Genomic DNA, 72,089 nt, shown 5'->3' with positions numbered 1-72,089 from the left:
TCAAAGCCAGATGGGAGTCAGTCCGAGGGCCTGGGGGTCAGAAGGTGGATCCAGGGCTAGAGTGGGGCTGGAGCAAGGTCAGAGAAAGGCATATACAAGGCTGAGACAGGACTGGAACAGTGCTGGGGAAGAACAGGAACTGGATCAAGAGCAAGCTGGGAGTCAGAAGGTGTTCCACTGAGAGGCAGTAGGAGGGCTCCTTGCCCAGGTAGCGCTGTTGCACAGACTAACTTGCAGCACTGGCAGGGTTGGTGAAATACCTGTTCCTAGGGGTCATCTGACCCAGGCTCTGCTCAGGGACAGCTGCTGCAGCATGACTGAGTCACTACAAGCTCTGTTGGAGGGATAAGTCAGTGCATCTGAGTTGCTGCCACATAGCTGAGTGAGGACTCACTGTGGAACCTATTGAAGTCTGCCCACATCCAAAGGCACCTCCCCCAGTCTAAGGGAAGGAGCTACTGAACCCAGATCCCAAGTAAGTCTAGGGAACAAATGAAAAAACAGGGACAGGAGTGAGGGTCACAGGGTCAAAAGCAGAGACCCAGAAGGGGACAGGTGAGTCATGGCAGCTGAGTGAGCAACCCTGGTCTGGCTGCAGATTTGCCTCACAGAAGCAAAGTTAGGGATAAATTGCTGACAATATCCAGGAAACGTCTTACTTGCCTTTCTGTCTGGGAGATGGGACATGTGGTCAAAGCCAGCACTTTATCAAATACTGACTTCAAGAGTCCACCTCCTACACTGTATCCTCCATGGTTGCTAACTTACATTTAATTCAGTTAGCTGTGAGACTGGCTTCTTGGAATGATCCCATATTGCCCTCACAGGCTGCAGACGACCCTCCCACATGGTACTATAGATAATGACATCATCCAGGTAGGCAGCAGTGTATTGGTAGTAGGCATGGACAACCTTATTCATGAGATCTTGAAAAGTTGCTACAGCCCCATGCAGTCCAAATGGCATGGGTTTGAAATGAAAATGCCCAAAGTGACTTGAAAAGACTGTCCTCTCTCATGAGGAGGGGGATAACACGGTTTGCCATTATCTCTTCATGAGACTGACGGTATTAAGGTATCTCACAGATCCTAACCACTCCAGTAGCTTGTCTACCTGCAGCATAGGATATATATCAAATTTTGAAATAGAATTAACTTTTCAGAAATCAATGCAAAAACTAATTGAACCATTGGGTTTGGGGACCAGAACTCTTGGGCTCCTCCATTCACTTTTGGACTCTTTGATTACCCCCATTCTTATCACCCATACTTCCTCCCACCCATCTCACATTTTCTGTGGTAGGGGTTAGGGGTTCTCCCTTATTTGCTGTCTAGGTGTTGCTTCCAGGTGGTGTTGTATTAAGTGGGTTTTTCTGAGTGTTGAGTGAAGTTCTTAGTAACTTGGGAGAGTTGTACTCTCTGTCCAAGAGAGTGTTCCACACTTACCGCCACAGCTAATAACACATGACCAGTGTGAACTTGTAGTCCTAATTCAGGTCTTGCGGCAAAAGGAATTATCAGCAAAGCTTCCTGTGTTTTCAAGGGCTTGAGAAGATTCATGTGGTAGATTCTCTTTTCTTTGGCCTTGTACCACTATTTTGTAATCTACCACTCCTGCTTGTCTTGTCCTTGTCAAAAGGACCCTGCCAATGGCCGACTAATTTAAATTCGGCTAACTGTAACAATAATAGGACTCACTCTCCTGGCTGGAAATTATGTAGGTGTGTCCCTCAGCTATAGCATTTTTCTTATATCTGCTGTGCCTTCCGTAGATTTTCTGTAGTGAATATACCCAGCCATTTAATTCACTCCCTTAGATGAACAATATATTGGGTTGAGTTGATGGTACTCACGTCCTGTTCCTTCAAACATTCATGCAGCAAATCTAAGATCCTGTGAGCCTGATGCCCATACAATAGTTCAAAGGAAGAGAATTCTGTAGAGGCCTGCGAGATCTCCCTTATGGCGAACAAGAGTGGTGAAAACAGTTGATCCCAGTTCTTGGGGTCAGATAAGATGAAGCACTTCAACATTTCTTTTAGGGTTTTGTTAAATCTCTCTCCAAGACCATCTGTCTGTGGATGGTATTCAGAAGTTCTCAAAGATTTTTCTTCAAAAGGGAGCACAACTCTTGCATCACCTGCAAAATGAAGTCTGTCCCTTAGTCAGTTAATATCTCACAAGGGAGTTCCACACATGAAAAAAAAGTTTAATAAATTCTGGTGCAATCACAGTTGCCTTTGCCATGTGAAGGGGAACAGCCTCTGGATATCAGATCACATAATTGATGGCTATCAAGATGTACTGGTAGCTGGAGGCACTCTTCTCCAAGGACCTGACCATATCCATCCCTATTCTTTCAAAAGGTGTTGTGATCAGTGGCAAAGGAACTAGTAGAGCCTTTGGGGCACCTTTGGCGGTAGACAGTTGGCAGTCTGGGCAGGAGGAGCAATATTCCCTTACTTTCTGGTGGACCTCAGGCTTTTAGAAGCAGGACAATACTCAAAACAGCGTCTTCTGCTCCAGGTAGCTGGCACAAGAAACATTATGCATGAGCTGCATCACTGGTCAGCACTATTTGTGTGGCATGAGTAGTTGCGTCCTCACTTCCCCAGATGGTTGGTCTCACTCAACATGGTACAGGTGCTCCTTCTTGAGTACAAAATGGGGGTATTGCTCCAGCCATGGAGGTTCCATCACTTCTCTGTTTACAGAGGTTTGTTGCTCATAGACATGGCTTAATGTGGGATCATCTCTTTGTTCCTGGACAGTTTTTTTTGCTTGCACTAGGGCCCCTAAGTCTGGGTAGATATCTTCTTCTTCTCCAACTCTAGGTTGGGGTGCTCTCAAGGTCCTCTCCTCTAGGTCTTCTGGTTCCCTGAGTCCCACTAGCTCCATATCTTCCATGAGAAGGGATCATCCCAGTCCATAATTGTTGGGTTGGTTAGTTCATTCATGACTAACCAAAAAAAAAAAAACCCTATTATCATCTTATTGTTATTGGTATGTAAACTCTCCAGCCAGAAACACTGTGAGGATTTAGGTATGCACTCCCACAGTCAATTGTAACCACTGGCAGGAATAGGCTTTTATATAAACATATGCATTGTACATGGATTGTCTCTTTTGGGTGCTGTCTTCCCCAGCCAGAGACGCTTGAATTACTGTCTGGCTGCACCCAAAGTCTGGGAGTCCTCACACTTTCTTTCCTTGTTATTAACCAGTACTGTTAATTTGGGGTGGGGGAGTTTTTTATGAGCATGCATCTCTGTGGTCCAGCCCCAGGCGCAATCACATTCCATGAGGGGGCATTCTTTCCTTGGATGTCCTTGCATGTCCATGCTGCTCAGAGGAGTAAAAGGTTACTGGGTTAGCCTCAGTGACATCTTTGTGGGAGGTAATTTGGTGATGGGATGGCAAAATCCCTCTGTGGGCCCTGTTTCAGCCAAATGAGATACAGGACGGTCATTTGGGCAGGGCCTCTCCCTTATCGAGCAGGCAGTTTGGCCCTCCTGGAGGGAACTTCTAAATGTGGCCCCTCATGAGAAGGCGTTAAGGGCTTAGTGTCTATTTCTCACGCCTCCCTTTCATCAGTCCTGCAGACCATTGAGCACAGGGGAAATTCTGTGTCTAGTGATCCCATGGCTGCTATGAAATTTTCCATCACTCACACAGACACCCAGGGTGGTGTCATAACATCCACTCTCAATCTCTTGTTGGTAGTATCTGTATAAATTATTCAATTAGAATTAACTCAGCAACCTGGGCTCCAGACCATTCCCCAGGGTGCAGCCACCACAAGCAACGTTCCTTCAAGCACTGACCTACTACATGAGGTCTGGTGTCTTTGGGGTATGTCAGCAATTCAGGTCAGAAGCAATGTCTCTTCATTAATATCTAAATAGTCTAGAATAGCAGCTTTCACTTGCTTATAGTGCTTGGCCTGTTCTTGGTCCAGGTTGCGATAGCCTGTCCCATCACATATGGTGCCAATATCAAAGCCCAGGGCTCAGGGCACCCCTGAGAGGCTAGTGCTGTCCTCTCAAAGGTGGTAAAAAATGCCTTTGGGTCTTCATTGGGTCCCATCTTAGTTAACTTCACTGGGACCTGCGGGAGAGTTACTCCTAGGGAAGCTGGTCCCGTTGGGGTCCCCAGGGGAAGTAAGGCTCACATTACTTGTTGAATCACATCTGTAACTCTTTCTGTTGGGTTACCATCTCTCTCAACCGCTGTTGTTTCTGTGATGCTTGTACCTGCTGCTGCATAGTCCACTGCTGTAGCAGCTGCTGTTGGAATTGTCATTGCTGGTTAGCCTGCTGTTGCTGCATCTTAGCCACCACTGACACCAGCACTCTGGCTCCATCTCACTTAGAGTTCCAGGGTTTCTAGTCTCTCTCTCTCTCTCTCTCCACCCTTGTATCAGGTATGGGGGTTGGTGCCCGCATTCTCCACCATTATGTGATAGGCCTGACTGTGATCCCTTTCTCTGGGGTCACAGTCAGACATTTTCAGAGCCCTTTGTCCCTTTCAAAGGCCTTTCCGGGCAGTGGAAACAAGAGTCAGCACCTTCCAAGGAACAGCAGCTTTCCTCCTGCTTGCTGCCTCTTCCTGTGACCAGCTCTCCTTTTTAAGCTTGCTTCCTCCAACTGGCGCAGGCTCTGCAGGTGTGTCTGTTGGCCAGGGATTGAGCCCAGAGGAGCTTGTTAGCCTTCTCCTGACTGGGAATGGGGCATACCCCATCACAGACCTATTCTTTATGCACGGAAAAAAAGTTTTCCTTCAGATTTGACAACATATTGGGTGGATGGATGTGTTTTTAAATCACACACAAATCTATTTAGGTATATTCTCTATACTCAACTAGTGTATATGAAATACAGTTGACACAATTTCCATTAAACCCTTATTTCCTTGAGGATCCCATGCAGAGGGCATCTTTATCTGAATCCACATGTACCTGGATGTTTTATTTATGCTTTTGTTATTTTGAGACTTGACAGTAATTCAGCAGTAGCATAACCCTTGCAGAGCTACTGTAGTGGACAAGGAACAATCTGTATTTTTGACCTCTTTGTTGAACTTCAGCTATATTGACACTTCAGGTGTATAAAGCCTGCATTTGTTTTCACTTTCCTACTGTTCAATAGTCATGGTTCTGCTAGTATTTATTTGGAGTGGTTTGAGCAGAGGAATGGAAGTCAGGAGACCTGAGTTTTGTTTCCAGCTCTGCTATTGACTCACTCACTGCATGTATTTAGGCACTTCACTTACTCACTCTATACCTCTACCACCTGACCTTTAAATAGTTTGATGTTCGTAGAAAGGAAAATGCTACATATGTGCTAAGTAATGTTATGCTAATAGATGCCAACAGGGAAATCTTAGATTCAAAGACAATCACAGACCGCACTAAAATCAATGGGTGGGACAAGAATTCTTTCAGGATCAGGATAAAGAGCAATCAAGGCCTTTTATTATTTCAAGGCAATCCGAGTAACCATGCAAATTTTAGAGCACTTAGAAGAGTTCATCTTTAAACAGAAAACTGTTGTAAATTTTATCTGTAACTGAGCTGGTGCTCCCCAAGACAATAGGCCACATGGCAGGTCACAGCTAAACCAGGTAGATTAAGGTTTTGTCTACACTGGCACCTGAAAGACAAAACTTTTGTCGTTCAGAGGTGTTAAAAAAACACCCCGTCTAAAGACAAAAGTTTTGCCGATGAAAAGCGCCAGTGTGAACAGCGCTTTGTTGGCAGGAGAGTTCTCCTGCTGACAAAGCTACTGCTGCTTGTTGAGGGTGGACGTTTTTTGTCGGTGGGAGAGCTCTCTCCTGCCGACAAACAGCGGCTACACTGTGCACCTTTTAGTAGCACGGCTGTTGCGGCACAGCCATGTTGCTAAAAGCTGTGTAGTGTAGACAAAGCCTATCAAGGGATTTCCCTGTCTATCAGGGTGGATGTGTTTGGTTGCAGGTTGTACGTGCTGGAGGCAGAAAGCCAGAAAAGGAGTGGTGAGAATGATCCTGAGAGGAAGCAGATGGTCAGGGCTTCTTGGGCACAGAGGTTGCTGAAGTGGCAGGCTTGTGAATTTCTGAGCAAGGAAACTGACTGTTGCTTGTTTCTTCTGTGTGTAGGAAAATAGGACTTTGTGCATATAAATAAACACGATAAATAAACTTTATAAATAAACACGATACCACCATGGAAATACCTGACTCAAACAATGTTCCCTCTAATTTTTCCCATCCATGTGCGGAATAAATTTTGTTATGTGCAGTGAGGTATGTGCGGATATAATATATATTTTTAAAAAGTTACTATAGGGATAATTATTCCAGCCAGGACAGGTTAGGCATTTTAGAACTCACTACTCAAAGAATTAAATTGAAGTGTAAGAGAAATAAAAATGATAAAATACACAGAGAAGTCAAAACACTAAAATAACACACTTTGAAAGAACAAAATTACAGAGAATATATGTGCATTGCAGGAAGTACCAAGTAGAAGCAACAACAATAATACAAGTATGTGTTGGGAGGTTAGTGTGAAAGAGACTGTGTATGTGGGGGGGGGGCAGTGTGTGCACTGACTGCTGAGGAAGTTTCGGAGAGATGCCGTGCACTGTCTCTTTAAGGCACTCACTGAAAGCTCTCCTGCTCTGTCCTGAGCCCTGTCTTCCCTCCCCGCTCTGTGGAGATGGGATACATGGGCAGTGGGAAGAGGGAGAGACAAAGTGTGTGTGTGTGTGTGTGTGTGTGTGTGTGAGTGTGTGAGTGTGTGAGTGTGAGAGAGAGAGAAATCAGCTAAACTGTTGTTGGTCAAATTTTCCAAAATATTGTGTGTGCTGGCTGTTGGGGAAGTCTCAGAGACCGCGTGCTGTCTCTTTAAGGCGCTCACTCACCGCCTGGAGGCTCCTTCAGAACTCAGACCGCAGCAGCTCTCTCCTGCTCTGAGTCATGAGCCAGGCTGTCCCCTCTCCCCTGCTCTGCAGAGATGGGGTCCAGGGGTGAGGAAAGGGGGACACCCTGACATCAGTACCCCCGCCCCCCCGCTCTGCACAGCAGGTGGGTCCTGGGAGCAGCTGCAGGAGCAACATGGCTACAAAGCAGTGGGGGGGAGGGGCACCTGAAGACACACTGCTGGATGTGCGCGGCCCTTGAATCTCTCCTGGGCAGCCGCCCAACCGCGCAGCTTAGAGGGAACACAGGACTCAGATCATTTTCTCATCCTAACAGAAACAGCCTTGCAAGGCCTGAATATTGACTAACCACCCAGGCCAAAGGGGTAATGGTTATTATTTCCTTTTCTTTCTGGTTCTTTGCATTTAGATGCCAGGGCAAAGACCGAGTTTGTTGACTGCAGAAATCATCACGTATCCACAGTGGATTTCGGTGGGTTCTATCTTAGCCAAGCTTAGCTGCAGAGACACAGCATTCTTCCATGTGATTGTGATGGGGTTAAGGGCAGGCGTATTGTATAATAGGGGCCTACCCCACCCTAAGTTATCTCAGTGGGATGAGAAGTGACTCATCTCTCACCATCCTGGCATTACCCAGAGTAACTCCAGGTGACTTCCTTTCCCCAGATCTACCTAGAGAGGCTACACCAGTGGAACCTTGCCTGCTGGTTCCAAGAACTCTGGGATGGGTTTTAGGCTGCAACCCAACTATCCTTCTTCTTGAGGGACATCACAGCTATTCATGAGACCGTGGGACTGAGCCTGAACACTGGAGATTATGATGAGGAAGGGAGCTTGCAAATCACCTTGTCCTGTTGTCATGGTACCTTCTCCCCAGTTGCTCCTCTTACCTGCATCAGGTCTGTCTGAGAAATGGAGCACTCCCACCCTGTTACTAGGGAGATTTCCAATAAGTAACAGGCCCCTAACTGTAGCAGTGGCTTTATCTTAAACTATTAAGAAGGGCACACACACGAAACAGCCAATCAAGGAAAACAGATTTATCTTTCTCAGAAACAGCCTAAAAACAAGAGAAAACTTGTTAGCAGGTTTCAAAATATACCAAGCAGTGGAAAGGTTTTAAAATATACTAGAGTAATCCTTACACTGCTTCCTACACTTGGATGAAAAGACATCTTAAACTAATTACTCTCTCTATATATACATACATAAACACAAAACCACCCCACCTCCCTCTTTGAACAGTTACCAACTCTTCTGTGGGGTGGTGAAACTCAACTCTTTGGTTTGATAGCCCCAGAAGGGGTGTGTGATGAGGTTAATGCCTCACCCACGAGGTTATGACTTCGCTCGGCGCTCCATACAGATCATCAAAGCAGTGTCCAGACCCTCCTTTTTTTTTTTGTGGAAGCCCAAAATCGTTCCTACAACAGAGATCCTGGTTCGAAAGGTCATAGATGTTGTTCCACACTAGGCTTAAGTGACTGAAAATGACCCACCTCCCAAGTGGGTGAATGCACCGGCCGAGTACTCACCTGCAGGAGTGGTCCACTCCCCTCCCCTCCGCCCCCCGTAGTCATGGGTCAACTGAAACAGAGGAAAGAAAAAACTGTCCTTCTCTGAACTCTGGACTCCCCTGCCTGCTGCGAGTGGGGCTGCCATTTCCCACACTGCACAGCTCATGCAGGTTTCTGCCTCAGAACTGGACTGGACAAGACAAGCCTCTGCAGACCCAGCTGCAGTTACCCTGCAGGACTGACCACCTTCTTCCAAGCCCAGGGGCTGCCAGCACCCACCCTGCCGGCCAATGCTAGTCACGCTCCCTGCACGGCTGGTCTCAGGGCTTACAGGGGGAGTTACTATGTTCCCACAGCTCACTCCCCCCCCCACTGCCCCTCTTCCTCCCCTTCTCCAGGGTCTCTGTGACTGTCTCTTGCTCCCTTAAAGAGTATCTGGAATGCCCCAGGCTGCTCCCTTCAGGCCCCTCCTTCCCTTGGGCTCTTGTGTCCCCCCCCCCCCCCCCATGGGCCCTGCCTGCTGGGTCTGTCACCCTGTTATTGGTGGGTTCCTGCCCCCGGCATGACCCTCCTGCCCCCATTCGCTGGCTCTCACACATACCACTGGGCCATCAGGCAGCCTCCTCCAGCCTTCCACACAGCTTTTTGCCTGCTGGCTGACAGCCACAGAGCCTCACCCACCTGGGGCTGCTCTTGCTGTCTCCCTCCCTCAGTACGCATGCATGCAGGGTGGGACTTGAACTGGGGCTCCCTGATTGGCTCAGCTGCCTGGTCAATGGGACTGACCTGGGGTGCTGACCAACAGTACCCTTACGTGATCATCTGTCTTTCCTGGGACTCCTAAAGGCTGTTCACAAGATCCTCACAAAGCACACAAAGAGTCCTCAAATCATTTCAGGCTTCGTGGTGTTGTGGCATTGTGCAATGACGGGGTGACTGCGTGTCAACAAACCACATCACAACCTTCTCATAGATTGCCTTGACAACATGATGGTGCAAATGTCAGGATGGTGCACTATAATGGCACAGTATAAATACATCGGTAGAAAGATCAAATAGACTACGGAAAGTACCACAGTTCATATGAAACAAGCGAAGTTTGAAAAAGGGTGCTATATCTGCTGGTACAAGGTCAGAGCTCTCCATTTCAGCTGAAAAAAATACCCTAGCCTAGACTCAATCTAAACAGATCCCTAGTAAACAGAACATTTATTACTAAGGATGATTGCAGAGAATAGACTGATTGTCATGCATTTCCATGATTTTATGCCATGGTTAAATAGCACACCTGGGTTGTCCAAATGGCACACCTTGTTTTGTCTGCAGCCCAATCCACAGGAAATAACAGTTCTAAATTGGTGACTTAGTATATATTTTCCCAGTGTGTAGCCCATTTTCTCCCCATTTCAAGTTAGTTCCCTTCTCAGAGCTGCTAAATGAGAACATTTAACTTGAAATGCTTGTTTATTTAACTCTGTACAGTGTTTATTATTTGAGTAATTCACAGAATAAATGTGAACATCTCTTGACTCACGGTTCAGGACGATCATTTAACAAGCACGTTTGAGTTTTCACTGGGCCACTGGCCAATTAAAAGGATGCTAGTGGGTGTTTGTTAGCCTCTCCTCACAATCAGTAAAGCAATTTCTCTTTTTAGTTCCTAATCAGTCTCAGAATCTCTTCCGTGATGTCCAGAGCTGGGCAAACTGCTTGTGCTGAATAGTTTGATATCCAGACCACTCTTCTGTTGGTGATTTTTGCCACCAGTAGACTGATTTTTTACAACACTGTTAGTTATTCACAGTTATTTGACAAATGCTTTATACAAAACATATTTCAGCCTCTGAGTTGCTCCCGAACTGTTCACCAGTGCTATGGCTAGGAGTATTCGCTATTCTTAGTTGGCTGTTTCTGCTGTGTGTATCCTGTCTCATGCAATTGTTTCTACTCCCCATCTAGATGACCTCAGAGCCCACAGAAGGGCTTTCAACATGGCTTTTGAACAAGCACCACCGCTCCTGCAAATATACGCTTACCCATGTATTCACACACAAAACCATGTCTACACTCCCCTTTCTTCCTGCACCCCAGCTTCTCCTTACTGAAGCCCAGGCCAGAGTTCTTTCTGTCCTTTCAGGACTTTTCAAAAAGCATTACACAGCGTTAAACCTCAGGGCTATTGTATGTAAAACAATAAATGGATGTTAATGGTTCCCAGTCAATTTCAAAGAGAGAGCGCCATACACTCGCTTAGTAAAACAAAGAGGTAACACACACAAAATACCCTGTAAATAGTATAAAACATTGTTAACAGTAATTGGGATACTATGAATAACTTTTCTGCGCTCTCTTGTGCTTTATAGAGTATAAAAGAGCAATATTGTGCGAGACTCAGGCAAAGCGTCTCTGAGTGCGTTAACTGCTTTATAATTACTGTGTTCCTTCAGAGAGTGTTAAACCAGAAGCTTCACATCTTTGGGGTGGAGTTTAGGAAGAGGGTGTGTTTAAGTACAAGGGAGTCTGAAGGGTCGGCCCTGCACCCAGAAGGGTTTGGCAATTGGACAGCGAGCACCAGCTCTCAGAAGGGAGTGTTAGTGTGCAGAGCTGCAGTCTGAGAGTGTGTCTCGGGATCCCAAAATGGGAGCAGTGGCTGGGCTCTCTTCAGGCTGCAGATGCTTAAAACACCAAAGCTTGGATTCCCCTCACAGCAGTCCAGTGGGTAGCCATGAAGGGGCTCTGGCCAGATCTGTGACAAACCCTCATGTCCCCATATCCAATAGTCCAGTGGTTAAGGTACTCACCTGGGATATGCAAAAAGAAAAGGAGTACTTGTGGCACCTTAGAGACTAACAAATTTATTTGAGCATAAGCTTTCGTGAGCTACAGCTCACTTCATCAGATGCATGCAGTGGAAAATACAGAGGACATGAAACAATGGGTGTTACCATACACACCTGGGATATGGGAAACTAGGTTCAGTTCCCCACTCTGAAGCAAGGAATTGAACCCAGGTTATCCCCCTCCCAGGTGAGCGCTCTAGCCACCAGTCTTTCAGCTACTCTGGAGTGGGCCTCTCTCCATCTCTCCTGTAGAAACTGTTCCATTTTACATAAATATTTAAATAGTCATTGGAGCAGAGACTGGAACCTGAGTGTCCCCCTCTCACTAGTGAGAACTCGAACCACCACGCTCTGCAGTCATTCTCACTATCTTGCTCTGGCCCAATGACTATTCAAGTCCAAATTTATCTCCCTTTTCTTTCCACTGACATCACTAGAGTCATTCCAAACAGCCAGCGTGTAACTGAATAGCAGAATTTCGCTCTTCAGACGGTGGATCTCCGTGTTGCTAGTGCAGCATTCCTTGAAGTCTGGCATTACTCCAAGACATCAACATGAGATTTGCTTGTTTTATGGTAAGAGATTCCCCTTACTTTGCCAGTCTCCCTCAATGCACTGAAACATGATAGACATGATGACAAAACATGGCTGATATAAAATGTTTACAAGTACAAATCTGTGCCAGTCTTCTCCAGCCAGATAATCTTCCACAGCAGTATACAGAGCTACATATAGCACTTTTTATGTACAGATCTCGAAAGACTGAGCCTGATTCTGATCTCACACTGTTTGATACTGGTGTAACTCCATTGCCTACACGGACATAACTGAGAACAGAACGAGAACCATAAAAAAAAATAAATAAAACCAACAGCTTATACACTTACTTTGAAGATTTACAAGCAAACTGAATAGCCTATAGAACCAGCAGAAGTCCTTTTGCATCTGTATTTGTGTCTAAAATATGTAGTAAAACAGGATATGTGGATACCTCTAAATCCTGCCTACTTGCACCTCCAACTGCCTTCAGTATATTGTAAGAATCTGTAAACACTTGAACACAAAAACGTGTTTTCCCTTCCTTCTGTGAGCCACCTGCTCTCTGTCAACATGGAGCACAAACTTTTGCATAACAAGTTCAATGAGCAAAAACACAAAACATCTGTCCTGCAACTGGATCCCAGCCCATGACAAAGAAAGAATCCAATCCACAATAAACAGCTGTGTAGAGCATTAGCTGTTTGTTCTGCACTTCATAGATCTTCAGTGGGCAATTCCCTACTGAAGCCATCCAGAGAGTGCATTCAGCACTGAAAGAAAGAAAAATAATCATTGGTAAAATAATATCGAAAGCAGGAAACTTAAATCCAGAAGAGAGGAAATTCAGACTGGAGTTTGCCGCTGCATTGTTTACTCACCCCTTTGTGCCTAGGTGTTAAAGCTGATGATTTAAATGGAAGGAGGGTTGGGCTCTTCAATTCCAAAATTCCTACTGCCTTAAAAAGGAGCAGAAATACATAATTTTGGATCAAGGCATTCACAACATTTTGCTCCGATAATTTCAAAACATTTTGTTTCAATTTCAGCCTTTTAATTTTTTTAACATTGTTTTGGCAAGAAATTAAATTACATGCCTAAATGAAAAATCCTTTCAAACCGAAAAACACAAATTTCAATTCTGAAATGGTCAAAACAGCACTTTCAAAACTTGTTTTTTCAAAAAAATTCCTAAACAGGAAATTCCTACAAAAGTTTCAGCTTTGGCGAATCAGCATTTTCTCTCAAAAAGGCATTTTATCAAAAAAATCCTGACCACCTCTTGGGTACGTCTACACTGCAGCTGTGAACATACTGCTCAGTGTAGGGAGGCAGAGGTGTTAGCTCTGCGCAAGCTAGCACCCTAAAAATTGCAGCGGGGCTATGACTGCACAAACAGCAGCTCGGGCTAGCCCCTCTTGTACATAAACACGGGGGTCGAGTGAGACTGTACTTGGTGGCTAGCCTGAGCCACCTTCTGTGCCACACTGCTATTTTTAACATGGTAGCTCAAGCACACCTGGTGTGTGTCTGGCTATCCGCGCTGGGACGCATGCTCCCAGCTGCAAGGTCGTCCTATCCCTAGTGGCTATGTCAAAGCACAAGAAACTTTACCAAGAATCACATGCAATTGTCCTCAGAACAGGGGCATAGACTAGGTGCCCTAACAGCTCTTTTCCATCTCCAAACCCCTCTAAGCTTTAGCTGTACTGAGCCTATTGAGATTCAGGGGAAAATTCATCCCCCATTTAAATACACACTATTCCCCTGACTTCAGTGGAGTTGTTTTCTCCTTATTACAAACTGAAATTTGGCTCTGAAAATCCATAAACATTCCTTGGCTGGCAAAATGAGTCCAGCTTATAGTCTCTTTTCCGCTGACCATCTGTTACAATACTCCTCTTTCTTAAGATGTGTCAGCCCACAAAAAGTATATTGGCTCAGTCATAACATTCCCAAAAGGGTTTTTCTGTTGTCTCTCCAGATATGGGGGGAAGCTCGTTGCCAATGTGTAATTTCTTGCCTAATCCCACTGAAATGACACATACCAGTGAGCTAAGGGCTCCCGCAGCAGCATTAGTCACCAGCATGTGCGACTTTGTATAGTGGGTGCTTCATCTGGCAGTCATCAGCGACAGAGAGCAAGAACGCCCTTCTTTTTTCTATGACATTATTAGGCATTAAGAGCACTATACAGCAGTGCATTTCGGCTTCTTTATTTTCTCTCTCTCTAAAAGCAGCCTGGCCACCTGGTGCGCAGCGCACACAGTCAAATTCCAAATGTAATGTGTTTTGTAGTGAAAGAGATTAGAAGGCTGCTGTAATGAATCTCATTACCAATGTCTATATCCTCGTCTAGTTGGAAGAGAGATCATCCAGACCTAGGGACAGCACCTTTTAGAAAAAAAGTATCCACCGCTCAACTCTGTTGCTACATGAAGAATTGTCCCCGCTTGGCTTGATGCTCTATCCTGCTTCTGTTTTTAACACCCGCCAGAGGCTGGGTTTTCAAAAGAGGTCAGGGTCAGATTTTCAAGGGTTCATCACCCACAACTGGGATCAGCTTTTTAAGTAGTTTGTTCTCATTTAGACACACAAAATAAGAGCCAAATTTTCAGACACGCTCAAAATTGCCAACCACTTTTGAAAATCTGGACCTAGATTTTCCAGTTTTTGCCAAATTAGTGGAAACCAAAGTGGGGAGAAGATCATCAAATCATCAGTTACAATATTCAAAACTAGTCTAATTGCTATATTTATTTCTGGGTCCAATCCCCATTCAGAAGAGGCTTATTTACCAGTTCTATTCAGATGCAGCCAAAATCTCGCAGCAGTGACTCCTGTTACGGAAAAGCGGATTTTCATTCATACTCACCTTGTTCTCAGAAGAGGGAGAGACAGAAATCAGCTAAACCGTTGTTGGTCAAATTTTCCAAAATAATATACCTAAAGGCAGCATTAAAGCTTGGAAAATTTGAGCCCCAAAATGAAAGTTTTTGAAAGATCTGAAAGCCGTGGGTCATTAGAATGAGACCATCATGCAACTTTGACTATAGTGATTGTTCCTGCTCCTGCTCTAGCATTTTGCTAGAAGCTGGGAATGGGTGACAGGGGATAGATCACTTGATGATTACCTGTTCTGTTCATTCCCTCTGGGGCACCTGGCATCGGCCACTGTCCGAAGACAGGATACTGGGCTAGATGAACCTTTGGTCTGATCCAGTATGGCCATTCTTATGTTCTTATGCACACACAGACTCCAATCTGACAAGCGACTTGGCACAGATGGACCCATGTCCGCACTGAGTCCCACTGCCTTCCACTCAGTGAGTCTACTCTCACACACTTAGCTTGACACATGCTAAAATACCTTGCAGAATCAAGCCCCAAGTGATCCATAACTCTCTGGCAGAACTGGAAATAAACCCCAGCTCTCCTGGCTCCCATGCCCATTCCTAAAACAAGAGATCCCTGAATTTGGTGTGTTCTGGTAAAATCAAGATGGTAAAATGCTACTATGGCACAACCACTCCCAAAGTTCAGGCCCTACACATGTAACCCATTGGTGATTTAGTGTTACCGGATTTACTGTGCCGGATTCACAGAGGCTATGACAAAGGGCCTTGGTTCTGTAGTTCAGGCTATAGTAGCTCATGCTTTTATCTCTGGAGGTCCCCAGTTTGATCCCCAGTGTTGGTGGTTGACACACTCATAGAATCATAGAATATCAGGGTTGGAAGGGACCCCAGAAGGTCATCTAGTCCAACCCCCTGCTCGAAGCAGGACCAATTCCCAGTTAAATCATCCCAGCCAGGGCTTTGTCAAGCCTGACCTTAAAAACCTCTAAGGAAGGAGATTCTACCATCTCCCTAGGTAACGCATTCCAGTGTTTCACCACCCTCTTAGTGAAAAAGTTTTTCCTAATATCCAATCTAAACCTCCCCCATTGCAACTTGAGACCATTACTCCTCGTTCTGTCATCTGCTACCATTGAGAACAGTCTAGAGCCATCGACTAGAGCTCATACACAATACAAGTTTTTCTGATGTGCTGTCTCCACCTATGCAATGGAACAGGAAACTTTTTGGGTCAAATTGAGCCTTTGTTTATTTGTGTGCCACTCCAACTGAAGCTAATGGGAGCCACAGATGTATGCATCCCAGGGGAGAATTTAGCTCTTCATGCTACTATAACTGAACTGGTTCAGAAACGCATTTGTAAGCATACTGTGTGGGTGCAATTGCTCTGGACAGAACAATTAGACTGTCAGAGAGAAAAGTACAAACTGATTAACTCACCACTGTTATTCAAAAGTGTGACGACCTGATGGAATTAAGATGGCACCTTTACCTCCATCTTTCAAGGTTTAAAGCCTGTGGATGGATTCAGGTCAGCCAACAAAGCAGAGTAAGAGCGTGCACAAATGGTGAAAGTCATAGTTATTTATTACAAGGAACGGCTCCCTTGTCTTGAGTGGGACAGCTGGAAGGAAGAATGATTTACATCATGTTCTCTACACTTTCAGTGGGAGGGAAAGTGGTGGAGGTGGTGAGTGGTGAAATAACTTGGCTACTAAAAATCCAGGAAGGCTTCTATGTCAATTCCTCATGCACCTTCCACCACTGATATCTGGTCACAAAGAGATCTAATTGCTGGACATTTCATTGTGCAAATCAACTTGTGCTCTTTCAGAAGCAACGAAATTACATAGAAATCTATGAGACTATCAGGTGCCTGAATTTACGAGTTGTTTCTTTGGAGGATCCAAATAAACAGTACACCACACATTTTGAGGATGTGGAAATTACACTTTACTCCTTTTTCAGTCGAATGCTCCCACTGTGGATTTATGAATGCTCAGAGTGGAGACCAAGTTGTGTCTATATTGAACTTGATGGTTTCAGTGGATAACCTACATTTATCTAATGTGGCTATTTTACTAAGGTCTGTATCACACCTTTATATCAATGAACTGTGCTATTTTCCAAACTATTTGGTATACACTTACAAATTATGAAAGAAAATCAGGATTGGTTTGTAAAGGATTTTACTGGCTAACTCCATACTGAATATTATCCTTCACAAAGTTTGACCTGCTCTAGTTCCGGGTAATATTTTCATATGTGAAATGTGTCAGATCACAGAGAAGAAGGGTGATCTTGTGATTAAGGCACTGGAGAGGGACTAGGAGACCTGGTTCCAATTCTTAGCTCTGCCCCAGACTGTCTGTGTGACCTTGGGCAAGTCATTTAATCTCTCCGTGCCTCCATTCCTCAGATGGGGATATCACCATCTCCTCTTTTCTGCCATCCTTTGCATGCCCTGTCTGAGGGGCAGGAAATATTCTTTTACTATGTGTGTATAGCACTCAGCGCAATGGGGCTCCATTCACAGTTGGGGGGGGGTCTCTAGGCCCTTCTGTAATATAAACAAACCATCAGACATATCCTACCAGCACTGAGGAGAAAAGGAGCCAACTAACTCTGTATACACCGTAAACAAAGAGTCTTGCATGTGGGGTGAACCCTAGAATTTGTTTCATCGTCTTATTTTTGTATCACCAAGGCTTGGAAGGTACAAGTTACCTAATTCCTGCTGCTATCCTTCATCTCTTGCTACAGTCTATCAGCATTGTAAATCAGCATATCTGGAAGTGAAGCACTCCCTATATGAATGGGCTATTCATCTTCTGACACTACACAGGCAGAGCATGTGAAATGTCGAGAGATTAGACACTGCCAGAGTGAGAGATTCCTCAATGCAATTAAAGTGTGGAGAACACATAAATCATGGATTTAAATGATTCCATCCACAGAGCCATTTCCTCCTCCCCTTCCGTATACCCAGGCAGTATGGATGCCACATCGTTGCAAGCAATCTGGAATCCAATTGAAAAGCTGCTTTTTGGAACATGTCATGAGCATACAGATTGAATTGTCCAGCATGCAGAGGCTTTCTTAATGGGCTATGATTGACGAGGCAGCAATAGACCACGATGACAGGTGAGGCAGCCCCAGCAAAACAGCCCAGTGAAGCAGAGTGAGGAATGGAGGCGAGATGAAACAGCAATATTTGAATGAAACTGTTATCAGAAAGGCAACCGTGCTGATAGAATATCAGCAGTAAGAGGGAATGTAAGAAAAAGTACAAGGTAAATTAAACACTGAGGCTGTTAAAGGTCTGGTTATTTTCTAGTTAGTTGCCTCCTAATTGTTCATTACAGTATAATATCCAAAAAAAACAGCCCTCAAAACCAGCCCGTGAGGTTTCACATATAGGCTGGAGACCGCTCAGCTGTAACCCGTATGCTGACACATTGGAGAGGATGCCTCATTCATTAGAATCCATATACAAGCAAGTGGAGCAGCTTTTGGATGGTTTGAGCGTAGAAAGTGCTAGGAAGGAACAGTGTTGCCAACACATGATTTTATCGCAAGTGCCATACAATATTTGGTGTTTATCTTAAAGCCCCAGCTGTCAGAGTCAAGTGATTAGGAGAGAATCTCACTTTTCATTTGTTTTTACAAAGAGTAAGTTTCTAGCACTCACAGCTGAGGGGGAAAGCTTGAAAATGTGACCTGCATGCACCCCGGAGGGCTCAGAAACCAGGTAACAAACACCTTCACCCCAACATCTATTGATTTGTTAAAATGTCATGACTTCGGGGGCCTGACTCAAGAGTTGGCGATACTGTACACTTCCCTCGGCTGATTTACCAGAGAGGAACTTTGTACAACAAGGAAGAAAACGTATGAAAGCAATAATGTGAAACACTGCCTGTTCCAGAAGAGATCCTGGAGAGCTTTGGGGGTGACGCTGCAGAATGCTTGTAAAACCTGCTCCTTTCCCTTGGTTGTTGGCCCTGTTCCGGTGTATAATCCCCACTGATCCATCCCTTGGGGCAGCTTTTGATGTAGCTGATTTTCTAGAGGTGCTGAGCACCTGTAACACCTATTGTTTGCAGTGCTGTTGTAGCCATGTTGGTCCCAGGATATGAGAGAAACAAAGATATTATCCCATCCATGTTGTAACATCTAATGATATTAAATGGAGCCAAGAGTGGAAATAATCCCTACATCTAAAGGGCACTACTTCTTCAACTGGGAAATAATCAGTTGTGGACGTAGATGTTAAAAATGCAGATGGCTTTTCTCAGTGCAGGCATATTTATGAACAGCCCCTTGACTTTGACCAGACACCATGTGAGATGTCCTTGGGGTGGCTTGCCTCATTTCCACTGGCCACAATTAAAAATTAAAAAGCCCCCACTAGCTCTGCTCTTAAAGGGCCAGATCCTCAGCTGCGGTAAGTCATTGTAGCTACACTGACTTTAAAGGAGCTACCTTGATTTACACCAGCTGAGCTCTGGCCCATAATGTTTAAAATAAGCTATGTGTATGTGCCAGGCTCAAGCGTGCCACATATTAGAGAGTCGGTGAGTAGTAGCTTTCTAACTGAGCTGTAGAACAGTGGATTTAGTGGAAACAAACATTCAAAGACTAAAAAGGTGGCTGAAGACACGCTACCTTGAGCCTCACACTGTACCTGAGGTGTGCTCCACTAGCATATTAATGTGCACCATTAATGTGTTCCTAGTTGTGACAATGAAATGTAAGCTCTTTGGGACAGGGGCCTTTTAACTGGTTGTTCTAAGCCATCTGCTGGTGCAGCATTGTGCTGCTACATTATTGGTTCTATAATAATCACCTAAATCTCCCGCACGGGTTTTGTCAGTGTGCCGGGCAATAATGGAGCGACGCCTCACTATGTATGTAAACAAACAAGCAATATCTTTAATGCCATTTACCACCTAAACTGAATTCCCTCCCTCTTCCCAAAATAAAATTCCCCAACAAACGGCAGCTGCTCAGACTGCACTCTCCCCCACCCTCTCTTCAAAATTGTTTGTAAGCTGGTGGCATTCTCGCCCTGCTCCTTGTACAGAGTATACACACAGAGGTCCAAAATTAACCTCTTCCTGGGATTTGCTTTTCTTACCAACTTAAACAACAAAACATTTCAACATAGGTTACTTCTATGCTCTGCTAATCCTAGGGCTTTTCCCTGCAGCACCCGTCTCCAGCTTCTCCTGGTTCTTTCTTCTTCTACCAGATTCAAGCCCTTTTATATAAGTAGGTTTGAACTACCAGGAACACTGACCTAGCCACTAGGGTGAGTCAGTAGATTTACTCCACTTCTCTGCACAGATCCCTAGATCTTCACACTCTGTTACTATGTTCTAAGTCATTTCCCCCTGCTAATGTACATTGTTAACAATCTTACATGTACACAACACCCATTATCCCAAAGCTGTGTACAAGCACATCACTTCCTGCCACCACCAGGTGGCAGCAATTGTTTAACACAACAGTGCCCTATAGGTTGGGTCAGGAAGTGAAATTTAGGCTGGCACCTTTTCCAACTGAAATTCAAGTGAGAATTTAGATAAAACACAATATTACGCCGGCTGTCATTGAAGATACAAACATCTGCCAACAGGTGCCACCATTATTTACTGTTGCAGAGGTAGAGAAAGTTTGTGGTAACTGTGGGCTCCATTTTTAATGGGAACCACTATAATTATCCAAGCTGGAATTTGGGCAGCACAGTGGAATCAAACAGACAGACCCTTACAAAGGCTTGGTCTATACTACATATTTACTTCAGTAGAACTACGTCACTCAGGGGGTGTGTGTGAAAAATCCACCGCCCTGAGTTATACCGACCTTAACTCCTCCCTTGTAGACAGCGCTATGTTGGTGGAAGAGCTTTTCCTACTGCCTTTCGCGGAGATAGAGTTATTAAGCTGACAGGAGAGCTCTCTCCAGTTGGCTTAGAGAGTCTTTCACTGGAGGCGCTACAGTAAATTTTTCAAATGTAAATTTGTAGTGTAGACCTGCCCACAAATCTTCTAGGACCATCAGTTGCTAACACTGTTGTTCTAGATCTCTGAGAGAGAGAGCTCTGTGCCCCCTAAAACCATGCAAGTGCATTGCCTCGGTACTGACTCATAGCAAAGAGTTCCAGACTCACAGCCTGAAGATTCCCGCACACTGCTTCCTATGGCAGCTCCATACAGATCTCTCATTCAAAATGCTGGCCCAGCCTGCCTCTTCTTAGCTTGTATGATCTGACAGGAACATAGTACTAAGTGGCTAAGCTACGGCTGCCCTTTTTGGCCCAAGTGATTAATTTTATTCATAGATTCATAAAATCCAAGGCCAGAAGGCCCTGTAATATTGGGCTTTAGCACTTAGCATGGTGTTGCCCCTTTTTGACTGGAGCAGCTAGTCAAAGTTTGGGACTCTTTGGGTATTCCAGCTGGAAGAAGAAATTGATGCAATCCTGTTTATTTACAATGGATATGTACAAAGGCCTGTGTCTCTGAACACAGAAGAAACCAAGAACAAAAGAAGCAGTTCCTTAGCTTACAGACCCCAAGCCTCTTTAGCCAATACCAGACCCAAAGGTGCAGTCTCTAGCTTTTTCCAGGGTCACACTGGCTTACAGGCTCTCTTTGTTCTTATCCGTTCTCAGTTTCTGTGTGATCTCTCTTCTTTCACTCACATCCCCACCCAAAACAACACTCAGGGCTTGGCTACACTTGCGAGTTACAGCGCAATAAAGGAGCCCCGGGTGCCCTAGCTCACTCCCCGTCCACACCGGCAAGCCCAGAGCACGTAGAGCGCTCTGACTCCGCGGCTACAGCGCTGCTGGTACTCCACCTCGGCGAGTGGAAGAACTTTTGCTGCGCCCCTGCTGGAGCGCTGCGGCGCCAGTGTGGACGAGGTGTTGCATTACTGCGCTCTGATTGACCTCCAGAAACGTCCCATAATCCCCTTAAGTCAAGTGGCCACTCTTGTCGTTGTGAAATCAGCTGCAGGAATGTGGAAATGCCCCTTGAAAGCTCCATTTCGGAGAATCTGGCTGCTTATCAGCTCTGAGAAAAAGCAAACATTTACTGTTGGCTTTAAGTGAGTGGGGGGGGGGGAGGGGGGAAAGAAAGGGGGGTCTGAACTAGCCACTCTCTCTCCTTCCTCAGATACACAACACACTTCCTGTCACACTCCACCCCAGCCCCCAATTTGAAAAGGATGTTGCAGTCACTTGCACGCTGGGATAGCTGCCCATAATGCACCACTCCCAATGCCGCTGCAAGTGCCGCAAACGTGGCCACACCAATGTACTGTCAGCTGTCAGTGTGGACAGACTGCAGCGCTTTCCCTACTGCGCTCTCCGAAGGCGGGTTTAACTCACAGCACTCTACACCTGCAAGTGTAGCCAAGCCCTCAGCAAAAAGCTCCTGGACACGTTCACACACACAACTTTGTCTTAGGGGAGGGCTTTTGCTTGCAGTTATGTTAACTGAAGGACAAGTTCACATCTATCAGTCTAAATGGGGATTTAACACAGCCCATAAGGAGGTTTCACCCACTGGATAACACCACCCAACAACCCACCCCAAACAGAAAGAAAAGAAACGGAACAAATTACAAATGATACAAGCTTAACTATTTACATACAGACAGGGCCCTTCTGGCAGTGTAGTTTCACATCACCAACTTAAAAGAATTTTGTTCTCTGTTGGGTTTTTTGTCTTCCTGGATTTCCTCTCCACCACCAGGGAGGAACGCCTTTCCGTCCGCCCCTGCGGAATGCCAATGGTTACTGTGGAAGTCGCTGGCGGAGGCAGACCCTGCCCTTTCTGTACTAGTGGGGATTCACCTCTGGAACAACTTTTCCAGCCTCAACATCCCCAGCTACATTCTCAGATTTTGGGGGCAGCCATGCTGAAATCCTGTCCCACAAACTGTGAGAACGTTGGTGTCTAGTATGAATGGTGTTTTGAAACATGGATAGACCAAGACAGGCACAGTCCCACTAGCCTCTTCAGCTCTGAAAGTACTAAATCACATCCTGCTGACTGCAGAAATGGTTTCCCTTCTTTGACTATTTGTTGCCTGTCAGAAATATTCAGCAATATGACAGGAGAGCTGTTCCTGATTCAGATCCACAAGAGTTTTAGCAGCTAAGACTGCCAGGATCCTGGATCTCAAAACAGGTTTCAACTACACCCCATCTTTCCCTGGCTGAAAACCTCCCAGACCAAGTAGCTATTATAATAGGTTCTGCTTCGGGGCCGGGACAATTAGTTCACTGCAAACCAGTTGTCTTCAAACCAGTTGTCTTACCTGGGCCATATCTTTAAAGGGAATTTTCACAGACTGAATTTGAAAAACACCTTTCCTGGCATTGATTACACAGTTATTAGCCATAATGTAATCCAGGCCAATTATTAGCACATCTACTACTTCAGCCACCCAGACTTTTGGCTTGAATTTTAGAGGTCCAATCTTTATACCAAGTTTTTTCAGTTTTGGGATGGGTGCCCTTGCCCTAGTCAATGTCTCCATTTCAGACAAATTTCGGGGGTGGGGTCACAGTTTTGGATCCCCGATTCCCTCACCTTTTTTTTTAGCACGTTTGGTCTAATAACCATTATGTTTGAGCTTGTGTCAACTATCCCAATGCACATCAAAGATCCTATTTTGCACTCAATAGCCAAACTCCCATTATTGTTGTGTAATTGCCCAGAACTAAAGCTTACTTCCACCAACTTTTGCCCCTTCAGGGTGGTGTTCCCCTGATTCCTGAACTGGGAGAGAGGCTTCACTCAACATCCCTTAAATTTATAAAAGAATCCTCCTTTTTTGGAGCCAATTTTGTCCCAGTACTATCATTGAACTGAACCGCTTCCTTTATTTTTTGCATTACTGTCACCTTCCTTTGTTTTACAACCCAAATTTATCATTGTTCTAATTATTCAATAGGGCCGTCATGAACCAGATTAGAATCCCCTCTTTCATCATACATAGTAAACCCAATGCTGTACTTACAGGACTCATGGTGATCAGCTGCCATCTACCTCGCTAACAACTGCTTCCTCTTCTGGTGCACATCTGGAAGAAAAGATTGGAGTTCCGTGGCAAATTCCACAGCCTCTCGGAGTGTCTTTCGTTTCCTTTCGCTAATCTTGATTTGCAAATCCAAGCCCAGATGAGCATCTATAAACTGGTCCATTGCCAGTCCATCCTGGAAAGGCCCGTGGTATCTGGGGCTGACAGGAACACAAGTCTCCAGATGTTCTCTGGCAGTTCAGATGGGGTTTCTTCTTGCCCTGTCCTTTGAGCTCTTAGCTGTGTCCCTACAGCAGCAGAGCTGCACCGCTGCAGTGTAGATACTTACTACGGCGCTGGAAGGGGTTCTGCAGCTCGACAGAGGACTTCACTCTGGCACATTCCTACAGTGCTAATTTCATTTAAAATATTCAACGAAAAAAGAGCCTAAGTAAAGGACAGTTTGATATTACAATGAGAGCTCCATAGAAATACCCTGCGATAGAACAAAACGAATAGGTTATATGGAGGCAGAGGTCTATGGTAATCAGAAAGAGGGGGTAGAAATGTAGCCCACCCAAAACCACATGATTTTTCCTCTAGATGTCCTACCTACTTAAAACAGGAGGGGTCTAAGCCATCTTCTCCCTCCCTGCCTGCCCCAGCATGCACAGATTTCTGCTGCTAATGAGTTATGTTTGCATTATGCTCTAGCCAAATGTGATCAAGCTTCAGCTGGTTTTCCATACCCCCCCGTGCTAGCACATGCACCTAAAAAGTCCAAGTCAGTCCTTTGGCCACTAGGCTGGAATAAAGTCTGCTCGGGAGCCTTTTGCTTGGAAAGTACCCCAGACATAAAATCTCTGTCGTGAAAGGATCCTTCTTTGGAAGGCACTTGGCCATGCCCAGTTTGGAGCAATATGCCCTTTTCCTTGAAGATATACGCTTCCCTGTCAATGGCTCATAAATGGATGAACAGCTCAGCTCTTTTTAATAGAGTTAGGCACAGAGTGGTAATAGACTTGTGCACTTCTTTCTCTTGGCTTAATTCATCTTTCTACAAATCATTCACATTGTTGGAATAACTGCTATCACTACATAGGATTCCTTCTAACAGCAGCCTAATGGCATCGGTTTAATGTACAGTTCATGGGAAACGAGATTGTGTGAGACGCATTGCTCATGTTGGAACTGTGTGGGTGGGCTGGTTTTTAAATTCTTTAAATGAAGAGATGAAAGATGCCAGATTAAACAGCTCCAGAGAATGCAAATAATTTCTTCATCCATAGGATGGGTACAGCGTGGACATCAGCAAAGAGAATCAGTGCAGAATAGGTACCGCCCAGGCATCAGCAATGCAAGCTTCTTCCACATCCTCCATCAATGTGCCTCACACCTGTCAAAGGAACTGCCAGTAATGCTCACAGGTGTGCAGTCTTCTCATGCAAGCAAACGTAACCTCTCTGCTGAGGCTGCCAACAAAAGTGCTAGATCCAACCATCTGGGTGTTTTTAGTGCTCTGAACTGCAGCTCTTGATATTTTCACAAAAGGGTGATAGCAGAATTGTTTTGCCAAACTTGTTTTCTTGATTTTTGAATCCTCTTAACAACCAAGACCCGAGAGCAGAGCTGCATGTAATGCCTCAAGGTATAAAATAATCACAGCAGAGATCTCTCCCATACAGAGACATCAGAGCAATTGACCAGGTACGTTAAGCTGGAAGAGGTTCAGGTTCCCCTCTGATCTCAAGAATAGGCCACTACTGAAAGCTGGATGGACCATTGATCCAATATGGTATGGCAAACGCAGGGTTCCTACAGGCCAAATTCTGCCCTAGTGTGAGCAGGTGCTGCTCTACTAATTTAAATGACTTTCAGTAGCATTCATAGAGTCATGAATTCTAAGGCCAAAATGGACCATTGTGATTATTTAGTCTGACCTCCTGTATAACACAGGCCACAGTGTAATAGTCCTCAAAATAATTCCTTTTGAACTAGAGCAGATCTTTTAGAAACACATCCAAGCTTGATTTAAAAATTCCCAGTAATGGCAAATCCACCACAAACATTGGTAAATTGTACCAATGGTTAATTACTCTCACTGTGAAAAATATATACCTTGTTTCCAGTCCAAATTTATCTACTTTCAACTTCCAGCCATGGGATGATGTTATATTTTTGTCTGCTAGACTGAAGAGCCCAATATCAAATATTTGTTCCCCATGTAGGTACTTATAGACTGTGACCAAGTCACCTCTTAACCTTTTCTTTGTTAAACTAAATAGATTGATTGCTTTGCATCTATCACTATAAGGCGTATTTTCCAATCCTTTAATCATTCTTGTGGCTCTTCTCTGAACCTTCCTGCAACCTTTGATTTTGTGCTATGAGTTAACCGTGCTGCAGCTGGAGCATTCAAACAAGCACCTAAAGCAGTGGTTTTAAACCTTTTTTCATTTGCCAACCCCTAAAAAATTTCAAATGGAGATGCCGACTCCTTTGGAAATCTTAGATGTAGTCTGTGGACCCCCCAGGGGTCTGCAGGCCACAGGCTGAAAACCACTGACCTAAGGCAAAGAAAGGAATTCAGCTTCCTGCTGCATTTAGGTGTTCATAACATCAAAGGGAAGAAATGGTGATCTCTGAACTTATTCCTTGGCAAATAAGACATCCTTTCAGTTTACTGACAGATTATATTTGGGCTGGATTCTATGAGTGCTCAGCAACCCCAACTGTTACTGACTCGATGACAGCTGACGTTGCTCAGCAGCCTGCAGGATTAGGCCCACTCCTGTAATTAAAGTCTAAATATGTATTCTATTAATGTTGGGGGATCTGACTTTAATTGCATACATTGTATTTGATTTAAGTAACATATTGGTTTGGACTTGCTGACAGCAGCACACAGGATGGTGTCCATTATTATTTACACATGCTAGGCCACATTTTGTGCTTCAGTTCACGTGTACAACCCTAATGAAATCACTGAGACTGCACGTGTGTACTTGAGAGCAGAATTTGATCTGTGCAGTCCTGTTCCTATAGTGTTGTGCGACTGTTCCAGTCATGAAATGGTCATTTCCTAGCAGAGTAGTTGTCTGTGTATCAAGAGAAATAGCCCCATTTAAGTACAGTAAAATATACAAGTATTGTGCACCAATTTTAACAGGGAGCAAGGAAATCAGAAGAGCATCAGAATGAACAGCTATAGTTTAAAGGCAGAGGGAGGCCAAGTTTTCTCCACACAAAACTGGGGGGGGGGGGAGGTTTGATGTACCCCAAACCTCACAACATTGTTGTCTCATGCCATTAATGAACGATTGTGTGTGACCCCAACATTCAGACACACTGTGATCACTCAGCTATAGTGTAAGTGCACAGACACCAGGGAGACCTGTAAAGCACGTTGTAAGACAACTGCATCCCCACCACAAAAAGTGTGGGAAATGCTAGTTTGCTAACAGAAAGTGATTTTTTCCAGTGAATGTCTGAGTCAGATTACATGCACTATCAAATCAGAGTCAGGAATGCTTAGATAGCTCCAAGTCAGAGATATCAGAGCCAGGGGTGTGAAAATTTGGTTCTTCCTTAAAAGATCTCTACAGCATGTCTTGGCTTCCTAGCATTCATCATATCACCATGAAGTAAATGTTCCAGCCTAGTGATTCTAGATTGGCAGGGCTACAGAAATAAGAGCATGTTGCTGAGCAAGGGGAATGCATGGACCCGAAGCAAGGTTTTTCCTTGGCAACGCTGACTCTGTTGCTAGAAAACTCTGCCCCACTTATTGATCTATGTGGAACCAACTAGAGAGCTCTGTTGTGACTCTTAAGCCATAGCCTTTGGCAGGGAAAGCACAAGACTGGTGGTAGCTCCCGGAGGCACAGTTACAGTGAGCCAGTTTGGCTCCCAGCTCTGATCCTATGGCGCAGAAGGTGGCTTCAGGCTCCCAGTTGAGGGTTCCCGAGGTGTTGGGGAGTCCCCAGCAGATGTAGGATTCCCATTGCTAAATGACAACCCCCCACGCTCCTGCCATGAGGGACAGGATACAGGAAGGGATGGGAAGCAGAAGTGGCTAGAGCACAGTGTGTTCCAGCAATCCTCCGCTGCTGGATGGGGAAGGCAGGCTCCAGCCCAGTGAACCCCAGGGCATCCAACAGAAAAAACTGGACTTTGCAGACTGCTCTCTGTGCCCTCCCTCCTACCTCGGCAGCCCGATGATTTGACCCTGCTTTACTGCTCACATCCACTGAGCGCAGCCCACAGGCCAAGCTTCCCACACTGCCCTGCCAATGTGCCACAGCCTGGACCCCTCCAAAGCTAAGAGGTTAGATCGGTCACCAGGCCCATCCAGCCCTGGGCCTAGTGCTGAAATCTAGGCTTTCCCAGACACGTTACTGTGGCAGGCTCATTGTGTGAGGTAGAGGGTTCCCCGCCCCCATAGTCCCTCCACTCACCCCCCATCCGGTTTAGGGCTATCCACAATGCCACCCACCTGTTTCTGTCTGCCTCTCACCTAGGAGATCACCCAGGGAGAACAGCACTTTAACCACAAAGCATCTTCCTCTGCGGAGGAGAAGAAACAGCTGCCTGATGCCTTGGCTCAGTTAGTGTTCCTGTAACTGGCTGTAGAAAAACCTGCAGCCCCTCAGGTTGAACTTTCCAGCATCAGACAAAAAGGGTCCTCTTTGGTGAAATCACGTCTTAGACACAGCAGGGTTTTGTGTCTTGTTCAAAGCACTCCTCAGAAGGACAGTTCACTTGATTCCCAGCACACAAGCAGCACTCAGTAAGTGCCCTCACAGGAAGTCCTTCTGGAGGGAGTAAGAGCCAATATGTAAAGTAGCTCATGACCTTGATCCAGATACCAGCACAGTAGGTTACAGCCACCAGAAGTGCCGAGAACTAGATGACTAGCAAAAACTCCCAGCCACTCCAAGAGGCAAGCAGACGTGCATCTCCCATCACCACCCCACCCCAGGCTTCCCTAAATCTCAGGGCCAGGAGACAGCAAAGACCATGACACCAGACAGCTGCAAGGCCACCAGGGGCAGCACATTTCATTGGGCCACCTTTCTTCTCAGAGTCAGGAGGCAGCAGAGACTATTCATCAGCTCCCTTTAAGACTAGTGGCAGCAGGATTAGAACTATCCCTAATCCTCAATTCCCACCCAAATCAGACTTCAGACAGTACTTTGTGAAGACTCCATTCTGCTATTCCCCTGTATAGTCAGTCAATTTCCCATGTTGTTTGTGTGGGTCTTTCACACAGCAAGGTGGAAGAGAAAAAAAAACACACTTAAATAGGACAAATGAGATTGTGCAGCCACAAAAACTGTCACTTGGGACTACAGGGCAGATGTAGACCCAGGAACTGTTTTCAGCTCATTTTTTTGGAATGGTCTGCATTTCAAGTTGACAATGTCTCTTTAAAATGAACAAGATGGCAAAGATACACACAATTTCTAATAGGCAGCACAGATTCATAGATTCCAAGAGTAGAAGGGACCACTGTGATCATCTAGTCTGACCTCCTGTATAACATAGGCCAGAGAACTTCCCCAGAACAATTTCTGTTTGAACAAGAGCATATCTTTTTTTTAGAACAATGTTCACTCTTTAAAAATTGACAGTGATGGAGAATCCACCATGACCCTTGGTGCTTTGTTCCAATGTTTAATTACCCTCACTATTAAAAATGTACACCTTATTTCCTGTCTGGCTACATCTAGTTTCAACTTCCAGCCATTGAATCATGTTAAACCTTACACTGCTAGATCCAAGAGCCCATTATCAAATATTTGTTCCCTGTATAGGTACTTTTATGGACTATGATCAAGTCGCCCCTTAACCTTCTGTTTGTTAAGCTAAATAGATTGAGCGCCTTGAGTCTATCACTATGTCATGCTTTCTAATCCTTTAACCATTCTCATGGCTCTCCTCTGAACCCACTCCAATTTATCAACATCCTTCTCAAACTGTGGACACCTGAATTGGACAGAGTATTCCAGTGGTCACGTCAGTGCCAAATACAGACTGAAAATAACTTCTCTACTCCTGCTTGAGATTCCAATGATTGCATTAGCCCTTTTGGCCAGAGCATGGCAATTGGAGCTGATGCTCAGCTGATTATCCACTATGACCTGCAAGTCTTTTTCAGAGTCAGTGCTTCCTAGGATAGCATCCCCATCCTTTATGTATGGCCTGCATTCTTAGCTGATAGATGAATGACTATACGTGATGACAAATCCAGAACTGATAAAAGGAAATCCTATTTTGCTGAACATGGTATTAGACTGCGGAACTCATTGCCACAGGAAATCGTGATGCCATGACCAAGGCTGAGAAGATTCTAAAAGGGAGTGGCCATTTATATGGATGTCAAGAATATCCAGAGTATTATCATAATGAATGATGACAAACATTTTGGAAGTGATATTAAGCCTCATGCTTCAGGGAATGAGGCAATCTCCAACAATGGAAACCAGGATGAGCACTAACGTAGGAGGGCAGATTACCCCACATCTACCTATGGTGGAGTTCATTGAAGGGGGTCATTGCCTCAGATAGAATACTGGACTGGAACCTCCAGTTGGACCCAATGTAGCAATTCCTATGTTTAGTATCTTTTCAAAATTTTCTTGTTTTCTACCCCTAGGCTAGAACATTTTAAAAATTAGAACTTTAACACCACACCAAGTCATGCCATATTGGGGGGTGGGGGCCCCAAGCATCACTTTCAGGAAGAAACTTGAAAGGCAACATTGACTTACACCAGCTGATGATCTGGCCCATACAGTAACATTCCCCACTGCAAAAGTGTTACATTCCTTCTAGAACTGGTCGCTGCAGGTCAGGGATGAGACACACAGGTGGATCAGCCTGGGGAAGAGTGCACTAACATGGCCAAAAACCCGGAATGTTGGGCTCCTGCGCGGTTCCCATTTATCAGGTCTAAATTCACATTAAAGAAAGCAAAAATGCTAGTGACAAAGCAGGGCTGCAACCAGCTCTAAAAACCAAAAGGAATGCAATTTAAATGTTTTTGAGAGGCTCAGGCTACTTTGACTGAGCCATGAAATAACAGAACTCATAGTTTTCCTCCTCATTTCAGAGCAAAAGAGCCATCTCTAATCTTGCAGCCACGGCCTGGATGCAGCCTGCTCCTCTGTCTCAGTCAATTGAACATTTATCGTTTCCCTGGAGGTTCTAATGAGGAGCTAAAGCCATTCCAAGAGCAGTGGAATTATTTCTTCTCATAAATAACTTCATTTTGCTTTGAAACCTCTCTGATCCTTGCCTCCAGCTGAGCTATTGTTAGCGTGAGGTCATTAGCTGTGTGTGTGTGTGTGTGTGTGTGTACCATGTACTACAATATTTCACCACTCCTGATCTATTGCTTTACACAGGGAAAATATAACTCTGGCAAAAAGTGAGCCACTACAAGAAGGGTAGCAAGGATGCTGCCTGACAGAATGAATGCTGTGAATGTGAGATGAACCTAAGCGAACAATCGCATCCCACAACCACGTCCATCTCAACATATTCTTCCTCTTAGGCCTTCAGCCTTGTCCCCAAATGGAAACCATGACTTATGTGAACATGTAAGAAGAGATGGACCTCAGGCAAAGAAGAGAGGCAGGAAAAATAATGCTAATTTAATTTACTTGTTAATTACATTTCATATCTGATTCATTTGAGATACAGTGGAGTGGAATTAACATGGATACAGTGCCAAAAATAAAGCTGCAGGTGGTTTTGTCTTTAAGTTGCACAGAACTGAAAATAAGAGTGAGGAAAAAGGACGCTCAGGAGCACTTTGGCACAGAGATGAGAAAGATTCAGTTTGCTCCCAATCTATAATCTCTGGCCCCATCCTCCACGCTCCCTCCGACCAATCCCTTCACCCCACCTTTCCCACTCTCAGCTTTTTCCATCACAATCCTTCCTATTCCTGCAGTAGATTTCCTGGGCCAGACTTTCAGGTCTCATTGAGATGTTCTCAGTACTGAACCTGAGGGACCCACAGATGACTTTAAATCAACTTCGTGCTCTTCCAAAGCACCAGACTTAGGGTTGTTCTAATTTATGCCTGGGACCACACACACTCAGAGCCTGACACACTTCCTTTCCACAGAGGAGCCCTGCACCAGGGATCAGGGAGGGTTACATACAGCCACTATGCTAGTTCCGTGCCAACTGGAGATTCGCCTTTACACAAGAGGGATCTTGGCTTTGCTGACTTTATGGCTGCAAGAGCAGCTGAAAGCAGCTGTAGCAGGGCTGAGGATCCGAGCCTCTATCCTCACCCATCGAAATCCCTCCCTAAAACTCATTTCTTCAGGCAAACGCGCCTCCTTGCTTTCCATCATTAACAATCCTCAGCTGCTCCCTATCCTGAACTGTTGTACAGTTCTGTTTCTGCTCTTATTTAGATTATAGTCACTTTCGGGCAGGGAACGTTTCTTATCCACAATCATGGAAGCTAAGTGTAAGTCAACAACTCCACGTTATATGAATCAATGCTATTTTTAACAGTAGTTACTAATAAACATGAACAATAAAAACAAAACAACCCCCTCCTCCCCCCCCCCCCCAAGTACAGCAATGTTTCTTCCAGTGATCAAACCGTGAAGCTTCTCAAATGTCAATCAGCATGTTGGTTCAGCATGTCGATTCAGCAATCATACTACAATGAATTCACTAGCTGGTGAGGAATGGTGGAATATTCTCCTGAAGGCAACTGGAATCCTCATTGCTCAGAGCTTCCTTTAAAAGACAACTGGATAAAGCACTAGGAAATGCACTGAGGGGAATAATCCTGCACTACAAAAATAAAAAGTGCCTAGTACCTTCCAGGGCCGTAGGCTTTCCCTGTGCCTACAATGACCTTTCCCTGACCCTCTAATTGATAGCATCCACCATATCATATACCACTCACTCCAATCATTACCTACACCTTTGACTAGGGTGACCAGATAGCAAGGGTGAAAAATTGGGATGGGGGTGGGGGGTAATTGGCACCTATATAAGTCAAAGCCCCAAATATCGGGACTGTCCCTATAAAATTGGGACATCTAGTCACCCTACCTTTGCCAAGATTAGAGATTCTGTTTCTTCCCCACACCAAAGGATCTCTAAGCATTGATAGCTGACCCAACTACAGTAAACAGATTTTAAGGCCAGAAGGGACCATTAGATCATCTAGTGCAGTGATACTCAGACCTCAATAGTTCAGGAGCCAAATTAGTGACCAACATTACCCAAAAGAGCCACAGTAGTGTGAATTCATTGTTTCATTTACTATCGTACTATATATTCATATTTAAACAGTATGACAGGGGAAATATTTAGGGTGTGTATGTATATATATATATATATATATATATATATATATATTTCTCACAGCAAAATGATTGACCAAGTGTTATTATTTGATCAACAATTGGTTAACATAGTAAAAGCATCCTGGTTGGTTAATAACTTAGACTGGTTAATAAATAAATCAATCACACAGTGTTTTAATATCGTGTGCTGCAAAGAGCCACAGGAGACACGTTAAAGAGCCTCGCGAGCCCCAGTCTGAGTATCACTCATCTAGTCGGACCTCCTGCATAACACAGGCCAGAGAATTTCATCTGGTTACCCCTTTATTGAGTTCTCTTAGAGCCAATGATCACAATTCAGCAAGGCACTGAAGCATGAGTAGTGCCATTGAATTCACCGAGGCTACTCTCATGTTTAAAGTGCCTTATTGAATCAGGCCTTAGTTAGGCTGCATAAATACATCTCTTATGCTTCCTAACAGTACAAACACTAAGTATTACGATCACTGTTCTTTATAGAGGAGGTAGAACCCATAAACAGGGATGGACTAAATTACATAAAAGGTCTTGCTCATATTCAATTTCGGTGATTTGTGGAAAAAAGGGTTTCTGAGACAGAATCCTTACCCTGTGCTAAAGGAGCCTTCACAGAAGTTTTACATGTAAGAGACACACAAATGAAAAGTTATTTAAAATGCTGCATTTATCCGGCAGCTTAGATAGTATTTTGACCATGTAGATCACTGTTGCTACCACTGTTATATACTGTAATTGCAGCTAATCTTGTACAAAGTACGTCATGTAAGATGTCCATGGAAAAGTTATGATTTGCTGAATATGATTATGCTATTTGTAAGCATGTATTGTTTTTGTATCTGAAGTTATAAATATTGACTATGCACCTGTATTTCAGATGTGTCTGCTCCTGTGGTAACACACACAGGGTAATTTGCATCCAGTCTGGCCAGTGCCTTGTGAATGGAGTATTCAAGTTGATGGCTTATCAATGAACACAATGGACCTGGAAAAAGCCTATCTACAGTTGATGGACTTCCTGAGGACACTCTAACTAGAGTGTGAGTAATGGCCTCTGCTATGACTAAGTGAAGCATGCATGGGCATGTGACTAAACCATGTGATCTTAAACTCCATCTTGTTACCTGCATTTTTCCAGAAACTAGGCTTAGGGTTTGTTTGAAACAATGGGTTTCCCTCTACAAGGAAGAAGCTATAAAAGGTCATGCTAACATCTCCATTTTGCCTCTTTCCTGCTCAGACCTCTGGACTATGAATTTATCCTAATGGGAGCATCTTAACCTAGGGACTGAGGACCTCCCAACGATTTGGGAGCAACCAGAGACGTAACATGCCCGCAGTTTATTCTATCACTGCTACAAGCAATTGTTGTATGTATTTGATTCCTTTAAACAATTTTAACTCTCACCTCTTTCTTTCTTTTTATAAATAAACCTTTAAATATTAGATACTAAAGGATTGGCATATATGTGCTACATCTTATTCTTTTATATATATGTAAAACTCACAGGCCCAGATCCCGAGCTGCAGCCAATGAGCACTCAGTACAAAGATTGCTTTGAGTCATCTTTATGTTTCCTTAATCCTGGGGCCATCTAAATAGAGGGTTAGGTCTCGGCATAAATTAGAACTGCATGGAGGAAAAAGCTCAGTGCAATATTATGTGGGCAATTAGCACTGCCAATATTTATACCTGTATGGATCCAGGAAGAAGTGGAAAAAGGGGCATGAGATATATATATATACAGTGATCGGAGAGGACTATGTTTATGCTGACACTGACCTATTGATGTAATAATTTTCTCTTTATGTATTTTTTCCCCATGCAAGCCAACTTTAGGGTGTCCCATAGGAATTGGTTTGATTGGTCTTCCTAGGTCAGGAAAGAGGTTCTAACCTTGCTGTCACGCACAGCATGTTTCCAATAGGCTATCCAAATGGAAAACGTTAGTCTGTATTAATGCATTAATACAGACTATGTCTGGACTTCACCACTAGGTTAAGAGTTAAACTTTACGTTATTGGATCCCTTGTGGGATATAAACTATCATTATCAGATACATTTTCTTTCCATTATACTGTAATAAAATCCTCCTTGAAATATAAATATATACATTTCCTCTGAGGCATCCTATTTGCTAAAGAACATGGTGGAAATCTAATCTCCTTTTAATCAATAAAACACCAAATGATGTTTCTATTTAATGCAAACTTCGCTCCTTCCCATGTAATGAACCCGTTTCTATTAGGAACACAGCCATTAATGGAATAAGTAATGAGTTACTACTATACCGCTGCTACATTCAGGTTCCTCTTAGTATTTCCATTACAAACCCTGCTATTTAAGGGCCTGTAATTCACCGTGCGTTGAAGTTTTGTCTATAAAAATCTCAATCCCTAGCCTGTGATTTTTTGTTGTTTTGGTAATTTTGGATTCTAATTCCTTCTCAGTCACAGACTCACTGCATGATACTGGCCAAGTCACTTAACCTTCTTGAACCCTCAGTCAACCCATCTGGAAATTTGTGTCTAAAAGAGAAAGACATTACAAAAAATTAAGTGTTGAACTGATCTGAACTTAGTATAAAGTTTAAAAAGGGGTCAATGGATGGCTCGGGGGACTGATAATGTGTTTCAGAGCCTTTTGCTTTTAGGACATCAGTTTGAATCCAGTCTAAATCAGTAATGAAAAGAAAATGGAAGTAATTCTTATTTTTGGAATGCCTTAAGAGGTATAGTTAGTGCTGGTCAAATCATTCATAAGAACAGCCATACTGGATCTGATCAATGGTCCATTTGCCCAGTACCCCATCTTCTGACAGTGGCTAGTGCCAAGTGCTTCATAAGGAATGAACAACACAGGATAATTTAGAGTGATCCATCCTGTTAGCTAGGCCCAGCCTCTTAGGGACACTCGGCACATGGGGTTGCGTCCTTCACCATCTTGGTTAACGGCCATTGATAGACCGAGCCTCCATGAACATATCTAATTCTTTTTTGAACCCAATTATACTTTTGGCCTTCACAACAGCCCAAGACAATGAGTTCTGCAGGTTGACTGTGTGTTGCGTGAAGAAGTATTTCCTTTTGTTTGTTTTAAACCTTCAGCCCATTAATTTCATCAGGTTACACCTAGTTCTTGTGTTATGTGAAGAGGCATATAACACTTCTCTATTTACTTTCTACCTATCAGTCATGCTTTTATAGACTTCTATATTATCTCCCCTTAGTCATCTCTTTTATAAAATGAACAATCCCAATCTTTTTAATTTCTCCTCATATGGAATCTCTTCCATATCTCTAATCATTTTTGTTGCCCTTCTATCGACCCTTTCCAATTTTAATATATCTTTTTTGAGATGGGGGAGACCAAAACTGCACTCAGTATTCAGGATATGGGCATGCCAGAGATTTATAGAGTGGCATTATATTTTCTGTCCCTTTCCTAATGGTTCTAAGGCCTGGTCTAGACTAGGTGCGATAAATTGACCCCCGCTGGATCGATCGCTGCCCACCGATCCAGTGGGTAGTATAGACATACCCTAAGGTTCGGAGGCTGCTGATCTTTGAGTGGATGTTTTCAGAGAACTATTCACGATGACTCCAAAATCTCTTTCATGAGTGGTAACAGCTGATTTAAATCCCATCATTTTGTATGTAGAGTTGGGATTATTTTTTCCAGTGTGCATTACTTTGCACTTATCAACTTTGAATTTCAGCGGCCACTTTGTAACCCTTCACAGTTAGCTTTGGACTTAAATATTTTGCGTAATTTTGTATTGTCTGCAAATTTTGCCACTTCCGTGTTCACCCCCTTTTCCAGATCATTTATGAAAATGTTCAGGTGCCCTGGTCCAACTACAGATCAGGGGGATCCCTCTATTTATCTCTTTTTATTGTGAAAACTGACCTTTTATTTCTACCCTTTGTTTCCTGTCTTTTAAATAGCTATTGATCCACGAGAGGACCTTATTACTTACCCCATGACTGCTTACTTTGCTTAATGAGGGACCTTATCAAAGGCTTTCTCAATGTCCAAGTAAACTATATCACTGTATCACCCTTGTCCGCATGCTTGTTTACTCCCTCAAATAATTCTAATAGATCGGTGATGCACGATTTCCCTATACAAAAACTTGTTGACTCTTCCCTAACAAATTGGTTCATCTATGCATCTGATAATTCTGTCTTTACTGTAGTTTCAGCCCCTTTGGCTAGTACTGAAGTTAGGCTTATTGGCCTGTAATTGCCAAGATCACTTCTGGAGTCTTTAAAAAAACAAAACAAACAATCAGCACTACATTAGCACCGCTCCAGTCATAGGGTACAGAGGTCAATTTAAGCAATAGCTTACATACCTCATTTAGTAGTTCTGTAATTTCATATTTAGTTCCATCAGAACTCTTAGGTGAATACTATCTGGTCCCGGTGACTTGTTACTGTTTAATTTATCAATTTGTTCCAAAAACCCTTCGACTGACACCTCAATCTGGAACAATTCCTCAGATCTGTCACCCAAAAAGAATGGCTCAGTTGGGGAAATCTCTCTCACATCCTCTGCAGTGAGGACCAATGCAAAGAAGTCATTTAGCGTCTTCTCAGCAGGCTTGTCCTCCCTGAGCGCTCCTTTAGCATCTTGATTGTCCAGTGGCCCCACTGACAGTTTAGCAAGTTTCCTGGCTCTAACGTACTTCCAAAAATAATTGCTGTTAGATTTAGTGTCTTTTGCTAGTTGCTCTTCAAATTCTTTTTTGGCCTGCCTCATTATACTTTTATATTTGAGTTGCCAGAGCTTATGTTCCTTTCTATTTTCCTCACTAGGGAGTTGACTTTTTTTTCCAAGGTGCCTTTTTGCCTCTAACCACCTCTTTTACTCTGATGATCAGCCATGGTAGCCTTATTATTAATTAATTATTATTATTATTTTTCGTCCTCTAACCTTTTTCTTTTTTTTAATTTGGGGTATACATTTAGTTTGAGCCTGTATTATGGTGTTTTTAAAAGCTTCCATGCAGCTTTCAGGCATTTTTCCCTTGAGACAGTTCTTTTTTAATTTCTGTTTAACTAGCTTTCTCATTTGGGTGTAGTTCCTCTTTTTGAAGTTAAATGCTACTGTGGTGGGTTTATTTGGCATTTTCCCCCTACAAGTAGGGGGGAAATTCAGGAGTGAAATCAGGAAGGCCAAATTACACTTGGAGTTGCAGCTAGCAAGAGATGTTAAGAGTAACAAGAAGGGTTTCTTCACGTATGTTAGCAACAAGAAGAAAGTCAAGGAAAGTGTGGGCCCCTTACTGAATGAGGGAGGCAACCTAGTGACAGAGGATGTGGAAAAAGCTAATGTACTCAATGCTTTTTTTGCCTCTGTCTTCACGAACAAGGTCAGCTCCCAGACTACTGCACTGGGCAGCACAGCATGGGGAGGAGGTGACCAGCCCTCTGTGGAGAAAGAAGTGGTTCGGGACTATTTAGAAAACCTGGACGAGCACAAGTCCATGGGGCCGGATGCGCTGCGTCCAAGAGTGCTAAAGGAGTTGGCGGCTGTGATTGCAGAGCCATTGGCCATTATCTTTGAAAACTCATGGCGATCAGGGGAGGTCCCGGACGAGTGGAAAAAGGCTAATGTAGTGTCCCTCTTTAAAAAAAAAAGGGAAGGAGGGGGATCTGGGGAACTACAGGCCAGTCAGCCTCACCTCAGTCCCTGGAAAAAATCATGGAGCAGCTCCTCAAAGAATCAATTCTGAAGCACTTAGAGGAGAGGAAAGTGATCAGGAACAGTCAGCATGGATTCACCAAGGGCAAGTCATGCCTGACTAATCTAATTGCCTTCTATGATGAGATAACTGACTCCGTGGATGAGGGGAAAGCAGTGGACACGGTATTCCTTGACTTTAGCAAAGCTTTTGATATGGTCTCCCACAGTATTCTTGCTAGCAAGTTAAAGAAGTATGGGCTGGATGGATGCACTACAAGGTGGGTAGAAAGTTGGGTAGATTGTCGGGCTCAACGGGTAGTGATAAATGGCTCCATGTCTAGTTGGCAGCCGGTATAAAGCGGAGTGCCCCAAGGATTGGTCCTGGGGCAGGTTTTGTTCAATATCTTCATTAATGATCTGGAAGATGGCGTGGATTGCACCCTCAGCAAGTTTGCAGATGACACTAAACTGGGAGGAGTGATAGATATGCTGGAGGGTAGGGATAGGATACAGAGGGCCCTAGAGAAATTAGAGGATTGGGCCAAAAGAAATCTGATGAGGTTCAACAAGGACAAGTGCAGAGTCCTGCACTTAGGATGGAAGAATCCCATGCATCACTACAGACTAGGTACCGAATGGCTAGGCAGCAGTTCTGCAGAAAAGGACCTAGGGGTTACAGTGGATGCGAAGCTGGATATGAGTCAACAGTGTGCCCTTGTTGCCAAGAAGGCTGAGGGCATTTTGGGCTGCGTAACTGGGCGCAGACTTACCGGCGGCGCCCCCTGCTGGTCATTTCTGGGAATTAGCTCACCAGCCTCCGGAGCACCCTCTTCACGCCGGTGTCTCGCCTTGCTGCTGGCTTCCGTGTCCCTCCCAGGATCCCGGTGCCCCTTTCACTGGGTGCTGCCCCCTGGCAGTACCCCAGAGTTCTGGGTCTCCCCCTCCCAGGGGAATCCCCCACCCACTATCTCTACCTCGCCTCAGTCGTAGGCTCCTGCCAGTCACCAGCTAGCCCCCACGCCCTGGGGCAGACTGCAGTATGAGCCACTCATCACAGGCAAGGTTGGGTTTGGACCTGTTGCCTCTGTCTAACCTTGGGCTGTCCCTGCAACCCCCATACCTAATAGCCCTTACCAGGCCCGCAGCCTGGGGCTTTCCTAGGCCGGAGCTCCCAGGCTCCCTTGGCCTTTCCCCAGCCCTGCTCCAAACTAGGTCCTCTATTCAGGTCTCTGCAGCCAGCTCCCTCCCTCTCAGAGCTAGAGAGAGAGTGTTCTTCTGCTCCTGGCTTCCCTGGCTTTTATAAGACCCACTGGGTCTGTTTGTGGCATGGTCCCCAGCTGCAGCTGCTCTGCCAATCAGCCCAGCTTTTCCCCTGCCCCAGCCCTCTTCCAGGGCTATCTTAACCCCCTCTGGGCCCGAGCAGGTGTGCACCCCACTACAGGCTGTATAAGTAGGGGCATTGCCAGCAGATCAAGGGATGTGATTGTTCCCTTCTAGTCGACATTGGTGAGGCCTCATCTGGAGTACTGTGTCCGGTTTTGGGCCCCACACTACAAGAAGGGTGTGGAAAAATTGGAAAGCATCCAGCGGAGGGCAACAAAAATGATTAGGGGACTGGAACACATGACTTATGAGGAGAGGCTGAGGGAACTGGGATTGTTTAGTCTGCAGAAGAGAAGAATGAGGGGGGATTTGATACCTGCTTTCAACTACCTGAAAGGGGGTTCCAAAGAGGATGGATCTAGACTGTTCTCAGTGGTAGCAGATGACAGAACAAGGAGCAATGGTCTCAAGTTGCAGTGGGGGAGGTTTAGGTTGGATATTAGGAAAAACTTTTTCACTAGGAGGGTGGTGAAGCACAGGAATGGGTTACCTAGGGAAGTGGTCGAATCTCCTTCCTTAGAGGTGTTTAAGGTCAGGTTTGACAAAGCTCTGGCTGGGATGATTTAGTTGGGGATTGGTCCTGCTTTGAGCAAGGGGTTGGACTAGATGACCTCCTGAGGTCCCTTCCAACCCTGATATTCTATGATTTTAAGTATGTTCAGTTCAATTACATTATGCTTACCATTGCTAAGTGGTTCAGATATATTCACCTCTTGAACCAGATTCTGTGTACCACTTAGGACTAAATCAAGAATTCTCTTTCCCCTTGTGCCTTTCAGGACAAGCTGCTCCAAAAAGCACTCATTATTAATCATATATATAACATATAAACAGCCCTATTTTGGCTAGAAAATGCTTATGACCCAATCCAGACTTCACTGAACATACTCTCTGTTCATATGTATTTGTGATGTTCATGAATGATTTTCAAACTACAGGTTTTGTTCGTGGATTGTTCATTTAGAATATATGATATTCTTGTTGGGTCACTGTTCATCTATCCCACATAGTATTGTTTCTGCTCCTTGATTCGATGACAATATTTTTAAACAGGAGAACTATATGGTTTTTTTAGGAACATTCAGATGCATAATCATTTGTGCTACAGTCCAAGAAACTTTGGGATTTACAAACATTTTCGTGAATAGCCAGCAAAACAAATAATAGGAACCCAGGAACCACAGCAAACTGAACTCACTGTTGTTATTTCCAAATTCTATTTTTGGCACACCTAATTATACTTTATACACTCAGGAATTACTTTACATACAGTTCAACCAGATCAAAGTAATCAGCCTTGAAGCTCTCTCATACAGTATACTGAAGTTTCCCCCAGCTTGGCAGGAATCCATGGCTATTGTACAGCTGACATAGCCATCTTCAGAGCACCTGCTTCTTCCCTCTCACCCTCCCCCCTTCCACCCCACCCCCCCGAACCCCACCCTAGGACATCAGGGCTGGATTCGAGCAATCTGGAGTCCTAGGCGCACTAACAATGGGGAACCCCATGGCTTCACCCCCTTCTTCACAGATTCATAGTTTAAGACCAGAAGGGACGATTAGATCACCTAGTCTGATCTCCTGTATAGCAGAGGCCATTAAATTTCACCCAGTCACCTCTGTATTAAACCCAGTAACGTGTGTTTAACTAAAGCACAACTTTCAGAGAGGTATCCAATCTCGGTCTGAAGACATCAAGAGATGGAGAATCCATCACTTCCCTTAGTAGTTTGTTCCAGTAGTTAATTACCCTCACTGTTAAAAATGTGCACCCTATTTCCAATTGGAATTGGTCTGGCTTCAGCTTCCAGCCACTGGTCCTTGTTATGACTTTCTTTGCTAGATAGAAGAGCCCTTTCATACCTGACATTTTCACTCTATGAAGATTCACCTCAATCTTTTTTGTTTTTCCATACGGTAAACAGATGGAGTTCTTTAAGTCCCTCCCTGGGAGGCATTTTCTCCAGCTCGTCAATCATTTTGAATTTTCTCTCAAATCACTAGTGGAGTGGCAGGGGCTACATCCCCTACCAAATAGGCAGGGCAAAAGGATGGAGCTCCTCTGTCCACGCCCAGTGGCAACACTGATCCCTGCTCAGAGAAGTAAATATGGCAGCAAAGGAGCCAGAGTGTATTTGGTTAGGTGAGAGAGCAGGACCTGCTGCCCTCTGCCTCCTACCACATATAACGTCCTTTGCTAAGGTGGTGATGGCAAGGTCCCCCAAGCGCTGGGTCTGCAAACAAAACAACTGAAATGCACAAGACCATTCACACTTCTCAGAGCTATTATTTCAGGCTGTCTGCAGACTCAGGCAGACGTGTCTGCAATGGTTACACTCACATTTTTAAGCTTTTTTACCACAACCATGAGGGCTGGAAACTTGCTTTTATTGAAAAGGAAAGGTCCAATTCTGATGTGATCGTGTGACTCCAGGTGCTGAGGCATGAGCCTATGGTCTCCATGTTTTAATCCAGCCCTGTTGGGCACAGGGAGCATGTTGAGATGGAGCACACAGAGCTTTATCCAATCCTTGGACAGCACAGTGGTCCACAACACAACTCCACCTTTCCATTCCTTCTCCCTCCATGACCAAAGCCACCTTTCCCTTCCTCTGATCCAGGGACCACTGGGAGCTAAAATGAAGCAGCCTACATGGTATATTTCTGGTCCTGACTTTTTTCCCTAAAAGAACATTTTAGCATGCTCAGGATTATGTTTCCTTGCCTTAATTTCTCCTATTGTTCCTAGGAGGTTGAAGCTTTACCTATAGCACCTTCTTACATAGATTACTAGCAACTCCAGTCCTTGTGTTAGGCTCTGTACAAACACATCATAAGGGACAGCCCCTGCCCTGAGCAGCTTAATTCCTAAGTATACGAGATAGACAAAAGAAAGTGTTACTTTGTACAGATGGAGAAGAAAGGCACAGAGATTTTAAATAAGCTGCCCAAGGTCACACAGAGAGTCTGGGGGCAGTGGCAAGAACTGAACCCAGTTCTCCTGAATCCCACTCTAGTGCCTTAACCACAAGGCCAGTCATGTAAGTGATACTTACTAGGAATGATCTGTGCCACCTGACATGTAACAATCCTGGTTAAAATAGCTGTAGGAGTCTGAAATTTGCAAAAAGGAATGCATCTGATGCAGTGAGCTGTAGCTCACGAAAGCTTATGCTCAAATACATTTGTTAGTCTCTAAGGTGCCACAAGTACTCCTTTTCTTTTTGCATATACAGACTAACACGGCTGCAACTCTGAAACCTGAAATTTGCAAGACACGCTAGCTGACCATTCCATTCGCTTTTCCTTCCAGAGACTCAATTAATAAAGAGTTAAAGAAGGCTAATATAATTAATGTCAATCAACATGGGTTTATGGAGAACAGATCCTATCAAACTAACAATATCTTTTTTTGATGAGATTACAGTTTTGGTGCATAGAGGTGATAGTGCTGATGTCATGTACTTTGACTTCTGTGAGGCATTTAACTTGCTACCACATGACATTTTGATTAAAAAACTAAAAAGATATAAAATTAACATGGCACACATTAAATTGATTTAAAACTAGCTATGTTTCTAGTGGGGTCCCACTGAGATCAGTAATTGGCCTTGTGCTATTTAATATTTTTATCAATAACCTGGAAGAAAACATAAAATCATCACTGATCAAATCTGCAGATGACAGAAAAATTGGGGGAGTGGTAAAAAATGAAGAGAACAGGTCACTGATACAGAGTGATCTGGATCACTTGGTAAGCTAGGTGCGAATAATCTTAATTTTAATACAGCTAAATATAAAGACATACAACTTGGAAGAAAGAACGTAGGCCATACTCACAGGATGGGGGACTCTATTCTAGGAAGCAATGACTCTGAAAACAATTTGGGGGGTCTTGGTGGATTATCAGATGAACATGAGCTCCCAATGTGACACTGTGGCCAAAAGGGCTAAAGTTATCCTTGGATGCACAAACAGGAATCTCAAGTAGGTGTAGAAAGAGCACTGGTGCGACCACTGCTGGAATACAGTGTCCAGTTCTGGTGCCCATTATTCAAGAAGGATGTTGATAAATTTGAGGGTTTACAGAAGAGCCATGAGAATGATTAAAGGATTAGAAAAAAATGTGCCTTATATGGATAGACTCAAAGAGCTCAATCTATTTAGCTGAACAAAGAGAATCATAGAAATGTAGGGCTGGACAGGACCTCAAGAAATAGACTTAAGTCCAGAAGGGACCATCACGATCATCTAGTCTGACCTCCTGCACATTGCTGGCCACAGAACCTCACCCACTCCTGAAATAGACCCCTAACCTCTGGTTGAGTTACTGAAGTCCTCAAATCATGGTTTAAAGACTTCAAGTTACAGAGAATTCACCATTGCACTAGTTTAAACCTGCAAGTGTCCTGTGCCCCATGTTGCAGAGAAAGGCAAACCCCCCTCCACCCCACCCAGGTCTTGGCCAATCTGACCTGAGGGAAAATTCCTTCCTGATCCCAAATATGGCAATCAGTTAGACCCTGAGCATGTGGGCAACACCCACCAGCCAAATACCTGGGAAAGAATTCTCTGTAGTAACTTGGAGCCCTCCCCATCTAGTGTCCCATCACTGGCCACTGGGGATATTTGCTACTAGCAGTTGCAGATCGGCTACATGGCTTCATAGGTAGTCCCATCCTACCATCCCCTCCATAAATTTTTCAAGCTCAGCCTTGAAGCCAGTTAGGGTTGGGTTTCTTTGCCCCTCCCCTCCACCTCCTTGGAAGGTTGTTCCAGAACGTCACACCTCTGCGCTATGGCAGGACCAAGTAAACTTAGAACATCCCTTGAAAGCCTACTCATAGATTTACTACCCTTACAGTTAGAAAGTTTTTCCTAAAATCTAACCTAAACCTCCATATCTCCAGATCAAGCCCATTACTTCTTGCCCTACCTTCAGTGAACATGGAGAACCATTGATCACTATCCTCTTTATAATAGCCCTTAAGATATTGGGAGACTGTTATCAGGTTTCAGAGTAACAGCCGTGTTAGTCTGTATTCGCAAAAAGAAAAGGAGTACTTGTGGCACGTTAGAGACTAACCAATTTTTTTGAGCATAAGCTTTCGTGAGCTACAGCGGTTGTCCCTCAGTCTTCTTTTCTCAAGACTAAACATCCCCAGTTCTTTCAACCTTTCCTCATAGGTCAGGTTTTCAAAATCTGTTTTCAGGGGCCTCGCCAATGCCAAGTACAGCAGGACAATTACCTCCTGTGTCTTACATACAACCCTCCTCCTAATACACCCCTGAATCATATTAGCCTTTTTTGCAGCTGCATCACATTGACAACTCATATTCAGTTCCTTGTGGTCCACTATAACCCCAGATCCTTTTCAGCAGCACTACCATCTAGAGAGTTATTTCCAATTTTGTAGTTGTGCATTTGATTTTTCATTCCTAAGTGAAGTATTTTGCACTTAAGGTTAAGAAGTGACTTGATTACAGTCCATAAGTACCCACACGGAGAACAAATATTTAATAATGGGCTCTTCAATCTTAGCAGAGAAAGGTATAACACTATCCAATGGCTGGAAGATGAAGCTAGATACATTCAAACTAGAAATAAGATGTAAATTTTTAACAGTGAGAGTAATTAACCATTGGAACAATTTATCAAAGGTTGTGTTGGAATCTCCATCACAGACAATTTTTAAATCAAGACTGGATGTTGTAGGGAAAGTTCTCCATCCTGCATTACACAGAAGGTCAGATGAGATGATCATAATGATACCTTCTGGCCTAGAAATCTGTAAATCCATTAATCAGATCTTTGACCAGAAGCTCCAAGTAGTTCACATCATCCAACACCCAAAAATCAACTTTTCCCCCCAGAATTCAATTGTCTTTGTTCTGTCAACTACTGACAGCAGCAAGAGCAATTAATTTCTTTGTGTAGCCCTTGTGATACACGTTCTTTACTTCACATGCTTATTTCATCTTCATGTGAGGAAGGGAAAAATATACATGCTTATTTCTCCTGCTCACTTCCCAGCACCATCTGATACGTAAACAGACTCACAAAATATCACATTACTGTGAGGGAGGGGAAGATGTTACATTTTTCTCCAATGGCTATGGGGGTAAAATAATGATTTTAAAAGTGTGTGGGCTGAACAGATAGTTTCCCTTAAGAAATACAATCAGGAAACTCAGGCCAGGCCTACACTACAGACTTATACTGGTGTAACTACGTCACTCAAGGGCGTGGAAAAATCCACACCCCTGAGTGATGTAGTTATACTGACCTAACCCCAGGTGTCGACAGCACTATGTCAATGGGAGAACTTCTCCTGTGGACATAGCTATCATCTTTTGCAGAGGCGGATTAACTACGCTGACGAGAGAAGCTCTCCCGTCAGCGTAGGAGTGTCTTCACTTAAGTGCTACCAAGACGCAGCTGTGCGGATGCAGCATTTTAAGTGTAGATCTGCCCTCAGTTTAGACTCAAAATGTTTGGTGTTAAATAATCAGTGACGACAGAGTTTGACAGTCCTAGTTATAAGTGTCGGGTCCAATTCTGATTTTGCATGAGTGTAAAACAGGAGCAACCCCACTGGAGTCAATGGAGTCACACGGCTGCAAAACTCAAGAGATTGTGCCACTTCTACTCATGCTGAGTAGTACCATATTAGACACATTACCCCACTGAAATCATTGCAAGCGACTATTTACCGTCAGGATGGCAGAATCTGCCCCTAAGTGAGATCATAATCAGACTCGTCTAACTTGTTTCTAAATATATGCTGGGGGAATTCCTCTGCCTATAGCATCACCAGCCTTTCAAAGTGGTGTCATTAAGAGAGACATTAATTTAGGGCTCTCATAGCAAACTGCTTGGTAGGCAGATTTGGGGTGGGTGGGGGGAAGAGTTCCTTCCCAGGACACGATATAGTTCACTGGGTCAAGAAACATTGAGAAATTATAGATGACCCCAAGCCAAAGACTGCACACACCACTTGCATCACTGATTACGCTCAGGAAAGGAAACAGGCCAGGATAAAAGGCAAAGCCAGCAAGACAGATAGCGCGCATTATGCTCTGAAGTGACTGCATGACCTGATCGATTTTGCCCTCCCCGTGTTGTCATTCTAGGCCACTGGTTCTCAACCTGTGGCCCAATCAGCACACAGCTGCAGCCCATGTGTCATCCTCAGGACCACACAGGTAGTATTAGATGTGGCACCCATAACATACTGTGGGCTGCATATGCGGACCACAATGGTAACTAGGTTTAAAATCAGTGTAATCCAGACTATGAATTGGCGGGACCTCCATTTATACCCCTGACTCCGTATAAGCCAAAATAAACAATATTTAAACTTTAAAGCAAAGGAGACATGAGGAAAAATGCAACACCCAGTCTACTCAAGAAACACTGCTCCCAAAAGCCTCCATTAAACAAACAAAAACAAATACATTTTGCAACTTGCCCTGAAGGTCAGCAAGGTTAGGGGCCTTTTGGACCAAAGGCAGATTTCTTGAAAATGATGAAAATTAGCCAAGAAACTCGGAAAATTGTATGGATTTTTTAAATATAGGACTGAATTTGAGCCCTTTTCACTCACAAGTAGTCTTCCTTTTTCAGAATGCAAATAACATTTTTGAAAAAAACTAATTTTGTGAAATGGGTAGTTCTGCAGGTGCGAAGATACCCAAATTAATCTTCTGTGAGATCATTTTTGCCCACATTTCACACAGCCTTACTCATGAACAACACAGAGCTTAGCTCACAAGACTTGGTTCGAAAGGAGAGGGTTGGTGTCTGGTAAAGATGAAGAACAACCACCACAAAAAAATATTATTGCTTTTTTTTTTTAAATCTTTTTCTTTGTTTTTCCCCCGCAATTTTTTTTTTTAAATTTCCCCTAATCCCCCACACCCCACAAAAATCTCAGTTTCACTGAAATTTTGGAATTTAAAAACTGTTGTCAAAACTGTAATTGCAATTAGAGCTAGTCACCAAATGGAAACTGATTTGGTAAAATATTCATAAACAAAAGCATGTGAATTCAATTCCTTGCACTTCGTGGGAGCATGCTCATCATTATTTGCCAAATCTCATGTGAACACTCGTGAAAGATCCACAAGCCCAAAACTTTCAAAAATGTGTACCAAGGTGAGCATTGTTTGATGTTTGCTATTTGTTATTTTCCTGTTAAGAGGTTTTACTTATTCATTCAGCAATCAATCACACACCAGGAATAATGGATAGCCAAGCACTTCAAAAACTCACTGGCTGAAAACTATTTTTCTGAAATATTCACTTTATCCTTGGAGTCCAAATTCATATAGAGCTAATGGGACTGGCTCACAAAACAAAACAAAAACATCAAGTCATTGAATTATTGTTTCAATGAATACTCTAATAATCTCTTGTTATAACATTAGTGCTCAGATACCAAAGTGATGGATGCATTAGAAATGTACAGACAGATTTCCCCTGCCCCTCAAAAATATTTTATGGAAATAGAGATGATTCATGTACCCTATTAAATCCTGCTCATTGCAGAATCAGGTCAATGGGATCCCACACAGGTACACAGGCCCCGTCTACATTGCAAGCCAAGATCTTAAGTATCAACAATCCAGCAGTTTATTAATATTTCCTGGGAGGTACCTTTCCTAATGAAACAGTAACTTAATTTAGTAGGGATTAGACAAAGGTTTGCCCCCACCCACAATTGCCCCAGTTCAATAATAGAGGTCACAGATAAGACCTACAGAAATTTTTGAATTTTGGAAACACGGTGCAGAAGTAGTGAAGTAAAGAAGGGAACTGCCACATCCAATCGGGAATAAAAGATGTTTATTGTAAGCTTAATGCAATTTTATTGTAATTAAATTCAATCTCTTCATCTTTGACGCAGTAATGGATCAGCAAATAGAACTCAAGAGCGTAGCCCCAGCCAAGTAATGGTTCTGTGGTCGGATGTGCCACCAGCAGTACACTTTATAAACAAGGGTCAGTGCAAATTGATTTAGAATATTTAAAAGAACAGAGCTTTTCCCAGTTGTGTGTGTGCAGTGCACATGTATCGCCCCCCACCCCCCTTCCCCTACCCAGCATCTATTTCCAAGCCATCACCACAAGCAGAAGCCTCATCAGGTATGTCTACATGGCAATTAAAAACCTGTGCCTGGCCAGCACCAGCTGATCTGGGCTCACAGGGTTCAGGCTGAGAGGCTATTTAATTGCAGTGTAGACTTCCAGGCTCAGGCTGGAGTCTGGGCTTTAGGACCCTGCAAAATGGGAGGGACCCAGAGCTTGGGCTGCAGCTCCAACCTGGAAGTCTACAGCAGGAGAGTGAGTTTGTGTGTGGGGGGGAGGAGGGTGAGAAAACCTGGATTTGTGCTGGAAATGGCCCAACTTGATGATCACTTTAGATAAGCTATTACCAGCAGGAGAGTGGGGTGGGAGGAGGTATTGTTTCATGGTCTCTGTGTATATAATGTCTTCTGCAGTTTCCACAGTATGCATCCGATGAAGTGAGCTGTAGCTCACGAAAGCTCATGCTCAGATAAATTGGTTAGTCTCTAAAGGGTGCCACAAGTACTCCTTTTCTTTTTGCAATGAAACAGCCGCAGAGCTCGAGTCAGCTGGCATGGACCAGACCATGCATACCGGACCATGGTTCTGGCTACTAAAAAAAGTGCCGGAAAGGAATTCCGGAGTGTTCCAGCAGGACTTGAGTGCTATTTTAGACACACACATCCAGGATTTGATCACTGCAGATGACCTGCTCAGGGCCATCGGCACAAAAACATGAGTATTTGAATCAGGAAACTGATTTTAAAAGTTACATTTATACCAGACCAGAAGCAAAGTGGCAGATGTGTAGCTGCATTGACTCAGGAGAAGCCCAGAGAACTGAATACCTTCCCCTCGTATTCCCCTTTGCTGCAGGGGGCAGTAGTTTGGTACTGGCCCTAACCACTAGCAATTACTGTCCCGTTTTTGCTGCCTAGGAGGGCCAAAGCTCATGCATTCACCACGCACCTGCATGGAAGGACCAGCCACACACAGCCCCTCCTGTCGGTCCTATGAACACACAGCAGCAATTTGAGTAACCTACACAGGGGAGTAAGAAGGGAAATGATGTTCCCCAACACCCCCGAGGACAACACTGTAGCTTGCCCTCAAATCAGGGAACTGAATCATACCATGTGACCTGCGTGTCCAATCACAGCTAACCAATAGAGTTCAAAATTTCTAACAGCTCCAAAACTCAAGAACACCACACAGCCCAAAAGAAGTTGGTCCAATAAAAGATATTTCCTCAGCCACCTTGTCTTTCTAATACAGACCAAAAGTTATTTGGAGGAACCTGTTTTGATTACAGTCACAAGGTGCTTTACAATAAGGAGTGGCTAATATGTTTGGGTTAGATACTAGAGGGTTTTTTAAAATGAGCTTTTTCCTCATCATGGAAAATTTCAATCTCCTGGTGGAAATTCAAAAACTGAAATATTTCCATTTGGAAATGCTGCCACTGTGCCTCATGCTCCCATTCTTCTCTACAGGCCACGCGTCCTGACCAGACACCTCCTACGATGCATCATGGTCTCCTCTCTTTTGAGAGGGGAGGCAGCACATCATGGCATTCCCTGGCCAAGAGGCACCATGGGAGATGTAGTCCAGCCCCAGAGCCCAGCCCATAAAGGAGAATGGTGACACAAGGCAACTGAACTACCACTCCCCTGAGGAAACATGGCAGCACTTTCAAAGTTTTGGGGCATTTGATTTAAAAAAACAATTAAAATTTCCCAACACTTTTCATGAAAAATGTCATTTAGTCAGACAACCAGTTTTCCATCAAGAACAGTTTTAATGGAAATTTTTTGACCTGCTTTATTAGATACACTGACATTACAATCTTATAATTGGTCTCAATACATGCACACTATGAAATTCTCAGTGCTGCAGAAGGATTTCTATGCAAGCCCTCAGGAAGTGCTCTTGCCCAGTGCTAGTCTCTTAACTTTGCCCATTAGTTCTTCTTGTTCCGGGGGATAATATACTGTTCTAACAGTCTGAGTCACAGTAGGCATCCAAAATAGGACTCTCGGATAACTCAGTAACAACACACTGTGTGTCTGCAGAACTCTAGCTCTGAACGTACAGCTGCACAGCACAGTCAGAAATCCACACGTTCAGGAAGGATATTGAATACTCTTCTGAAAATAGAAAAGGAGGACTTGTGGCACCTTAGAGACTAACAAATTTATTTGAGCATAAGCTTTTGCGAGCTACAGCTCACTTCATCGGATGCAGCTCACGAAAGCTTGTGCTCAAATAAATTTGTTAGTCTCTAAGGTGCCACAAGTCCTCCTTTTCTTTTTGCGGATACAGACTAACACGGCTGCTACTCTGAAACCTGTCTTCTGAAAATGTCTCTGCATGCTCCTCTAATGCACTGAATGTGGTACCTGCAAGGGAAAGGGGCCATTTTCCTATAAGAAAGAAAGAAAGAAAGGAAATAAAGCTACTACTTTTCAGGATATTTTTAAGTAGCCATAGGGTATTCCATCATAATTTGGCCACCTTAATTATTTTCAGAACGGGAATTGTCAAGCAGAATTTTCCTATACTAGCTATTTTTACTGATATCTATGCCTTAGATAGCACTTTGTTCTAGGGTGACCCTATGGCACTTTCAATTTCCAGAATATTAAAGATCTAAGGCTGGCAGTGAAGTCATCTTCAGTATCTTTTTCAGGGTCTTCCAGTGAACTGTTATGATCTGTTTCTATTTGAATGGAATACCTTTCTTTGGTTTACTTTAACGCAGGCCTCAGTTAAACTAAATCTGATGGAAGAAAAGTCCAGCTCAGTAGAGTTCATCACACTAGCAGCTGGCTTTTGATAAAATTCCTACACGAATGCACTAATATTATTGTACAATATATGACAAAGTACATTCAGACTGCTGGACAGTACAAAGTCAGCTCCCCCATGCAGAGTTTTATTCTTAAGTCTGAGGCTCTGCTACTTCATTTGATCACCGGGAGACTTCGGGAAACAGGAGGGGAATATAGATCCAGAGCAGCAAAGCTCCCTCAGAATTTTATAAAAATGTTTGGGTGGGTGAGGAGGAGGAAGGAGCTAAGTTGCACATTTAGTGATTGAAATGTGGCCCTGTATTTTGACTAGAATATGAATAAAACCCAATATTACTATTTTGGGTATTCCAGGGGTGGATGGAGTAAGAGGGGAAGTTCACTTTCAGGAGTATTCAGGTTTAGATCTGAATTCAAAGCCTTCTCGTATACAGAGTCCCCGTATCTCAGCTATCCCAACTGAAGCTACACAAATCCAGAGTGGAAATAAGGTGTAAATTTTTAACTGCCAGAGTAATTAACCATGGGAACAATTTACTAAGGGTCATAGTGGATTCTCCATCACTGACAACTTTTAAATTACGAGTGGATATTTTTCTAAGAGATCGGCTCTAGGAATAGAGGGAAGGTCTCTGGACTGTGTTATACAGGAGGTCAGACTAGATGATCACAATGGTCCCTTCTGACCTTGGAATCTACTGCTGAATAGGGCTAGAAGTGAAGGAATGTCCAGGGCTTAGAGGGCTAGCCCGGACCGTGAGAGACATGAATTCAAATCCCTGCTCCATAAGAGTCTTCCTGTATAACCTTGGACAAGTCACTTAGTCTCTCTTTGCCTCAGTTTCCCCAGTTGTGAAGTAAGTATAATAGCACTTTCCTATCTCACAGGGGTGTTATGAGGATAAATACATTAACGATTATGAAGTGCTCAAATAGTACGATAAGAGCAGGCCTACAAGTCCCTAAGATAGACACAGCTTCTATTGATGAATTCCAAAGATATGCAACATTATTCACCACTGACAGATGTGGAAAGTGAGTTACAGATGGTGGAAATGACTTGGCCAAGGTCACATAGTAGGTGACTAGCAGAACTGGATATACAGCCCGGGTCTTTGGTGTCCTATCCATTAGGACATGTTGCCTATAATGAAGCAGAAAACCTCAGTGAAAGCAAAAAGATGCTGAAGCCAAGCTTTCACTAGGGAAATGCATTCTAAACAATAAACGTGAACTATTTCCAGAGAGATAAGCCTTTGTATGAAGGATGCCATCAGTGTGCGTGACAGTTTTCCTGCAGCAAGAAAATGTAGCCAGACTTGGGTCAAAGTTGGTTAATATACCACCTTTTAATCATAGTTGATCTGATTAACTTGGTATATGCAAATATAAATGAGGCCACGTTTTCAATAACATGCTACATATAACATATGGTGGAGCTGACTGACTGCTGCAGAGATCAAGAGAAGAGACCAACGTTCAGAAAAGCATTTTAATTATTGAGCATTTTTGTTTATCAGGGGAATGAGGTGGGAAGATGAGCGATCAAAGTTTATATCCAAGGTTGTGTCTGAATGTCTGTATTTCAAGAACAATATAAATCAGGGCTTTTTATTTTGTCAGTTGTGTGAGATGCAAATTAACTTCACACTCATTATTAATAAGGCATGAATGATAGGAAGAAGAGAGGAAAGAGATAATCTACACCTTACAAGTCCCTGTTTCCATTGTTGTACATAAAATACGATTTCTAATATCCCAGTTCTCAGCTTTACCCACCTCTCCTCCAGCTAAACCAGGGGTGGGCAAACTTTTTGGCCTGAGGGCTCCATCGGAGAATAGAAATTGTATGGCAGGCCATGAATGCTCACAAAATTGGGGTTGGGGTGTGGGAGTGGGTGAGGGCTCTGGGGTGGGGCTGAGGGGTTTGGAGTGCAGGAGGGTGTTCTGGGCTGGGACCGAGGGGTTCAGAGAGCAGGAGGGGGATCAGGGCTGGGGCAGAGGTGAGGAAGGGTTGCAGGTTCCAGCTAGGGGTGCAGGCTCTATGGTGGGGCTGGGGATGAGAGGTTTGGGGTGCAGGAGGGTGCTCTGGGCTGGGATCGAGCGGTTTGGAGAGGGGGAGGGGGATCAGGGCTGGGGCATGGGATTGGGGCATGGGGAGAGGTTCAGGGGTGCAGGCTCTGAGCGACGCTTACCTCAAGCAGCTCCTGGAAGCAGTGGCATGTCCCTTCTCCAACTCCTATGCGGAGGCAGAGCCAGACGGCTCTGCATGCTGCTTCATCCACAGGCACTGCCCATGCAGCTCCAACTGGAGCGCCAGAGGGGGCCACTGGAGTTTGTAGGAGCCGGAGCGGGGCTATGCCACGGATTTCGGAAGCAACATGGTGCAGCCCCCGACCCAGCTGGAACGCCTGATAGGGGCCGAGCAGCACGGTGCAGCCCCCGACCCAGCACCCCATCTGAAGCGCCTTTATCCGTTAGGACAAGGTCTAATAAAGAATTCCCTCACATTGGCTGTACCACTTTTTGCGTTAGAAAATTGTCATCTCTAATGTTTAGAAATTCCAAGGTTGTTTTAGTACTGGCAGCATGAGGCCGCCAGTATATATCACTCAACTTGAAGTCCCCCATGATAACACATTCCCCCCCACCCCCCAAATTGTAGATAGGTGTATAAGGCGGCAATCATACTGTTCCCTACTGTGATGTGGTGAATTGTAGCAGACACCAACTAGTACCCCATCGTGTGCTTTATCTGCTGGACATTGATCCATATGCATTCAAGATCATTTTCTTTGAGTTATCAGTGACTCATCCTCCTTTCCTCTTCTATTTACTCCTGTGGCGCTTGTTTTTCCTAAAGGTGCCCACCACCCTGATGTCTAATATCACCTAAAACAGAATTTGCAGCAGAAACATTAAGGATGGCAACCAGTAAGTCAGTAACTGTGACACCCCCTGGGGCCAGCAGAAAAAATTGCTGTTGGGCCTGTGGCATTCTTAAATGATGCAGAGAAGAACGTATGGATGGCTGGAGCTAGTTCCCATCACCCCGGGGCCAGGGGGATTCCGTATGCTTTGCTGTCAGTGGAACAATCCTATAAGAAAGAGTGTTAAGGTGTCAGGAAAGATCTTTTAGCAGATTGGAAGAGGAGATGGTGGTTATGGCTGAGTTTTTATTATTATATGCAGCTAGCCCACCCACACTCCAGCCTGCATTTGAAACACATCTTTAGGGATAGTGGTGACACTGGTACAGTAGAAGGACCCTGCTTAGCTCAGCTAGCGTCAGACATCTCACCTTTGACCCTCTAATTTACAGGGCATTTGCCTAGGCTGAGCAGAGAGGCAGGAGGAATGCAGGAATCTCTAGAAGAACCCAATCAGTTTTCATGTGCGGGATGGGGGGGGAAGTGCTCTCTCTTTCTCTGTGGAACATCTGTGGGGGAACACACACAACAATCTGCTTCTGGCTAGCAAGCAGGGAAATGCAAACTCAGACAGCAGTGAGCTGGATAGGCATGAAGTTACTGTGTGTGTCTATCACTGCCTATCCGTGGCACATGACAGTGGCTGGGCTGAAAAGGGAAACAGAGGTCAAGAGTGCACAGCATGTACAAATGCACCATTCTGCCTCCAGGGGGCATTCTTTTTCATATCTCCAGAGTGGGTCTGCCTTTGTGCTTCAGCGCCCAGCAGCAGGGGTGAAGGCATCACCACTCGATGGTCTATCAAAGAACTTTTGCGGCACAACACAAACGTAGGGGATCTGATTTTGACAGCAGAATCCATAAAAACTGACATGCATGATCGTCAACTGAGACTGGAATCCAAATTGTGCCAAATGTATCCTGGGGTGGCAGACAGGAGAACTAAATCTTGTTAGTAGATTTCTATCAGGATACGTTTGGCCCATTGTGTTGAAGTCTGCCTTTTCTGGTGTAGTGGCTTTTTAAAAAACAAAACATCAAAGCCTTAGTAAAAATCCTGGTGTGAGTAAACAAGGTGAGGTGGACACTGTTTTGAAAGGGAGTGAGCTTATATATCAAGTCATTTCACAGCAGGATTTTTGATGTTTTTCAAAATGCCTGCTTTACAATCAGGCAAAAATAAAAATGATCACGCCTTTCCCAAACAACCCCACCAGCCACCGGAAAGGACCAGTCCTACTATTCAGGTATTTAGGAGGCAATATACCACCATAGGAGCTAGGCAGCTCGCAAGCAGCGTGTTTAGCCTCTCAATCAGTGGCAGATTTAGAGTTAGTGGGGCCCTGTGCTCAGCTTCACTTTTGGGGCCCCTCCTTGGGACCCACCCAAGAAAAAGAACATTCTCTCTTATTTCCCTGCACCCCTGTTTTTCATTTTTTCTTCTTCTTCATCATCCTCCTATAAGTAATAGGAAGTAAATGAAAATAAAGTGAGGTACCTTGATTGTTTTTGTAGTCTAACTTATTTTTCCACAGACTACTTGAAAATTGCTGAGGGTCTCGGCGGACCACTTAATGATCTTTCCAAATATTCTTTGTACCATTAGCTAACTATTGTAAAAGCGCTTTGGATAAGAGTGCTTTATAAGTAAAAAAATGTTGGACGCGGGGTCTGGCCAGGACTTAGGGTGCGGGAGGGGGCTCAGGACTGGGGGTGCAGGGTCTGGGAAGAAGTTAGAGTGCCGGAGCAGGCTGGGGTGCAGGGTCTGGCCAGGACTTAGAGTGTGGAAGGGGGCTCAGGCAGGGGGTTGGGGTGTGCAGCGCTTACCTGGGACAGCTCTTGTTTGGTACGAGGGGTGCAGGTGGGGATGTGGGGAGGTACAGGAGTCAGGGAGGGCAGATGGCTGAGGGTGCGTGAGGGGGTGCAGGAGTCATGGTTGGGAGCGGGTGCAGGAGTCAGGGAGGGCAGATGGCTGAGGGTGCGTGAGGGGGTGTAGGAGTCAGGGAGGGCAGGGGGCTGGAGGTGTGTGAGGGGGTGCAGGGTCTGGGAGAGAGTTAGGGTGCAGGAGCAGGCTGGGGGTTGGGGCAGAAGGTTGGGGTGTGGAGCACTTACCTGGGGCAACTCCAATTTGGTGCAAGGAGTGCAGGTGGGAATGTGGGTGTGTGTGCAGGAGCTCCTGTTTGTTGCTCAGGGTGGGGGGTGTGCAGGAGTCAGGGAGGGCAGGGGGTACGTGAGGGGGGTGCTCCCAGCCCTCTGCCCCACCCCAGCCCCCTGCCCTGAGTGGCTCATGGCAGGGGAGGGTATGTGTGTGTGTGTGGGGGAGGGGGGGGGAACGGGACCTGCCTTTGCTCTGCCCTTCCCCGATTCCACCCCCCCAAGCCTCCTTCTCTGAGCATGCTGTGGCCCCGCTCCTCCCCCTCCCTCCCGGAGTACCAGCAAACAGTTGTTAGGCAGCGGGGGCAGTGCTGAGGGGGAGGGGGAGGGGGAGCTTGGCTGCTGGTGGGGACGGATCCTGCAGCAGGAGCCCCAGGAGCTGGCAGGACCAAGCTTCTGCCCCTGCAGCTGCCTGGCCTTGGGGCCCCCTGTCACTGGGGGGCCCCATGCCAGGGCACCCTGTATTTTACTGTAAATCTGCCTCTGCTCTCAACAGAGCTGTGATACAAGGATGTATTATCCCATATTTCACGTGAGACAAAAAGAGCTTAAAACAACTTACCCCAAGTCACAGAGGGAGTCTGTGGCGCAGCTGGGAACAGAACCCAGGACTCCTGAAGCCCTGTTGAGAGCCTTAACCGCAAGATTGCCTTTCTGCTCTGTGTGGGACAATACCTGGTTTGTTTCCAGCTAGCCACCATTATTTTCACCAATAGCCAACTGGCACAGGGAAATTTTTTCTAAAAAAGTCTTATAATATCTCTTTTCCTGCCTTCCGTACTACTAAACACCATTAGTAAGACACTTAGCAGCATCTCATGTCACTTCACACCTTTGAAGTGCGGCGCAAACATTCACTAATTAAATCTTAGCTTCAGGGATCCTGTAGACTTTGTGCTTGCAAAGGGACATCAAAAAGGAAGATCAGTGCTGGTGAGCAGCTCCGCTCCTTGCTTACACATTGTGAGGAGAATGCCCGAGGAATGAGTCCGTGGGAAAGATAGCACATTCTCCCTGAGGTGCCTGCTGCTGCAGCAGTGTGGTCAGTGGAAATGGTAACCCTTTCCTTAAGAGGATATTCAGGTCTCCACTGTCCATTTCTTTCACAGAGACCTCAATCCCAAAACAGAATTCAGAGCTACCTTTCTGTCCCAAAATAAACAAAACCAGCAGCAGTAGTTGGTAGTAGTGGGGTGAGGAAGGGGAATATGTGCAGGTGGAACAGGGACAAATTAGAAGTATTTGGAAAAAAAATCCATTAGCAGTAAAAGGAAGAGGATGTTTTAGTAGCCAGCAAGGAAATAATAGCTAATTTTGTTATCATTCGTTTATCTCAGCCGAGCACGGGAGCAATGATGTCAATACCTATTACACCTCCAAGAATGCCACCTGATTTGAACAGGACTTTCCCAGAGGTCTGAAGAGACTCAGAGCCTGAATGCTCAAACTGTTAATAAAGTTCAGTGCCTCCTTTCCAGTCAGCCTAACTCCAGAGGGCTTATTGGGATAGTTCCCACCACTAACGGCGAGCACATACTGAGGGCAAAGGGGTGTGTGCGGTGGGATAACACTAGAGAGAGACACAATAGAGCAGCAGAGACAGTAAAACTGTTGAGTAGCACACTGCATTGTTGACATAAGGGAGGGAGCGCGCCTTTTAGCGGTGACTACTGTGTGAACACAGGGACCACTGTACAAACCCAGAAGCAACTTGCTTCAAAAGGTTGAATTCACTAAGGTTACATTTTAGAGGCAAATGGCAAACATTTTATGCTTGGTCCAGCCCTTTTAGTGCTGGCATTTTTGTCTAAATTGTGTTTGGATTAAATTAATCCATCTCATCTGTTTGCTCTCGGGCTCTGAAATCTCCATTGCATCACTCTACAGAGCTCGGCAACACCTTGCCTGATCTTCCTGCTCTGTTCTGTCAGCATTCTGCTTTGACCCCTTAAATCAAGGGACATGGCTTTTATCTGGGAGACATATGCCTCAGGTGTCTAGCATAAGGTGCCATCCATACAAAGTAAGTGCAGTTGGGCCTGCCAGTAACACACGGTCAATCTAGATGTGGATAAACAGCTTCAAATGTATTTGCTGCCTACCCCCCAGTCAAAGCTAATAAGCACTGGGAATATGCTCCTGCTAGGCATGTGTAATGTTACTGGATTTTGCCCTCTCCACTGTACCTAGGAGACCTCAGATCAGATCCCCAGCTTCTTTATAAGACGCCACTAGGATTAATAAACCAAGAAGCTTGATCACTTGGGCCTAGGGTCATTGGAGGTTGCAGACATGAGCTGGAGGATTTGGGGAGTGGAGGCTTTTATTCAGCACATTCTCAGTTGTGTTCTCTTGTGTAACTTGGACGGCAACAGGGGGAACTACGACATCTCCATTAAGCAAAGATAAATGATTAGTGTTGAGTTGTCTGCAGAGAAGCAACCAAACATGGGTAGTTTTGCTTGTGACCTCAGAAAGACCAATATCCAGATCTCATATGCTGGAGCGAAAAAGTATTACTGTGAAGTCTTAACAGAGCTGACACACTTGCCATCATGAATGAAGCTGTCACTGCTCTGAAGAATTCAAGTGGCAGGGCACTGGATATGCTAATGCAAAATAAACTGATCTGAGCTGGTTGACGTTTCCCTGAAACACTTTTTTCTACAAAAGGGCTTTTCCATGGTCAGTGTAGTGGAAGAGCTGGGGGTGGAATTTTCTGTTCTTTCAATGAAAAATTATTTTTAAAAACAAAAACAATTTTCTCTAAGTTTTCAGTGAAAACCAACATTTTTCTTCAGAAATTTTGAAAAAACAAACTTTTAGAAAAAATTTCCAGTGAAAGAGAGATTGGCAGACCCATCCCTAAAACATCCTTTGGAAACAGGCTGAGTCCACAGAATTACAGATGGAGAGCAACTGAAGTCAGGGAAGACCTACTGGGCCATCTAGACCATCCCCCTTATTGCTAATCCATTCACTACAGTACAATTGCTAGTGCTTTATGGAGTGTCATTTTAAGGGTTCCAAGGAACAGCATCTTCCCTAGGGAAATTATCCCACAATCTAGGGAGAAGGTCTTTCCTGTGCGGTTGCCCCTGGAGTGCTGAGCTAGAAGCTAAAATGGGTGAAGCCTCTGGTGGGCAGAAAGATGTGCAGGTTTGTGGCACTGGCGATTTTACTCTCCAGTGCTGGGGCCGAGTCACCAAGTAAGACAAGTATGCATAAGAGGATGGGTCTGCAGTATTGGTGGCACCTCTGCTGCTTGATAGATAATTGGTGAACTCTTACCCCAGGGTGGTGTGTGTCTGGGGATTCTTTTCTTCTAATCCTTAGGCAGAAAAGCACAAGCAGAGTGCAGGCCAGTGAAGGAGATGACATGCCCAAGGTCACACAGGAAGTCTGTGGTATAGCTAGAACTCTAACCCAGATCTCAAGTCCCGGATGAGTGCCTTAATGAAGGCTGGAAAGAGCCCAGTGATCCCACATTGCTCTGTCTTGGGCCAAAGCTTTTTCTAAATGAGGCTGTACCAAGGCACACAGAAACTGGGGTGCCTGCAAAAGCTGATGTCTTGAATCCTCTCAAATAAACAATGAAATAAAATGGGGTATAGACTGGCAAATCTCTTCATCTCGTTATTCCCCAATACCTGTTAGGCTGTACATTGTAATATTATCTAGAATTGTAATATCATAAAGGGAGGAGAGAAAGTCAACCTCTCTGCTATTACAAACTCCTTTTTTGTTAGTGTTCACTCAGGACTCAATGCAATCAGATGATCCACGAGGGTTTTTTGAGATGCACCCCGATTGTAGCTCAGTTCCAGGCCTCCTTAACGGAACACAGTAGAGTGGCAAAAAAGGGCAAGGCCAGATATTCAAATACTACTTGGCAACAGGGAGAGCAAGAATGCTAAAGAGGTCAAGGGTCAGAAGAGGAGAACTAGAAGAAAGGCCATCTAGCAACAGGCATAGCTTTCAGACAACAGCTCCAAGGCTAAAAAACTGCATGGAAGTAAAATAATGAAGTCAAGGCCCTTGCATGACTTCTGCTGTAGCTGGAAAATGCTTAAGCCTGAAACAATCATATTTAGACCAGGCACAACAACACTATACATTTCAGAGTGATTGATTCATAACTCCCAGGAGTTCTTTGCTGTATTCTTTTATTCTTTCTTCCCCCCAACAATAGCAGTTTGTAAGATCCAGCCCTCAAGACAGATGAAAGAGATCATTTCCCTACATTCTCCTTAACATCAGTAGGTCCCCACAGCATTTAGGAAGGAGCATTTTAATGCTTAATGCTCTAACGAGGAAATCCAACTGCCATCAGTAGAGCCTGTTTTGATGGCCTGGGTAAACAGGATATGCTGGTGACAGGTCATTTTAATACTGAACCGATTAATTCCAGAACACTGGAACAATGGGTTTCCTTCGGCTGCTGAATAATGCATGCCTGGCGTTGCAACTGGCATCAGTAGGGTTCCTGGTTAGTGACAGAAATTCACACCAATGCTATTTTAATAAGCCATCCCTGCTAAAGAAAGCTATTTACATTATTCATCTCCAACATTTGCACAGACATGTCAACTAGGGAGGTGGGGGAAAATGAGGTCAGAATAAAATACTGTTTCCTAAGTATTTAATTTCATGATCGATATAAATGGAACAAGGCAATGCTTATTTTAAGCATGTGATGTTAAAGGTACTGTCTCTGGTCTACAACTGGGACAGTGTAAGCGCGTAAGAAAGTGACAGAGCTTGACAGACTAGGGAAAAGCCAGGCAACGATTGGCCGAGTCAGCCAGACCAAAGCTGTAACAGAGCTCTGCTTGATACACGTGTGTCAGCCAGGTGGCATTAGGACTGTCCTAGGCACAGTTGACTGTAACAACCCTTTCGGGCCATTATGGCAATCAGGGATCATCGGACAGAAGCCATTCTCTAGCCATGGCTCCTTATGTCTGGGGCTGCCATTATACTGACTGTACACCACTCAGGAACTGCCTAAGTGACTGGATTTGGCAAGTTTCCAGCTTCTTCATTGGTGCAATCCAGCCAGGGGTAGGGACAAGGATCCAGCCTGGAATTATGGAAGTGAGAGATGAAATGACTAGTTTGGTCAGATATAGTCTCTCTCCTTGCCAATGCAGGATTGTTCCACTTTAGTTACGAATGACTCAGACAGAGAGAGAAAGGGATGTTTTTGTGGTTAACACTGGATTGGAAATCAGGGGCTTTAGGTTCGATTACTGACTGTCAGACTCCTCATGACATCTTAGGCAAGTCACTTAGGATCAGATTTTCAAACAAGATCAGTTTCTATTTAGGCACCAGCTCTGTGGCTAAATTCTGAAAAGCGATCATATTAAAGGCCAAGCTTTTTACTCAAATTTGACCTAAATTATGGGTGCCGAGCACTTGAAAAATCTGGCCCTCACTCTCTCTAGGCCTCAATTTCCCATTAGTAAAGTGGAGGTAATACTTCCTGTCTCCCACCCTTTGTCTCTAATGTCTATTTAACCTGTAAGCTCCTTGGGGCAGGCCTGGTCTCTTACTGTGTTTGTACAGTGCCTAGCACAACAGGGGCCTGATCTTCATAGGTGCCTCTAGGCGCTATCAAAACATTAATAGTTTTAAGTGACTCAAGTAACAGCGCTCCTAACAGTTGCGCCTCCGTGGAGCCCGCTCAAGAATTCCAGCTCACTCCTTGGAGTGTACACCCTTCTGAGACCTGTAGATCTGTCCTCCTCCACTTCTGGAGCAGTGGGAATGTTTTCTATGAGCTTGTGTCTCCAATGTGGGACTTGCCTCCATTGTGATACTTTATTGTATTATTATTTGTATTCTTAATTCTTTCTGGGAGCAGAGAGCCCACAGCAGATGTGTTTACAATCTATTAAGTCCAAAAAAAGCTAAACAAAGCAGCATGACCATTTCTTCTTGTTTTGCAAAAAAACAAAAAAAAAAAAACAAAAAAAAAAACCTAAAAAATAAAAACCCCCAAACCTTGAGAACATGACACCATGGCGCATAGTAATACAATGTCAGGATCAAAGGCAGCTGCAGAGCTAAGGGGGAGAGGCTGCACCCAGCTTTACAATGTGTAATGTGTTATTTCTATCTCTCGGGAGACCTATAATTGAGGCATATTGAAAAAAAAATTAGTTTCCGTATGGGGCCATTACACTGTATATTAAGGAGTCCAATTGACATGAAGTACTGAACTGAATTTTCTAACCTTTTAAAAAAAAAGCCTTCACTTGGAAATTTCTCATGCGTGTTCCAGATTAAATCTTCCTAACATAACTGGCTTCCTATTCTCTCTCCCCCATCACATGTAAGCTTCTTGTCCTTGCCTTCATAATTAGTTGTTGCGCAGAGGACTGTAGAAACATATAGCAAGAGACAGCCCTTAATCTGAAGGACTTCTATTCAAAGAGATGAGTCAAAGTATCATCAACCCCATGTTTGACAAGTTCTAAGAGGTAGCTGGGATTTTTAAAAACATTTATTCCCTCCCCTTCCTAGAAAGTGGGCAAAAGCAACAATCATTTTTTGCCTAGAAAAGTCTCCACAATGTTATTTTTTTAATAAAATTTCAAAATGAGGACCAATGTTTTCCGAAGTGGTTTTTGGTGCCTCTGTTTTTGGGACTGCATCTTTTGGGTGCCTGGTTTTCAGTAATTCAGCTTCTCATAACAAGCACCCAAAAGGGCCTGAACTTAAAAAGTGACTGGTGACTTTAAGGCCCCTTAAGACTGTAAAGGCTGCCATACTCTACAATGGGATTTTCCCCAATAGCTCCTTGAAGATCACTCCTTCGTAGTAGGCTGGATGGAAAAAAACCCAAGCAGCTATATTTGAGCACTGAGCCTCTAGGCAAACACAGCTCATGGAACCATCCCATTCAGTTCTAGTTCAGTGGTGCAGATCAATACTAACTATTTAATGCTAACACCTCAGGATCCTCACAGAGCTCTAATGGTGATCTTTTACTGCTTGTTCTCTAGCTTTGCAATATCAACCTTCATTACGGTGCACAGAGCAGGAAAGCATCTTTAGACAAATGAACACTGCACTAGTTTTATGGCTGGTTAATACCGCACTAAGCTCAAGTGACCCTGTACAGCCAATGAATATCATAGCCCGGGTGGACTCTGGCAGAGAGTGGTCCCCAAGATGTGTGGGCCTTTGGGGGGGGGAGTAGAAAGGGCAAGGATCTTGGTTAGCTACCCACAATACCCCTCCCCAGCCTCAAAATAGCACCTGCAGCATTTGTGTTCCAGAATTGAAGGTTTCATTTTAGGACACCAGGTATGGCTCTAGTCCTCACAGCTGTGAAGCTAACCTTGTAAATGAGATCTTAATGTACACCCATGCAGCAGGGAAGGGGGAAAAAGGACACAAGAAGCATCTCTGTATGTCCTCTGCACAGCCTTTGCAATCCCTGTGCCCCTCAAATGCAAGCACAGATCCCACTGATGCCCCTGTGGGTGCTGGCCACACTCCAAAGAAGGCAGGGAGAAAAGCATATTTCTCAGCCTAGCTGGCTGCAGAGGGGAGTGCACAGTGCACCTTCCTAAGGTTATAGCAGCAGGTACACTCCCACTATGCAGCTTTGCACCACTCTCATTGCGGGACCACACTCAGGCTAGAGAAGGAGAGTCTTGTGGTTAAGGACGAGGAGATCAGGGTTCAATTTCCTGCTCTGACTCAGGCTGCCTGTGTGACCAGGGGCAAGTCAATTCCCCCCTTGCACCAATGGGATTATGGTGCATCCTTTATTATCCTTCTCCTTCTCTATTTAGATGGCAAGTTATTTGGGTCAGATTATCTTCCTATATGCACAGTGCCTCCAGGAGCTATGGTAGACTCAATAGTTTGTAGAGCTCTTGGAAGATTAGAATTGTTAGCGCAGCGCTAAGTGTGCTATAAGATCAGAAGAATTTGTCATCAGCCTACAAAATTACCTTGAAAAGGAGCCTACACTCAAGGCACTGACACGTGCCTGCAACCTTGACACAGAGGCGTGGGTGGGACTTACTGCAGCACATATAACTTTCTCCTAGATTTCCAACGGCATGAAACACACTTCAGGTGAAGCAGGCTCTCTCACAGTAACAACTGCTCTCAACACAAACTGCCTTGAAGGGTTCTATGGCCATATACCGTTGCTGATCTTAGCAGACCCTGCCCAGAGAAGCAAAGCTATCCCAAAGAGTTCTAAATTCAAAGAGCTGTGACCTCAGGATGTCTTGCCAGTTCAGAACCAGATGGCACAAGGACATGATCAGCAGGTAAACATTTATTACTGACACTTATTTTCAGATGGACACATTGCTCACTATCGATTCAGAAAGCATTTAGTCAGTCCAGTTTTGTTTTGTGTTGTTACTGCAAGCTGGCCTGCTTCTATAAGCAGCTATTTCAGAAATGGACACAAACTGCACGAGCCCTGAAAGCTGCCCAGAACCTTTAGAAAGAAAGTAATGTAAGCCTTCCCCCTGCCTCCCCATATCACTAAGGCCTTGTCTTCATTAGAGTTTTGTCGACAAAAGCTATGCCGACATACAGCCACCGCTTTAACTAAACCGCTCTTTCATGTCTACACTGTGCTCTTTGGGTTAGCAGAGCACTAGCAGCTCTTGCATCAACATAGAGAGCAGTGCACCCTGGGTAGCTATCCCATTGTGCAACTGGCTGCAGGGTGCTTTGGAAAAGGTTTGCTGTGCCTCATGGGGCAGGTAGTGTCACATGGCGCAGGTTTCTCAATCCTGTTGTTCCATGGGCATCCTACTAGATTGCCAGCTGCTTTTCAACTGAAATTGGGCAGGGGGAGGAGGAGGAGGAGCAGGAGAGCGTGAGAGACAGGGAGAGTGTGTGTGTGTGTGTGTGTGTGTGTGAAGACAGAAACAGAACGTGTGTTGGGGGGCGGAGGGGAGCGTGTACATGAGCAGAGCAGTCACGGTGAGCATTGTGGGATACTGAGGGAGGACTGTTATGGCGACATAACAAATGGCAGCATCTACACGGATGCTTTGTCACTTTAACTTTGCTGCGAAAAGCTCTAGGTCTCTCCTCAAGGTGGTTTTATTTTGTTGGCAGAACAGGAGAGTTTTGCTGCCAAAAGTATCATGGCAGCGTGTGCATCTCTACAGTTGCGTCGGCAAAAGCTGCCTTTTGCCAACAAAACCATGTAGCATAGAGAAGGCCTAAGACAAATTAGAGGACTGGGCCAAAAGAAATCTGATGAAGTTCAACAAGGAGTCAAAGAACAAGTGCAGAGTCCTGCACTTAGGACAGAAGAATCCCATACACTGCTACAGACTAGGGGCCGAGTGGCTAGGCAGCAGTTCTGCAGAAAAGGACCTTGGGGTTATGGTGGACGAGAAACTGGATATGAGTCAACAGTGTGCCCTTGTTGCCAAGAAGGCTAACGGCATTTTGGACTGTAGAAGTAGGAGCATTGCCAGCAGATCGAAGGACGTGATCATTCCCCTCTATTCAGATTGGTGAGGACTCATCTGGAGTACTGTGTCCAATTTTGGGCCCCACACTACAAGAAGGATGCGGAAAAATTGGAAAGAGGCCAGCGGAGGGCAACAAAAATGATTAGGGGACTGGAACACATGGTTTATGAGGCAAGGCTGAGGGAACTGGGATTGTTTAGTCTGCAGAAGAGAAGAATGAGGGGGGATTTGATAGCTGCTTTCAACTACCTGAAAGGAGGTTCCAAAGAGGATGGATCTAGACTGTTCTCAGTGGTAGCAGATGACAGAACAAGGAGTAATGGTCTCAAGTTGCAGTGGGGAGGTTTAGGTTGGATATTAGGAAAAACTTTTTCATTAGGAGGGTGGTGAAGCACTGGAATGGGTTACCTAGGGAGGTGGTGGAATCTCCTTCCTTAGAGGTTTTTAAGGTCAGGCTTGACAAAGCCCTGGTTGGGATGATTTAGTTGGGGATTGGTCCTGCTTTGAGCAGGGGATTGGACTAGATGACCTCCTGATGTCCCTTCCAACCCTGAAATTCTATGATTCTGCCATCTGGGGAATTCCCAGAGTGACTGGGAATTTCTTCCTCATGGCTCAACAGAACTAAATTGGGGTCCCTTTAGTCTGCTGAATACAACAAGTCAAGGACTGTGAGCAAAGAACCACAAATGTTTTCTCAAATTTTTAAATGAATTTTCTCCATCCACTTTTTATATGAATCCTTCCCATGAACAATCCTGTTGACCAGTTTTACTGGCACAAATGTTTGCAGACAGCAACATTCAAAGCAGCATCTGCTAGCTTTCATGGTAACTAACCTTTTAATATTACATATTAATACTGAAAGAGCTTGCAAACTCATCCAATTAGAAAAACAAATCATACCATGTGACTTAGCTGGCCAGTCAGAACTCACAGGTTGGATTTCACACACGAATTATTCAAACAAAATTACTTGAGGCATTAAGTTTGAACAAATAAATTTGAACAAATGAATTCAAGCAATCACAATCTACTTAATACCCTCCTTCCTCACCATGTAGCGAGCATTCGTTATTAGTGCTGGAAAAGCACATGCATACAATTAAGCACATCAAAAGACTACACACTGAAGGAGCTTTGGGCACTGGTGCACCGCAATCCCTCCTGTGGCACATAATAGTTTAGTCTCCTGGAGGCTGGAATACTTTGGTCCGGTTTTGGTTGTTGGGTTTAGCTAGCCTGTTTCAGAGAAATAGGAGCTTCTTCCAACAAACCCCAAAGCCTGTCTCCCGCCCTTTACTTCAGCTCTGAACCTGAATCCCGCTCACACTATCAAACCAGGCTCTGCCATTCCTGTCTATTCTGGGCCACTATTTGCATGTCTTCTATGTTAAGTCAAGTCTCATACGTTTTCCCTCTGAGCACTGTTCAATGGAGGTCAAACACACATAAAATTAACACTGAGTTGGCCAAAGGACATTTTCACACAGCAATGGAAAGAAACAGTGACCCCCAATCTGACAGAGTCAGGCTAGCCCAGGGCCATATTTATCAAACACATTTGTAACATCTAGAGTAAGCCTAGGACAGCATTGGGGATTTGTGCTGATCACCGATTACAGCTGAGAGACAAAGCGGGTGAGGTAATATCTTTTACTGGACCAACTTCTGTTGGTGAGAAGTTGGTCCAGTAAAAGATTTTACCTCACCCACTTTCTCTCTCTCTAATATCTTGGCACCAGTAAAGCTGCAACAATACCGCATGTTACAGCTGAGAACAGAGTACTACCTTAAAAACAGAGCAGGTAACTAAGCATTACCTCTTAATTCCCCCGCCCCCTCACCTTATTCATATCAAATGCATCACTCACCAGTTGCCATGCATTTTCTGTCTTACCCAATTGCAGTGTATCCATCTTGTGGCTGCTGAATAGACATAGGGCACTGGGTCTGTAAAGTAAGAGTTTATTCCAGGGAACTGTTAGGCAGAATTTGCTCTGGTTTGATACCTGCAAGAACACTGCACAGCCCTCCCACCTAACAAGGAGAAGGTGGATAGCCTTTCAGATTGTGACAGCCTGTGTGGCCTCTCATCTAATTAGGTCAGATAAGGGCTTGCATGAAGAAGCAAGTGAAGTGCTGTAGATTCAAAGAAGATGGTAAATTAGCTCAGTTAAAATGAGAGAAGCTACCTCCACTCACAAGCCCTTGTCCAGAAATCAAGCCAAACTTAAAAAAAGTTCAAAATAAGCATGCTTAAAGGCAGAGCCTCTTCCCTGGAGCAAAGGCAGGAGCAGGGTGTGAGCTAGTGAAGCAATTTGCCCTACCCTCGCCTTCTAGTGAGAATTGTATTTTCTGATCACAGGAAAAATATCAGAATACTTAACCTGCTCAGCATTTCTTACCCAGTACTTTCCAGGCAAGGATCTGCCTCTTCCTTTCTGTTCCTGGAACACCTGCCTTTAAGGCCCCTCTCTTGAGCACCTGTGTGAGCCTGAGTTGCTATTAACTCATTTACCAGGGTCAGAGCTATCACAGTCCCCATCTGATAGCATGGAGCTTTCAGAGCCCTGCCAGTCTACTGAGGATGGCTGAGCTGGTCTCATCTTGATTTTGCTAAGTCCATTTTTAGTATTAATACCACTTAGTTCTGATTAGCGCTTCTCATCTGTACATCTCTAGGCACTTTAGAAGTTATCCCCAACAAACCAAGGAACAGAGAGATGAAGGTCACACATCAGGTGAATGATAGAACTCAGGTCTCCTGAATCCTAATCCAGTACAGTATCTATCAGGCCACACGTAGCCCTCAGGCCTGATGTCCACTCATATCAGATTACTATATGTCAATGTTTCTCCTACGATTTGTTGGTATTTCAGGAGCTGCTTTGAAGGTGCCTGAAATGTTCCACTTCTCCATGTTCGTGGTGAAAACGTTAGGGCTTGTTCAAGATGTATTGCTGCACCATGGAGAATTTGCTCATTGTTTTACAGGAACAAACAGTCCAGTGGAATGAGCGTTCAGTGTGATGAACAGTGTTTCGAATCTAATGAGCGTTGACACTCATAGCAGAGCTTTTCTCCTTTGCTCCAAATGAACATCAATGGCCTGTGTTCAGGGGTCCTGCTAAATTCTTTTAGATACTACTTGAGTGGAAGACGTTCTCTGTTCCAAGAAGCCTGCACGTGTCATTGTTGAGACAGAAGCTGGCAATGGTGACATCTGCACTTATTTTAAAAAGTGCATTTTGGTCTTTTGTGTGACTGCTTCATGATCCTAAAAATGTCACTGCAAAACTGTCCTGGGTTTTCATGTTCAGGGAAAATGTGGTCCCTCAGCTACCATCCCTCCAGCCTGCTGACTCCATTCTCATCCCTTCCACTCACCCTCATGGTCTCACAAACACAAAAAGTTACATTAATCACAAACAACAACTTTCTTTTCTAAGCAAGGAACAAAACATTTGAAATAGACACAAGAAGCAGCAGAGGAATCCTTGAAGATACATGGGTAATAACTAAGCCACCAAGTGCTCTTATCATTCTACCTTTGGCTTCCCTCACCCCTCTGCTGTTTGCTGTTATCGTTTCTATACTATGTTAAACGTAGGGGCTGATCCTGCAAACACAACTGCAAGTAGCGAGTTGTCCTCCTCATGTGGGGTAGTTGTGAGTAGAAAGTACTATGCTGGTGGTAAGAGTTTGCAGAACTGGATCTTATGACTGTAAATTCTTTGGGTAGGTCTACACTGCAGCTGGAAGATGGGTTTCCCAGCCCAGACAGACTCACATCAGCTCAGCTTGAGCTAGCATGCTAAAGTTAGCAGTGTGGACATTCTGGCAGAGGCAGAGGCTTAGGCTAGCCACCTGAGTCCAAGCCCATCACCCCTTTAGGTCCAAGTTCAGGCAGCTATCCCAGGGTGCAATAGCCACACTGCTATTTTTAGCATGCTAGCTCACGTCTATGTACCCATGCTGAGAATCACACCTCCCAGCTGCAGTGCAGACATATCCTTTGGGGCAGAGACCACATGCCAGCACTGGGACTGAAGGGAGGCAGCTGGCCCCTCTCCAGTTCTCCTGGGGCTAATTGGGTACCCACTCCAGGTTATGGCAGCCATAACTGGCAACCCTGTTACAGTAGCCTCCGTGGGCTATAGTGAGCATGAAGAATCACTGGGGTTCAGGACCATCTCTCCTGGTTAAAGTAGATTGGAACAGGAGGGGCCGCTCTCAAGGAAGAGGGGGCGCTGTGGAAGGTGAACTACTTATCCAAGCTGGGGGAACTCTATTCTGCCTGTAATTGTACTCCGCCATCCTTTAAACCCCCCAACTCCTGCCTCAGAGCCTTCTGTAGGAGGAGCAGAGCCAGTACTATGCTTGCTGCCAAGGGTCCAACCTGCTGAGGGATTTCACTGTTGGGGAAGAGGGGGTTGAGTTTCCATAACCAGTGCTCAAAAGTCCTAGGGAACACTGACTAGGGCGCCATGTATTTACTTGGTAAAAGCACCAGGCACATCCATTATAAATCATATCAAATCCCCAAGTTTATTTAGTATAATTCCACAACATGTCTACTGCGGTAGCACCAACCAGGTTGGAACCCTATTGTGCTAGGTGCTGTACAAACATAGTAAATGACAGTCCCTGCCCCAACGAGTTTACAGCTTATAAAATTTCATTCCTGCTGACCATACCCCTGTCTCTACTGGTGGGAGTGGCTGTTCTCAGATTATAGTTCTTAATATGGAGAGTTTTATCTGACTTTTTGACTATTGAAGCATGACGTTTGTCTGTGTTGTAGAAGCAGATTGTGCTCAGAAAGGATGAAATTCAGCTGCTTTTTTCCTCAGGCCTCTAATCACATCAATGCTCTGTTTTCTCTCTTTTAAACTCCTGTAAAGCCACCTGTGAAAAATGTTGCTGATTTTGAGGAGAAACATGGATCTGACCAAGGCTAACGCTGGCTCTTTAAGAGTTGAAGGGGAGACAATTAGGTGAAGTGGCTCAGCTAATGCATAAACAGTTTGTAATTATAGGGCCAGGACAGGCACATATGCGCTACCTGGGGAATATTCTTATTAAATAAAGCAGAATTCTGTCATCTTCTTAATCATGAAATATGGATGAAGCTGTAAGCAGCCCATCTGAGGTTTTAGCCTTTGCCCTCTGTGTGGGCATGTGTGCCCATCCTGCTGTTCAAGAAAAGAAGGGGGGCAGAAACAAAACCCAGCAATGCATTCACAGTATACAAAACTATGCTCTCTGGTGCTGATGGATTTTTTTTGAGTTTGCCTGGGCATACGGATTACAGAAATAAGAATTCTACATTATCTACAGCCAGGAGCTTCTTTTCAACTGATCATTAGCAGAGGGATGGTTATATATTGTGTGTATATATAGGTAGGTCTTGACCACATTAAAGGGAGATATGTGGCCATATTCTGATCCCTTCACTCATGTTGAGTAGTCCCACTGACATCAGTGGGATTTCCGGTGGAA

The 72,089-nt window shown here is 44.5% G+C and overlaps 2 long non-coding RNA genes across 2 annotated transcripts; one reads left to right on the top strand and one right to left on the bottom strand.

The window, feature by feature from the left end:
• Positions 1-12,696: 12,696 nt before the first annotated feature.
• On the bottom strand, positions 12,697-69,080 carry LOC122464780. The gene is made up of 3 exons (XR_006289137.1): positions 68,993-69,080; positions 68,459-68,537; positions 12,697-12,772 (listed from the first exon to the last, which is right to left on the bottom strand). It is a non-coding gene; the product is annotated as an uncharacterized LOC122464780 (long non-coding RNA).
• On the top strand, positions 39,388-66,612 carry LOC122464779. Its single transcript, XR_006289136.1, has 3 exons — positions 39,388-39,514; positions 39,827-39,831; positions 66,573-66,612. It is a non-coding gene; the product is annotated as an uncharacterized LOC122464779 (long non-coding RNA).
• Positions 69,081-72,089: the final 3,009 nt, after the last annotated feature.

The sequence above is a fragment of the Chelonia mydas genome, chromosome 2 (genome assembly GCF_015237465.2).
Source record: "Chelonia mydas isolate rCheMyd1 chromosome 2, rCheMyd1.pri.v2, whole genome shotgun sequence".
NCBI classification, from domain to species: Eukaryota; Metazoa; Chordata; order Testudines; family Cheloniidae; genus Chelonia; species Chelonia mydas.
The sequence above is the reverse complement of the archived record's forward strand: the minus strand, read 5'-3'. Positions and strand labels throughout refer to the sequence as shown.